The sequence below is a fragment of the Megascapheus bottae genome, chromosome Y, assembly GCF_031878675.1.
Source record: "Megascapheus bottae isolate mThoBot1 chromosome Y, mThoBot2.hap1, whole genome shotgun sequence".
In the NCBI taxonomy this organism is placed as follows: Eukaryota; Metazoa; Chordata; class Mammalia; order Rodentia; family Geomyidae; genus Megascapheus; species Megascapheus bottae.
Window position 1 is genome coordinate 9,087,263 of NC_143548.1, and position 68,550 is coordinate 9,155,812.

Genomic DNA, 68,550 nt, shown 5'->3' on the forward strand with positions numbered 1-68,550 from the left:
GGTTCCTGCAGTCTGTCTTCACACTGGTTTATCAAAGGGGCTGTGGCTAAAAGGGAATGCCCAAACCCAGTCCATCCTGGGCCACTGGAGGAAACAGGAACTTGGAAGAAAAGCAGTGCAACAGCAGGTTAAGGATGAGCTGATTCCACTGAGGCATGGTTCATGTCCAGAGACATTCAGGCAGAAGCCAGGCTGAATCTTTAATACTCTCTCCCTGTACAAGATTCCAGGAGAGCTAACTGCATTGCCCATCTTCCTTCTATCTTGCTGAGTCGCCTCTCCCAAAACTCTTCCAGTCATCTATGAATTACTTGGACCTTAGTACTTGATGTCTTGTGTTTTTTCTTATGTAGTACTCAGCAAGGTAGTAGAGATGGGTTGGTAGGAAACAGTTCTCACTGGGGTGGTAGGAAACAGTTCTCACTGGAACAGGAAACTTAAAGAGATCCTAAGTTCATAAGGGAGGTAGCATGTCTTAGCCAGGGTCCAGAAGAAGTAAACCAGCTTTGAATTATGCAAGGGTAATGAATATGCATTTTTAGTGTATTTTAAAGTACTTCTGGATTTTGACTAGAAAATGATGGATCATCAAAGTTCCTAAATTCATAAATACATATGTTCCTCAGAAGCATTACTCTACATTCACCAGGTGAAGTTCAATAACCCTTGTTCAGTAAAGAAACTTTCTGGAAAGTCCATGAGATGGTAAAAAATGATATAGATGGGGGCCGGGAGTTTGGCCTAGTGATTAAAGTGCTTGCTTAGCATGCATGAAGACCAGGGTTCGATTCCTCTGTACCACATACATAGAAAAAAGCTGGAAGTGGTGCTGAGGCTCAAGTGGTAGAGCTCTAGCCTTGAGAAAGTCCAAGGACAGTGCTCAGGCCCTGAGCTCAAGCCCAGGACTGGCAAAAAAAGTGATATAGATGGGCAGACAGGTAGAAAAATGAGAATTGATAATTCAGTAAAAGTCAGCACTGACATTTGTGTCTGACTATGTGTGTACATAGTATATATGGATTATATACATATACATAAATGTGCACATCATATATGGCATTTGTTTGAGAAGATAACCTGTCTAGTGCTGTGTATGAGTGAGTTTGTAATGACTCTATCTAAAATTCATTCCTAGGCTCTGCCTGTGCCATTCATAGGAGGAGTAAGACATTGATGTGTGCTGACAGTCAGCAAGGGGAACACATTTTTCCCCCTCTCAGCAGATAAGATTGGGGCAGATGAAGGTAGAAAAGAAACCAGTTCAATTCTATTTCATGGTTTAAGTACCTAAAATAGAAATTTCTTATATGATTAAGCCCTCTGTGTCCTAAGCCTGTCCACTTCTGTGCTAGGAGGTAGACTGGCATTTCCAAACTCTGACAACAACTTAGAGTGGTTCTCCCATATCTGGAGAGTGTGGACCGGACCCCTGAAACATTTCAGGGGTAACTAGAGGACCTTGCCCCTGCTATCTGCATGGCTAACAGCAGCCAGAGGAGTGACAGAAACCTTTGGATTATCACTTTGGGAATAAGGAAGAACTGCTTACAATGCAAGCACCTGTGTGGGGTGAGAAAAGCCTAGATGACACCAGCAAGAGAGGTAAGGGAACTGGCAGAATGGGTAAAAGCCATGGAATGGCAATAAAGTTGAAGTCCATGAAGGCTTGGCTTTTTTTCCTCTCCCAATACCAGACTCCTTCCTCAGCGTGGCCAATGATTCCTCATGCTTGCCATGTCACTTCGTGTTACCATGCTTGGTGTTCAAGGCTCTTCTTTCTCTCAGCTGTCCTGATACCTCTGCTTCTCTGAGCAGCCAGCTGCTCATCACCCCACCTTTGGCTTTTTCCACAGCTCTGTCCCCTTTCCATGCTTTCTTCCCTAGTTTATTATGGCAGGGGATTGAACACAGGCCTTTAGTGATGATCTCAGGTGGAGATCCAGGACAGGTCAGGGCAAGCTTTAGACCCCATCCCCCACTGGTAAGGAATGAACAGCAAGTTCTTTAGTGGTGATTCTCAGAAAGATCCAGCCTCAGAAATCCTGTCCCCACGAGTTGTGCCAAGAACAATCTTGGAAGATTGGATTGATGGTGCAATGTGCTCATCTGATGGCTTCACTCTCAAGCTCCCAGGAGAAACAGCATCAACACTTCACCATCTTGAAGGATGTACATACACTTGGTTGGCACAACCTTCAGGCCACTCATTGGCATGGTCTGCTGTCTCCCACTGCATGTCCCCTTCATGGGCTCCAGCAGCTCCATTACATTTCATTTCAGCTATGTATCTCTGTGGCCAACAGTTCCCTCTTCTTGTCTGCCTACACCTTGGAGTGGCAGCTGAATCTGATCCTGCAAGATCAGGACCACCCAGAACCCAATATTACCAGCCTATGGTGTTTGTTTCTTCATTAAAGAAAGTTCCCCTGGTCTGGGACTTTGACCTAGTTACTGGTAAAGGGCTTGCCTAGCATTCATGAAGACTAGGTTGATTCCTCTGTACCACATATGCAAGAAAAGCCGAAGTGGTGCTGTGGCTCAAGTGATCTTAAGACATTGCCTAGGCCCTGAGTTCAAGTGCCAGAACTGGCCAAAAAGAAAAAGAAAATATTCTTTGGCCTAAGGGGAACTCTGCCCTCCTGTGCTGCTGTTTTTGGTTCTTTGGTCATCAGATTTACATGTGATTGAATAGCAGTCATGATGTAGAATTTTATTACTCAGGGATATTTTTACTGTATACAATCTATCCTTACTCTCTTCATGAGTTCCACACATTTTCAGAAGCAAAGTATTTAAATATGTTTCAAAATACAACTTTCCAAAACTGAACATTTCTGTGGTGGTAATGAGGTAATGGAGCTGCTATATTCAGCACCTTAACATCTTTTTTAATGCAGAGGGTTCAGCACCCTGAGTTGTGGTGCTTATCCTCCACCACAATTATCTGCAGTGCTTGTACTTGATAAACATATACCCTCTTCTGTAGACCTATATAGACAGCCCCACGGGAGTTGTGAGGAACTGCATCTTCCTTCTGGTTTACAGTCTTGGAGAAAACACCTACTGCTTGGAAGACTGAAATAATAAACAGTTATTTCCCAATAAAGAATCTCCAGATGCAGAGAACCAGGTGTTAGAAGTAAGATAACTGAGATGGTCAGCACTGAAACATGAGTATGGCTTTGAAGCCCATTCCCTTGTGACAACAACTGGGGGGTAAATTTTCCCACTTCCTTTGGAAGTGAGCAGAGAAATGCACTTAAAAGGTTTTCTACTACTCTCAAGTTACTAGGGAAAAGATACAACGTAGAAGAGTTACACATGTTTCTTCTGCAATGTCTGAATTGGTTTTGTGTTACTGTATCTTAAACAGAGTCTTCTAGTTTTTTCAGAGATGCTCAGCAGGTTGCTCTGATGCAGCTAGCATCATTGAAACTGTTTTGCATGTGTTTGTGATAGATAATGGATAATGTTCTGTGATTTTCCTTTCTGTTTAAGATCAGAATCTACCTGATTAGCTCTTTGGAGAGAAATAGTAAGAACATCCAGCATCCATTAATATAGAAAGCTAGAAATAAGAGCAGCATAACACCAAATAATGAAGGCTGTATGTGATAGACCAGCAGTCAACATCTTAGGGAATATTGAAAAACTGAAACTATTTCCACTAAATCAGGAGGAAGGCAAGATTTCTCCAGTAAAATTCTGCAATTCCTAGAGACATTAGGTAATAAGAAAACAAACAAACAAACAAAATGAGAACCCCAAAAGAAGCAATCATCCCATCCCTACTTTCAGATCACATGATGCCAATATCTAAAGGAATGAAAAACATCCATCTCCAAGTCCCTAGAGCTCACTCACAGATAACTTTGGTAGTGCAGCAGGAAACTGAATTAACCCACCCAAAAATATTAGTAACCTTTCTGTTTACCAAAAATGTAATCAGAGAGGCAAATCAGGAAAACTATTCCATTATAACACTCCAAATAAATAAATAGGAATAAATAAAGAAAAATTTATCCAAGAATACACCTATGGAAGCAAAAGACTTTTTATAACAAAAGCTGTAAAGCCTGAAAGTGGCACTGTGGCTCAAGTGGTAGAGAATTCAAGTGGCAGAGTTCCTTGAGGTAAAAGCTCAGGAACAGAACCCAGGCCTGAGTTCAAGTCCCACAACTGAAATAAAAAGAAAAAAATAACCCTATAATAAATGGAAGAAAGGAATCAGACAGAAGCAGTAATTAGAAAGAACTCCAATCTTGTTGTATAGGAAGTCTTAATATTCTGAAAATGGCCATAAACGATCTAAAACATGAGTAGATCTAAAACAGTTCTAGTTGCTGTCATAAATGATCTACAAATATAATGCAATCTCCATGGGGATAACAATGAGATTTTTTTCCAACACAGAGAAAATGAACTGAAAAACTGTGCTGGGACAAAAAAACCTGAATAGCTAAAGCAAGTCCAGGCAAAAATGGCAATGGTAGTGGTCTCACATCCCAGACCCGAAGATGTAGTGCAGATCTATAATGTTTGCTCAAAGACCCAAAGATCAAGGGAGCAGACAAATGACACATGTACTTACTACTTTAATTGATAGTTAATTGGCGAGCCAGACGTAGACAGTGGAAATTGAGCAGCTTGTTCAATACTTGCTATTGGGAAAACAAGGCATCCATATGCAGAAAAACTATCAGTGGATCTCTGTTTGTCACCATGCATTGAAATCAACTCAAAGTGGATCACAGATGTCAGCATCAGACCTGAATCCTGGAAATTACTACAAGATGAAGTAGGAGGAACACAAGAAAGGGAGAGATGAAACACGTGGTATTTCAACAAAATAGAAAATTTCTGCATAGCAAAGGACATAAATACTAAAATAGAAAGAGAGTCACCAGACTGGGAGAAGATCTTCATCAAAAATACATCTGACAAAGGTCTCCTGTCTAAAATATACAAGGAACTCAGGAAAGCAGCTCCTTTCTAAGCTAATGAGCCAGCCACTCGATGGGCAAAGGAGCTAAGGAGAGACTTCTCAGAAGAGGCAAGAAAGAAAAAGGAAACCCTGAGGAAAAGCTCTTCATTCCTGGTTATAAAGGAAATGCAAATCAAAACTACTCTGAGATTAGATCTCACCCCAGTTTGACTGGCCATCATTTTGAGTTCAAACAACAACAACAACAACAACAGCAACAGGGAAATTGTGAAAAGGAACTCTATTGAAAGGTTGGTAGATACGTAAACTAGTACAAGGTCCATGGAGAGCTGAAGAAACTAAACACAGAGCTTTCATACAACTCTTGGCATCTAACCTGAACACCACTAACCAGCATACTGTAGAGACCTCTGAACATCCATGTCCACTGCTCACTAATCACAATAGGCAAGTTATGGAAATAGTCCAGGAGCCCAACAGTGGATACAAAGAAATGCACCAAGAAATTACACCACCATTAGAAAGAAAAAATAGTTACTTGCAGGGAAGAAAAATGGATGGGCCTAGACAAATCACTGTATGTGATGACAGCCAACTTGAGAAAGACAACATTTTTGCCCACAAGTAGGAGCTAGTATTAAAATGCCCTGGGACATGAAAAATGATACAGAACTCCGGGCCTTCACACAGAGAGGAGCAAAGGATACTCCTAGGACAGGAACACAATGGCGCAATGCCTACCTGCACCTGATCGTATGAAAACTAGTCATCAAAATGAACTATGGGAGATGGAAAGAAGAGGCTCTTTTCATTGTCCTTGTTTGCTTTTTTTTTTTTTGACTTGTGTGTTTAATTATGTGGTTTGGGGAGGGCTTAAGGAGAGGCACAGAGATAGAGGGGGAAATGCTGGGCAAAAGTAGCAGTTGTGCTCAGGAGACAGAACTTTGAAAGTGAACTACACAACTTGTGGGTGGGAATGGAAGGGAAAAACTAGGAGAAAGGGAAAAGGAGACACTGTCTAGAAAGAAATGTACTCCTTCCCTGACTTATATGACTGTAAGTACCCCTCTTTATCACTCTCATAAAAATTAAAATATTTAAAAAATAAGACCCATGTGAATTTTAGCATCTTTCTTGTGTCAGGATGTGAAGGACATCCATCTGCCCCAGAAATCATTATTAGAGGAGGACTTAAAGATAATGGTTGCCCTCCTCATAAAAGATGACTGTGATATCCTGATTGAAACTATAAGAACATTCTATTCTCTGTCTTTTGTTTTGTCCAAGAAAAAGAGCACCAAATAACAAGGCCATATCTGGGCTCCACCTATATTCCCTGTGACCATGCTCTATTTTTGGTGGTGAGATTGTACTGTCCATACCAAACCAGAGGCATTGTCATGGTGATAATGTACAAGCTCCTGCGCCACAATCTGAGTACAGCAAAGACTGGCTGACTTGGAGAAACAAGAGGGCAGAGAGGAAGATGTGAAATACTGTGGTTCACAAGTCTGTTCCTTCAAGTAAGGGTCTGTCCAGTCTCCCTACACTGTTGGGTGACATTATTGGAAGTGGAGTACTCTATATGAGTCTAATATAGTAGCAAGGACATTCTTCCAGTGTCAGAACTTTGGCATAAATGTAACAAGCAAGACCACAGATGGAAACTTCTTGAATAGACTATTTACATATGGTGGCTAGGTGGCTTTGAAACTCTGAAAAAACTGTTTCTTAAGTATCCAGGGAGCGCCACTCTCCACATCATCTCTGCTTTTTGGTTCTGCTATTTTATTTGCATCTCTTCCCCGCTCACTTCCCTGCTCACAGCTGGCATCATTGGTTGCCAGAGCATTCAATGGTGATGTATCAGTTCTGGTTCATGGTTCCTGCAAGCTCATCTTTGCCATATGTGGTAGCAGAGAGCAGAACATAAAACAGGAGCAGACCTCCTCCCCCACACCGTGCTACCACATCCCCAGTAAAAATAGAGTAAGGCGCCTTCCAGGATCCATCCTCACAAACGTGTTTTGTCAGTGTCTCAGGCCCATGTTCTATAAAGAAGGCATTTGCTTGGAAATGCCTTTCAACCACTGCAAAGACATGCTGGTAGCTATTTAATGGTTTCGTTTCTAGCAAATAAGATGCTAGGTCTCTCATATTCAAGAAGATGTATTCTGTAGTGTCTGTTTATTTTCACAGGGCTTTAAAGGTATGACAAGGACATTCTGCAATTGCCTGACCTTGTGGAGGTATGAGAAATACCACAGCAATGTTTTACTTGTCACTGAAAATTTTGAGAAGCCTAGCAGAGTTCATTATGGAATTAAACTTTCCTATACATTGCATCAGAATTGTTTATGTGTTCATATTAATGCTGACCTGTATAAAGTGAAGAAAAACAATAAAAAGAATCCTGGTTGTAATTTGTTACCCCATCTGGAGACATTGCAAATTTGATTGTCAAGCAATTCTCTGGGACCAACTACTAATGATAGAGGGATACCACCACTGCATTTTTTTTTTCAACATGGAGCTTTTGTTTTCTTTCTTTCAGTTGTTGGAGCTCTGTAATTCAGATGGACATAAAAGCTTGACATTTCAAATGCTAATTGCTTTCTATCAGAGGCCCTAGGATTTGAACAAAGTGCCATTATCAGTAGTAAAAAAAGATGTATCATTATATTTATTGTAGTGAATAAAACAAGAAGCAGTACCAGCTTGTTAAACATAATGTCTCTCGATAAGTGTTTCCTCTATGTGTTGCCAAATCAAAGAACTGTGAAGCACTTATAACATTACTTGCCAAAGAAGAGTCACAATGGCACCTGATAATTCTGCTATCAGCAAGACTGATACCCTCAAGTAAGTAACACTTTATTCTGCTCTCAAGGCACAGAGTTTTTGTTTTTGCCAAAACAAAAGATACATGGTCAGCAATTGGCTTTTGAGACACCCTTACTGAGGAAGAGAAACTAAGCAGAGGCCATACTGGAGGTAACCAGTCAGCAGACAGCAGAATGTTTGTATTTTCACTGTAGTCTGCTCAGGCAACTTGAAACTTAGTTGTTAAAAATGATTCTCAAAATATATGGGAAGATAAATGCTCTCAGGATCATAGTCTATAAGAAAGAACCTGAGTGGGAATTCTTCCCTGATGGGAAGTTATCCTTTTAAGTTATGAGCCTCTCAATGCTTTTTACTGTCACATGGCACAGCCACTCTAGCTAGGAAATATAACTGAAGGACTACAACATAGAACAACTTGACCAAGTAGGTGGTGGAACTTTGTGGAATACAGCAAATGAACTAATGAATCTGGGATCTACCTGTCTGCTCCTTAACTGGGTAGGATGAAGAATTTTCAGTAGCTTTTGTCTTGCTTCAGATCCAAGTGTGTGGGGAGTTTAAGTTAGGATTGCCTTTTCAGCCTATGGGGCTGTGGACCTGACTGGCCTGTTGCAATGCCTCATGCAGGACTTCCTCCTATTTGTTATCTATCCTGCAGACGTCTTACCTGAGCTGCATCTAGGTGATCTTTTTGGTGAGAAAATGGATCATTGCAAGGTAAGAATCCAAGGTATTTCCAGGGCTCAGTTGAAGGCACTATTTTTTCCCAGGTACAGGGAATCATATTCCAATCCAGGAGAGATAACAGTTAATATAGACATCTATGGAAAGCACTGACTTGGGGAGGGGAAACTCTTAAGATGTCATCCATATAATTATATAGGAGACTTAGTTTATAACTTGGACCACTCTAAAGCTAGCAATACATTTTACTGACACATGGTGGAGCTACTTGTCGGTCTGTGTATGGGTAGGGCAAAGTTTTTATTCAAGACAAAAACTGTCAGCATGCTGTTAAAAATGGGTGAGGTTCAGTTTAAACTACAAAAGGTCAGGTTTGGGTTTATTCATAAATCAAAGGATTCTTGGATTGTTTTAAAGAAAAACTAGTTAAAAGGAGGTTTTCTAAGGATTCTATAATTTACATTTGAAAAAATCTGGTGTTTTTATGTTGAAGGCTGTTTATACTGTACGTAATCAAGTAACCTGGGTTAGCAAAAAAAAAAAAAAGGCATTGGGAACTTGACAGGTATTACCCTCCAGTGTTAACATTTGGAGTATACATTAGAAATCAGGATATAAAAATTTAGCAAGGTTAAAAGACACTGCCTGTTTGGAACTACTCTGGATTTCTCTCAGTCAGAAATCAAATGGAATAATAGGGAAACTTAGGACAGGCCTGTGTGCACCCATCTTCATGGGGAAGGGGTGATCTGACAAAAGGTACAACTTAGTCTGGTCCAAGTAAAGATGGAAAGTCTCTAGAAGGAGCTCACACAAGGTGGTATAGGCATCAGGGGAAGTTCACACATGGTGAAAAAGACTCTAGAGAGAGTTCACTCATGGTAGATGGGTGTAAGCTGGCATAAAAGCTGTTCATCTGAGACCAGCTGGATGGGTAGATCCCATCTGTACAATGCTACTCAGAAGATCTGAGGATTGCAACACTTAAAGCCATTCAGTTACCGGAAAAGACTGTGAGATAATCTCCAATTACACAGCTAAAAGGACAAAACGCAAGTGCCATTCAAGTTGTAGTGTCAGTCTTGAGGGGAAAAACCTAAGCAAGAGTATGAGACCATGAGTTCAAGGCACATTATAGGGACAACAAATGGAAAAGGAAAAGGGGAAACCATTATTGTTTGGTGTAAGATAGAGGTACAATAGTTCTGAAATCTCTGTAGAGCTAGTGGAGTGGCACCATAGTGGTGTACTACTGAGAAAATGGGCAGTGGAGGTAAAGGGGGGGGGGTAGGTGGGGAACCTGTCTGGAGCCTTCTGTGTTAGCCACACACAGGTGCCTAACACATTTTCACGTGAGTATATTTATTGTTGGGGAGAGGGGTTGCTGGAGACTAAAAAGAATTATGTGGACAATGAACAAATCCCTCCTCCAGTCCTTTGATAGCACCACCTCTGATTTTGGAAGAGAAGGGACCATTTCTTTTTTTTCATATATATTTTATTGTAATTAATGGAAGGGTTACATTATATTCACCAGATAGAAGGTGCATTACGTCACATACATTGATACCCTTTCTCATGTCTTGGTCCTCGTTTCCTTCCCCCCACTCCACCCCTCGTCTTGTTTTCCCCCCTTCCCTATCCACTTTCAAATAATCAAATACGCATTTTTATTACATTTTCTAAATGATGCTATTTTTTCATATATGTTTTATTGTAATTAATAGAAGAGTTACATTATATTCACCAGATAGAAGGTGCATTACTTCACATACATTGATACCCTTTTTCATGTCTTGGTCCCCATTTCGCTCCCCCCACCCCCACCCCTATCTTGTTTTCCCCCCTTCCCTATCAAATAACCAAATATGCAATTATCCAATATATCAGACAACAAAGTGAAATACTGTAACAATATGAGATAACCAAGGGACAGCAAAAGAGATGAGAGATAACATAGTACATTAAGGACAACAATCACTCATTATATAGCTTTTGTTTTTATATCCTGGAGGTCCTTTCATTTAGCGTCATACTGTATGGCCTTATGTATCAAGGTTTTGCTCTATTGCAAATCTCTGCTAGGAGAGCCCAAGGTTTCTACTAATTATGGCAAATGAGGGAAACCATTGAGCCTATGTTCCCTTGAGTCTGGCTTACTTCACTTAATACGATTTTTTTCGAAGTCTTTCCATTTCCTTACAAAGGGGCGATGTCATTCTTTCTGACAGCAGCATAGAATTCCATTGGGCATAAATATCACATTTTGTTGATCTACTCATCAACTGAGGGACACCTGGGTTGCTTCCATATCTTTGCTATGGTAAATAGTGCTGCAATGAACAGCTCTGCTAGTGGATTTAGTATGCCCTAGTTTCTGGATGGTTGGGTAAATGCCAAGTAGTGGAATTGCTGGGTCATAGGGGAGCTCTATGTTTAGCGTTTTGAGGCACTGCCATACTGCTTTCCATAGTGGTTGAATGAGTTTGCACTCCCACCCACAGTTTAGTAGTGATCCCTCCTGGCCACATCCCCTCCAGCATCTGTTGTTATTAGATTTTTTGATCCTGGCCATTCTAACTGGAGTGAGGTGGAATGTTAGAATTGTTTTGATTTGCATTTCTTTTATGACCAGAGATGTTGAGCATTTCTTCATGTGACTATCGGCCATTTTTGTTTCTTCTTCAGAGAAGACTCTCTTTTTTAATCTTTGGTCCATCTTTTAATGGGATGGTTGTTACTTTGGAGATTAGTTTTGGAGTGATTCAATTTTTTGAGCTGATGATATATTTTAGATATGAAGTTTAGTGCAGTCCCACTTATCCAGCCTTTCTTCGATTTGTTGTGTTTCTTGGTCCTTATTGAGAAAGTTTTGACCTGTGCCAAGGAGGCCTAGTGTGTCTCCTATTCCTTCTTGTAAAGTTTTCAGTGTGTCAGCTTTTACCTCAAGGTCTTTGATCCATTTGGAGTTAATTCTAGTGTAGGGTGACAGAGAAGGATCCAACTTTATTTTTCTGCAGGTGCTTAACCTGTTCTGCCAGCACCACTTGTTGAAGAGGCTGTCTTTCTTCTAGTCTATTTTTTTTGGCTCCCTTGTCAAAGATTAGGTGGTCATAGGTCTGTGGTTTAATATCTGGGTCCTCAGTTCTATTCCATTGGTATTCAGGCCTGTTCTTGTGCCTGTACCAAGCTGTTTTGATTATTATAGCTCTAAAGTTTGGAAATGAAATTCCTCCAGGACTGTTCTTTCTGCTAAGAAGTGTTTTTGCTATACAGGGTCTTTTATTATTCCATATGAAATTTTGGATTGCCTCTTCTATTTCTTTAAAGAATGCCATTGGGATGTTGATGGGTATTGCGTTGAATTTGTAGATAGCCCTTAGCAAGATTGTCATTTTCACAATTTTTATTAGAAGGGACCATTTCTAATTAATATCCTGACCTAGTGATGAGCAAATTGTTCTCAAAGAGGGATTCAGTGAGAAACAGAGGTGAGATCTTTCAGAGTGCGAGAATGATGAAGAGGAGGGACCTATGCAGTGAGTAAAGGAGAAAAAAGAAAGTAGACAAGAAAAATCAAGCAAAAAAGGGTTGGAGGTTTTTTGTTGTTGTTGTTTTAAAGCCGGATGCCCATCTTTGTCCTGTCTCTTTTTGTTCACACTGACACTGGAAACCTGATGGTAAACTGTGGGTGATGTGATGGGTATTTCTGAAACTGTTCCTTAAAATGTATTAGATTGGAATAAGGCTTTACAAAGACTGTTTAAATGTTTATGTGTCCAGGATCTGGGACTTTGGCCTAGTGGCAGAGTGCTTGTCTAGCATGCACGAAGACTTGGTTCAATTCCTCCATATCACATACATAGAAAAAGCCAGAAGTGTGGTACTGACTGAGGCTCAAGTGGTAGAGCTCTCACCTTGCCCAGGCCCTGAGTTTGAGTTCAAGCCCAGGATTGGAAACAAAGAAAAAGAAAAATGGTTTACCTGATGATTTGGTTTCAATGTTATCTTGCAACTGGATGTATTTTAGAAAAAGCATAATGATATTTAGTCTGGACTTTTGATACATTGATGACATTTGTAATTCTTCCATTATGGAAAAACTCTTAGTAAGGGTTGGTATTTTAGGCAGTAACTCATACTGCAGGAAAAAATTAGCATTTTAAAATGATACCTGGAAGCAGAGGACAATGCTTCCAGACTTAAGGCTCTGGAGTTTTTCAAATGCAAATGAAGACTAAAGTGTGAAATGTTAAAGCAGAGGTTAGTAAAGACAAAAACAAATCAAAGCTAGGTTCTTGGATATAAAATTTGGAAGTAAAATTGTCCTGTTTGTTTCAAAGTGAAAAAAGTTAGGTCTACCAAAATGATTGTTAAATTGCTATTTCAATTTGCTCTTAGAAGTTTTGTGGCTTTTTTGGTAACAGTTTCCAGCAGGTCCACAAAGGAGTTTTGGGAAAAGTATGCTCATTTCTTTTCTGGGAAAAATAAGTCCATGAGAAATCAATTGTAAAGGCATGGTTACATTTTTAGTCTCTCCATGGTACATCTCCTATAGTGGGATCCAGAGGTGGACAAACTATGAGACCTCTCCGAACACAATTGAGATGTTAAAATTTATTGAGCGGGGAAGGAGCTGACATGATAGGTCGGGATCTCAGAGTGCAGCCCTGATCTTCAAAAGCAGGCAGGTTTTAAAGGAGGCCAGCAAACATGGTGGGGGAGAGGGCAGTTCACACCATAAATCTCCTTCTTCTTTATCTATAGTCAAGATTCATCGAGTTGTGGGTGCCAAGATGTCTCAAGATACAGGCGTATTCTGGGTAACTTGAAGGGCAGGGGAAAGGGTGACTGAGGGAAGGATGGGGAAGAGTGTTAAGTCTGGGTAAACAATGGCAGAGGGCAGGGGGAGAAAGAAAGGGCTCTAAACCTCAGTCCCTAATTTCTACAATTCCATAGTGATACATTTTCCCCATTACACTCCTCAGTAGTTTGGTATGCCTTAGGTGACACCACATACTGTCTGCCAGGTGAGGATACCCCTATGCTTAAAAAGGCTTTTACATCACCACATGAGTCATGTGATTCTGATTTATCCATGAATACTGGTAGTAGTTACATTACTGGCATGAATTTTTACTTGAGACATTTCATTTTGGCTGAGAGGCGAGTTTTCAATACAACTATCCTGTTCAATACTTTTCTGTGTATTTGGGGTCAGATCTAGTATAGAGCTTCATTCTAGCCTGTAGCTCTAGATGATCCTGCCACAGTGTCTATGATGATCAGCTTAGAGATGTCAACTACCACCATGCTTGGCTTTTTAAAAATCCATGGAGTGTTGTGCCAATGTGACCTTACCTGGTAGTCAGATACGATATAGTTATTCCACAAGCTGGAGAGTTCTTGATGCTGATTTCCAGAACTTCTTAGACATTTTAGTTGTCTTCCTAAAATCACTTTTCCACAGTTTGGAACTTGGGTACAGACCTTCAGGGAGTCAATTGTTGGTATCTTTTCCCTGTCTCAACAGAAGCAGGCCACCTGAGCAGACATCCACAGGAAAAGCCCATGACATTTCTCAGAGAGAATGAAGTATTGTGTAGGTGCATTCTGTGCTCCAGGGTAGTGTCAGTAGTCCCTAACAGAGCCTCTGTCCTGCAGTAGTCCATAAGCCAGTGGTGTGAATCTTTAGCACATGGACAGTTCTGGGCACTAAATCATCATTGCAGGCATTGTGGCCATAACTGTGGCATGAACTGACTGCCTGACCTGCCAGACTATACACCACTTTGTTGAAGCATCTGACATGTGCTGTCCAGGGGCTGCCTGTCAGCTTCTGCTACTGATTATATCTTCCTGGTCTGAGTCTGCTGTGATGAGGCAGAGTCAATGCTGGTGGGGAATGCTGAAAGGGGAATGGAGATGGACTAGAACCACATGTGTTTTTCTGGAAAGGTGTTAGGGCTAGACTCACATGGCTTCCTCTGACCCTCTGGTGATAATTTAGGGTGCATCCCCAGGCAGGACAGGATAGAGATGACTCAGAAATTTTCAATGTGACCTTTGGTCAAGTAGGCTGCAAGGAAAGCCCCTGCTCAGTCTTCTCCCCTCGGTTGGGGCAACGAGATCAAAGGCAGTTCACTAGCCCTGAAGTCTGATGGTGAACCTGCTCACACCTAAGTATCAAAGCACCATGGAGCTTTGAAGTCACAGAGAGAAAAGGCCCACACAATCATTGTGTGGAAAAACCATTGCATTGAGGAATGCGATGCAAGGTAAAACCATTTCCCTGAGGCATGTGTTTCTGCCTTGTTCCCAGGAGGTTTAAGATGAACCGCTGGAAACCCTGGTTTGTCACTACTACCTGAGATTGGGTCCAGGTGAGTGATACTAACTAGTGTACTATTGCTAATGGTCTCCCAAGCCTGAGGAGAATCTGTGTTGAAGGGAACATGGTCCCCATTCTGCAGCTGGCACTGATGCAGGCCCTAACCCGAGTCTCATTCATGGGTTGAGTTTCAAGAAGTAATAGGAAAAGGGCAGTGTGAGGGTGTTTCTTCTCTTGGAATCCTCTGTGAAAATTCCTGCCTAACTCTTACTGTCTTACATGCATTTCAAGCTTATTTTTAAAATCAATGGGAAATCCTCTATTATTTAACTTTTACAGCTGTGGATAGTCAAGCTGTCATCATGATATATGGTTCCAAAGTGTTGGTGTGTACAACAGGTATGAGTATCATCCCACTTTGAATTTGGATGTATTTCTGGTTACTCTACTCCACTTGTCTATGTCTACATTTATCTTAGAATTAAGTGCTAAAATTTTTATCATTTACATTATCCATTTAACTAAACAGAGGCTGCTTTCTTTATTTTTTCTCTTTTGCATTTCTCACTTTTCTAAAGGGAAACCTTGGCCAGTCTATCCTGGACTTTAGGATTTTATCAAAATTTATTTATAAAATGAAGTCCAGGTTTATGGGAAATAAAAGGAGATGATTTTTTTCCTGCATTGCTATCCCTATTTTCTTCTGTTGTTGTTGTTGTTATTGTTTGTTTGTCTCTCCTTTTATCTGTCTTTGGGAGGGCACTGGGGCACAGGAATGGTGGGATGAAGGGTGAACAGATGCAGTTACTGGTGCTCACCAGACACTATGTTGAAAATACAACTAGGAGGGAAATTCTGGGGGAGAGGAGGGAAGAAACTGTCATAAATACATATAGGTAACTCTAACCCCTCTGTCCATCACCTGTATAATAAAAATGAAAGAATTAAAGGGAATTGTATTAGCAGAAGATCCTATAAAATTACATCGTGATGATAAAACCAGGCATATAATACAACGTCTTTGATCCAGTTTACCCCCTGGATATGACTATGAAACCATTTCTCATCCTACTGCCCTCAGCCTCCCTTTGGCTGGCTCCACTCACTCTTGTTTTAGTGCACAGATATCACACACATATACCTGTTTACATCTGCAGAGACAGATACACATGACTATAGAGGTTACATGTACCCACAGGCAACTATGCTCGTGAATACCCATTTCTGAAACACTTCCCCAGTTCCCATGGTGTTACATATTTTCTCCTTAACTGAAGCTAGATCTCATACAACAGTAGGATCCTCTCTCTATCACCCTCTTTTGTGGTATATTCCATCCATGTTATCCTATTGAGATGAGGATGCCAAGAGAGGGAAGGCTGAGCCTCAGAGTGGAGCCAAACCACCAATCCCCGTCCTCTCAACTCAAGGCATCAGACTCATGCTAGAGGCATGCTATCAGAAGCAGCCTGCAGTGCCTGACACACGGCACCTCACCCTTCTGGGAAAGTTGGTGCTGCCCATGGCTATGTTTACTTGGCACCCACTTCATTGCTCTAAGTCCAGATGACAGATCTGGCAGCAAAATGTCTCTGTAGAGTCTCCTTGGTGAGACATCAGTATCTGCACACCATAGCTCATAATCAAGACCCCTCAGGCATAGTCTGCTTAGTGTGCAACCCTCATGATATAACCACTCTCCAGTTGCACTCCCCCCTTCCACAGCATGTGTTGGCATCTTCCCTGAGGAACAATTCAAACTTCATTCACATGTGGGCCATCCTCTGACTGTCCCCCACAAATCAGTTAAAAACTTGATGAAGAATCAGTCTGGAAAGACAATCAATGGTTTTGTAAAATGTCAAGTGTAGCAGTGTTTTCATGACAAACCCCACTAAAAGGAGGAAGTGATCGCTGACCAGAATCTGGTCTGGTCCACATTATCTGCTGACAGGAAGCAAGTGTCATCAGTACAGAGAATTTCCTCCGAAAAACAAAGTGCCACATTCCAATCTGTTTACTGCTTCTGGGAGTGAGAGTTTAGGACAAAGGCATAACGCCAGCAATCTGAGGGTTTCAGAGTTGTCTGACAACAAGCCCGGTTCACCTTGAGGGTGATGTAGTATTAAATTTTGACAGATATTGTGGTCTTTTCTGTCTACTTCCTGCTGACAGGGGGGTGTTAGGGAGTCACTGGTGTCTTCAGGGTTCAGGTCTGCACTGGGTGTGCTGGGCCAAGTTAAGTGCCTGCAATAATAGGATGGCCTCGGTGTGTTCCCAGGTAGTATCCTGAGTGAGGGCTGTCAACCTGTTAGGAAAAGTTAAAAATGTTGAGATCATGCAAACAAGGTGGCAGGACTAATTGATATAAATGACATGGAGAAACACGCCCTGGGGCCATGCCAGCAAAGTTATATTGGGAGCAGTTTTGCCTATTACAGGGAAGGAGGTATTTTTATGTTGCCTGACCATAGACATCTGGAATCTATATATGGATGGAAAATAGAAACAGCAGGTAACAAAGTGAAGTAGGCAAATATTAGGTAGGTATGCTTATGTACTATCTTCTTTTGATATCATGGCTATGATTAATTTTGATAGGCAAAGTCCAAAGTAACTCTATTTAGGCTCTGACACCATTGCCTCTTAGCTGAGCACTCTTCCCAACTGCCTCTGCATGTTTCCTGGTCACCAGGACGGTTCAGGTTGGTCTGGGATGCTTCTTCTTGTTGGGATAAAATTCACCGTTGCTCTTTGCTGGGATGGCATGACCCAGTTGGCTAAATCCCACATCAGAGGGGGTGATAGAGTCTATCCTCCCTTTATTCCCAATTCAAGCAACAAGGAACTAAAATAGAAATAGCTTTTAAGCAGGGCATACCTGAAAATTATTAATCAAAATTAAATCTGATAAACTTGTCCCTAGCCCTTTTTTCACTTTTCCCTGGGCAAGTCTGAGGATAAATTCCATGATGACAAACTCAGGAAACAATCAAGTTTTAAAACAGTAATTTATTTCTGAAAAGCTGGTTAGGTATTTTGTTGGTGGTGGGTCTCTCTCTCTCTCTCTCTCTTTTGTTCATGGGGCTCTGATCTTTGGACCTGGGCCCTGTCCCTGGGCTCGTCAGTTCAAGGCTACTTACCCCTGGAGCCACAGGCCCACTCCCAGTTTTCTAGTGGTTAATTGGAGATGAATCTCATGGACTTTAGTTTCCAGGTTGGCTTTGAACCAACATCCTCAGATCTCAGCCTCCTCGGTAGCAAGGATTACAGGTGTGAGCCACTGTGCCCAGCTTCTAGTTAGTTTTTAACTGAACATACAAAACTAGGGCACTAATTACTTAGGAAACAGACATTAAACAGGGAAAAACCACATTTGAGTTGAAAATGTTCATTTGAAGGACCCTGATTGATATAAATAAACACTTAAGTGAATGCTGGTTTGGTTGCCACTTAGTTTTGTGTGACAGTCTTAAGAATGCACAATTACTTTTACTCAGACCTTCTGGAGTTGGTCTTAACATCTATCTTTTTCCATTTTGGAACTAATTTTTAAGACAATTCTCACTTTTCAAATTCTTTCTTATCCGAGGGAATCTATTTAATGTCCTCACTTTCTCTTTCCCAGTCTTTATTTTTTAACTAACTTTCCTCTTACTGGCGTTCATCACAACTGGTTAAGAGCACAGCAGGGTCTCATTTTTTTTCTTCATAAAGACGTTTCCTTTCAGCAGACATTACACTTGGTAATTAATGCTTTTGACACAAGATTAGATTTACAATTATCAGTACAGCATGATAAAAGATTTTGCTTAGGTAAAATTGGCATAAAATTCCAATGGCAAAAGACATTTTGCCCACTGCATAATAGAACCACATAATCAATGCTACAAAAATGGGCAACACCTAAGAAAATGCAAGGCAAAACTTAAGATTTAGACAAAAATATAATCTGAATACTTAAGTGAACATTGACAGCAAGAAAAGAAAACTTTGGCAAAGCTTGGAGGAAGGATGGAGTCACATGTGATCCCACCACTACACTTTCTGTCTTCTTAGGTAGGTGTCAATCTTCAGGACACACGGAGAATTGGTGGAGGGAATGGCAGCACAGGCTTCTAAGGGGAAGAGACAACACTTTTAACCACTAGACATTTTTTCTATTAAAGAATTTAATAACATTGGTTTACACATCATATTTCAAATGATGTGTTTAACAAACAAGTATTCAAGAAGGGAATCTATATATACAATCACTGACACTTGGATTTTAGAACATAGTTAAAATTAGGCGGAGGGTTTGCATGTATGTCATAGATACATATTAATCTATGTAATAAAAGATTATGTCTATAGCGTCCTAGATTTTTATGTCTATGTTGTTGTGTTTATATTTCCAATACCACATCCATAGCATTAGGTATGCGAATATTGAGTCCTTGCTCTTGTACTGTTTGGATCTAATAGCCACATATGAAGTATACCATGGCCTTTTATTCCTTTTGTCTTGACTTGTCTCACTCAACATGATTCTCTCTAGATTCATCCACTTCCCATTATTTTATCTTGTCTGTTGGCTATGTAGAATTCCATTTTTTGTATCCATCACTTGTTTTGTTTCCATCACTTGGCTATTATGAACAGTGCAGAGATGAACATAGCTGAGCAGGTGTCCTTATCATATCCTGGGTTGTGATGCTCATGATAGATGCCCAGGAATAGTGTGGCAGGATCGTGGGGAAGGTCTATTTATGTTCTTTAAGGAACCTCCACACTGCTTTCCAGAGTGGCTGAACTTGCTTACAATACCACCAGCAGTGCGGTAGGGTTCCTTTTTCACCACAATCCCGCCATTGTCTGAGTTCAAAATCTTGGCCATTCTTATTCGGGTAAGGTGGTATCTTAGGGTTGTTTTTATTTTCATTTCCTTTATGACCATGAATGATGACCATTTTCTCCTATGCTTTTCTGCCATTTTAATCTCTTCTTCTGATAAGTCTCCCTTTAGTTCCCTTGCCCATTTAGTGAATGGTTTGTTGGGCTTGGGGAGGGGGGATTTGTTTCTTCAGTTCCCTTTAGATACTGGATATTAAGCATTTTTCTGATGTATTATTGGTAAATATCTTTTCCCAGTTGGTTGGCTGTCTTTCTACTTTAGTAGCTATGCTTTTATCTGTGCAGAAACTTTTTATTTTTAGGTAACCACTAGACATTTTTAAGGGGACGATGCAGCACAACAAAGGTACTGAAAGTGAATGTTTGAGCAATTGGATAGAGCTGTTCCACAGGGAGGAGGTTAGAGAGAGGGATTTCTCCTTCTTGAGGAGTTTGCCATAAGGGGAGACTTAAGAATCCTGATTTTGAAGTGAGTAGGCTCAGGAAAGAGAAAAGGTTGGCAAAGAAGGTTAGCTTTGTTTGGAGTGCTATCTATCTAACTTCTCCCAGGTGTGGAGTAGACCGTTTTTACTTATAGAATCCAGACTGGCTGAAACATCAAGTATGAAGAAAAGACTTGAACTTATGGAACCAGGACAGCTAGCATTTAAGAGGGAACCTAGTGGGGGTCCCTGGGACCCTGCCAGCATCTTATGCTGATTACCCTGTCCTGAAAGCTTGTTGACTGGTGGCTGGGGTCAAATAGTGAAGAGCCTCTTGCCTGGAGATCTAGAGTTCAGGGAAAGGAGAAGGAGCGAGAATAAGGAGAAACATATGGCCTTTTTGGTACTTACACAAATAACCAATAATATCTCAAGCCACACGGGATGCCTGTCCAGGAGGCATGCTTGGCTTATGTAGTCAAAGACCACAAAGTTGTGTCAGGTGACTGTTTAGCCCAAAATAAGCTCTGTGGGCTCTGCTCCCAGTGGAGAAAGGCCAGGGAACAAGAAGGTAAAAGGCTGGATGAGAGGCAGTCAAAAGGCAGGAGGAGGGGACCCAGTTACCTCAGGCAGTTTTCCTCTCCTGGGTTTTGGAATCATGTTAGGAAAAACAGAGGAGAATGGAGAAGGATCATCATCAACAGGTGAGGCCATTTATTGAGAAACCATGAGGGGTACAGAAATTACCACAGGATTGGAGGTTGTGCATCTGAGCTGGGGCAGGAGCTGGTGTTTTATGGGATCTAAGCAAGGGGGGCAGAAGTTAATGCCAAAGTCACTGCGTCAAGGGAGGGGGGATTCCAAGCTTGGCCCACAGTGGGATGTTTAGTTTAGCTAGGCTTAGGTAAACTGCCCTGCTGAAGTCAGGCCATCTGTCTTTAATGGTTTGCCTGGTATCTGTATGCCTAGATGGAAAACAGGATGGAAGTCCAGCAGTCCTGCATATTCCATCTTTGGAGACAGAAAGAATGGTCCTAGAGGGAAGAGCCATGTCCTTCAGGCACAAGTGTGGCCTTGAGCATTATAAAACAGGATCAAGGGGAATGGTAGCTTCTCAGTACTAGAACAGAAAACTACTAGAGGACACTGGACCCACTCATAAAAAGTCATGTTGATTAAGCAAATGGCTATGGAATACACGCTAACTAAGCAAGAAGACCCGTATGCTACCACATGTCCTCCATCAGAAGAATCCCTCAACAAGCTCAGTGCTGGTGGCTCACTCTGTAATCCTAGCTACTCAGAAGGCTGAGAGATTTAAGGATTGTGGGTTAAAAGCTAGCCCATTCTTAACAAAGAATGTGAGTGGGGAAATTGTAACAGAAACAGTCCCTTGAATATGTTCAAAAACTGTAATTTTAACTCAACATGGATGTTTTCATTTACAATTTTTTTTGTCAATCATGGGGCATGAACTCTGGACCTGGATGCCTTCTCTGAGCTCATATCACTCAAAGCTAGTGCACCACCACTTGAGCCACCAGTGCCCAGCCCACTATACAAGTTTTAAACAGAAACTTTTGTTTCCTCCCTCTTCTCAATATTGCCACCTCATTCTCCATGTGAGGGAACCTAAGAACATTTTATAGCACCAGGCAGGATTACCACATGCCTCTCTTTATGAATATGGAATGAGGAATAGTCAAACCTGCATGGTATTTAGATCTAGGGTCTAACAGCCAGCCACAGTGGCTCAGGCTTATTGCCCTATCTACTGAGGAACCTGAGATATGAGCAAACAAGCATTTCAAAAAGTCAGAAAATATCTAGACTCCTGAGTTCAAGTACCCTTTCGTACTCCCTGAGCTCAGTACCTAAGAAGGAGGGAAAGAGGGAAGGAAGAAGGAAGGGAGGGAGGAGAGGAAGGAAGGGAAGAAGGGAAGAAGGAAAGAAGGAAGGACGGAAGAGAGAAACATGCATGCCGAAGGTGACTTATTCAACTGGAAGCCTGACAATATGTATTCAAGTAGTTCATGATACTGTATTTCATTTAAATATGACCTCTCCACAGAAAGTTGGTACTGTGCTTCCTTCTGAGATAATAGCTCATGTAGTCCACATTTTGCCTCACAAAATGAATAGTCTTATTTAGTTTCCTCTTAAATTGTGATCTCATTTTTTGAACTGGCATTAATTTTAGGGGACCTCAATGAATTCAGGTACCAATTCCTAGGCCTCACACCTGAATAGGCGTGCTCAACAATTTAGTGGTATCCTTGAATCTGAACCATAAGCTCTCTACTGATAAAGTCATGCAGGTAGCTAAACTGTGATCCAATGATTCAAGTCATATAAATGTAACTTATTACTATAGTTGATTTTTAGCATTTTTACCTTATACGTTAGAAACTACCTTTAGTAATGTAGTTCTTTAGTGGGAAAATTTCCCAAAGTTTTTTAATCTCTATATTCCAAAAACAGGCATATTCTGCTTGCCATTTTAAGTCCTTAGCTTCATTTTTCTGTTAGATTAATCCTGGAAGGAAGTAAATTAAATCCTTGATGTTGCACTTTAATGGATATTGTGTTGAGAAAGTATGCTCAAGCCAATAAATAAATAAATAAATAAAATATGGTACAGTTTTGGACTATTTGAATGTTATTTATGCAAGTATCATTTTTTTCTTTTTTTGTTGGTGGAGTAGCTTGAACTCTTCAACTCAAGGTTAGCACTCTACCTACCATTTGAGCCACAGTGTCACTTCCAGTTTTCTGATGGTTAACTGGAAATAAAAGTCTCACAAGCTTTTGTGCCCAAGATGGCCTTGAACTGTGATCCTTAATTATCAGCCTCCTGAGTAGCTACGCAGGCAAAACCACCAGAGCCCAGCTTCATGTATCAAAATTGAATTAACATCTTTTTATCTTATTTCATATATATGTATGTATAAACATACATACATCTTAAATGCAATTACATACATGCATAGATTTATGTATATATGTATACATGTGTATGTATTTGATTAGATATTTATGTTTCCAGTATATACATATATTAATAATATAAAGTATATCTTGAATCCAAGTAACATAGGTGTGTGTATAAATGAATATAATTATTTCATGAGATAAAGTCCTGAGGTAATAACACACTACAGATTTTTACAATGTTTGAGGGTTGGATATTTCAGAAAGATGTTAATACTAACTAAAGAAAGTTGGTATTAGTTTTAACCATTAGAAATGCCTTCATAATGAGTAATTTCTAATATGTAAAACTCTATTTTATTAGTCAATAAAAATAATACAATTGATCCAGGAGTGTGGGCTATTGGTAGAGTGCCTATGTAGCATGCACCGTGCCCTGGGCTTGATACAGAAAAAGTCAGAGTGGAGCTGTGGCAAAAGAAAAGGTTTGGCAAAAAAAAAAAGAAAAGACAGTTGCCTCACAAATAGATATTATGATGTCAGACATTCCATAGCCTGAAATTTCAATCCCAAACCTTGGCAACTAGTCTAGACTTTGAATACACACATCTTTGAGCCACAATGAGCCCTTTACTCTGCTGTTTGTTTTTTCACTGGTGTGGTGGTAAGTTATACATACTAGGGAATCTTCTCTGGATATTTTTACTTTGACTTCTTTGTCTTAGTATTTACCTTTTATTTTGTTTAACCTTTATAATATGTACCTTTCTACTTTATCTCTTATCATTATTAATCTGATATACTATTTTTCCTCATATCTCTTTTTACCTAGTTACATTTATTTGTAATGATTGATATTTTCCCTTTTCTCATTCACCTTTTTGTTCCTCCTGCTTCTGCTTTCTGAACAAAAATAGAACAATATCTCTCATGAATGCTTTTCCCATTCACCTAATCTTTATAGTAGTGATTCTTATAAGCATTGATTAAACTCATTGGCCCTCAAATGATTGTCCCAATGTCAGAATCAAGCTATCTTCTATTCTCCCTGGCTTCTGCCCATATGTAAAACCTGCAAGGATTATATTCTGAGTGAGTGGTGGATGCTGCCCACAAGTAGCAGTTTGCCTAAACTGTGAGTAATACCCTTAAGTTAAAAAAATCATTTTAAGTATTTTTAAGCTTTGCTTTGTTTTATTTGTTTGCTTTATTAACTATATTCACATTTGATCTTCTTGTATTAAAGAAACTTTCATGGTATTTAAAAATACAATAGTAAGAATACTTGAAGGCATAAAATTCACTCCTTGATATATAAAGGGCCAAAACACAGTGATGAAAATAACAAGTTAATTGTGTTTCATTGCTAAGTAAATTAATACATTGGTACTCAATTTTGTTTTAGTAAAGTTTTATTGGTGTTTTCCACCTTAATATAAAGCATTTTTTACATTTTTGAAATCCAAACCTGTATTTTTCTTGGGCATTGAACCTGCTTGCGTCCCCCCTCAGTATTCTGTTGGGAAGGAAGATATTCCACTTTTTCATACTTGTATTTCCTAGGAAAGTTGTTAAGACTTTCTGTACAAACATTGAAGAATATTCTATATCACAGTAAGCCACAATGTCATTTTCTGCTGTATCATGTAGTTCAGAAGATTGGTATTCTATCTATCTATCTATCTATCTATCTATCTATCTATCTATCTATCTATCCATTTACTCATGTATTTATTTGCCAGTCCTGGGGCTTGAACTGGGGCTTGGGTATTGTCACTTTCTGGCTTTTTCAATATATGTGTTACTGAGGAATTAAACCTGGGTCTTTGTGCATGTGAGGCAAGCACTCTACCACTAGGTCAAACTCCTGGCACTCAGATTTGTGTTCTAAAAACCAGTTCAATGAAAGCACAAAGAAGAAATTTCATTGCTACTTGTAATAGGAATAAATTCTGACCGTTTTAGTGCTTAACACTGATGTTTATTCTAGTTATGGGGGGTATTTGGGATAAATATAAATGTGTATGAGAATTCTTAAAAATGTATAAATTACGATGGAGGAACGTAAGCCAAAAGTACTTCATTAATTCTCAGTCCTGATTTAAAGGTATACTACAAAATGTTTGGGATGCTCTAAAATGCTTAAGGGACAGAATATCATATCTTCCATCTTCGATCCTTAGAATACAGTAACCTTGGGACCCATATCTAGAAGTTATCAGTAGGGTTTCTAAACCTTTCATTCTGTCACTACAAACATAGCCACAGTGCTGAAACACATATATCTGTAATCATCCACAGAAGATTGCTGGGCACAAATTCCAAAAGTGTCTTATAAAAATAGTTGTAAAATTTTTATAAAGAAACATATAGTCTTAGGACCACAAATAAAACAGGAATGTTTTGATGAGAAACAGTAGGGAAATTGAGTAAGTAAAGAAGTCCTTGGAAATAATGAAAACACAAGATTTACTGTGGTTATGACATGGTATTGGCTTCTTAGAATATGAAAACATTTTATTGCATAAACAGACACTGAGTATATAAAAATAAACAATAGCTCAGCAATGTGGTCTGGTGGTAGAGTGCTTGCCTAGCATGCATGAAGCCTTGCTTTCAATTCCTTGGTAACACAAAAACAGAAAAAGCCAGAAGTGGTGGTGTGACTCAAATAGTAGAGTGCTAGCCTTGAAGAAGCTCAGGGACAGGGCCCAGGGCCTGAGTTCAAGCCGAAGACTGGCAGTAAATAAACAAACAGAAGTCTCAAGCTATGAGGTATAATTAAGGAAGAAACACCTAAAATAGTCCTGAAAATACCGTATGTTTACTATAAATATATACATATACCATTTTCTTTCCCAAGAAGGACAAACAGAAAATTCCTAAACTATTATAAGTAGAAGGTCATTATTTATAGGTAATTTTTCATTTATAGTACAATCTCAATTTATAAATATAAAAATGTAAACTTTCAACACAAAATATGTCAGAACAGGGAGGCACCAGTAGGTTACACCTGTAATCATAGCATCTCAGGAGCTTGAAGTCTCAGGATCATAATTCAAAGCAAAATTGATGTCAGATTCTTAACTTCAGTTAACAAGGAAAAACCTGGAAGTGGAGTTCGCCTAAAGTGGTAAACCACTAGTCTTGATCACAAAGCCAAGAAGAATACTGGCCTAGACAGGTTTCAAACCCCAGCCCCAGGTCTGAAATACTCTGTTCCTTTCTCTTTCTCTTTCTCTTTCTCTTTCTCTTATTCTCTCTCTCTCTCACGCGCACGATCTCTCTCGCTCTCTCTCCCTCTTTCTCTCTCGCACACACACACACACATACGTGTGTACGTACACAATATATACATTGAACACAGAATAGGGATGAATTTTCAATTTAAAGTTATATAGATATGATTGATATTAGAATTTATAATGTGGGAAATCATTTCAATATAATTTCCCATATATGTTCACACATGTATACATATATATTTACACACACACACACACACACACACACACACACACACACACACGGGTAAAGCAAACAGAAAGAAAGAGGGAGAGAGAATATTTAAATAAAATTCTCAGGTAAGGGGATACCAGAACGTGGTAGCTGATATTTCTAGTATTGAAATTTCTTTTAGTGTCAAAAAGATTTGCAATCATTTGTGTATATGTTGTCATGTGGAGCTTTTGCCTTATTTATGGTTGTCTTCCATGTCAGATGGAGTTTATATGTGATAGAAAAGCAGATGGATCTTATATTTTAATGCTTGTAAAAAATATAAAATCTATGGCTAATTTATACATATAATTGTTTAGAAACATATGTAAATGTATCCATATCAATGTGTACATACCAACATATACAAAATACTTTAAAAGATTACATTTGTTTTGCATGAGTGTTATATACATAGTATCTATTTGATACATATATATATATATATATATGATTTTTTTCAGTCTGGTACAATAAGGAAGGTTCTTTTTATCTCTCAAGTCATTCACTGGAAACTGGTAGGCCTGGTCAGTTAACCTTCAGTTGCATGTTTCAGATCCTATTCTGTTCATCAACATAGCCCCATACCTATCACAGATAAGATATCTTTCAAGTTGCACAAGAAGAAGAAACATGGCCCAAAGATAGGCTTAGCCCTTTCACGGGATATATTTTAATGTCCCATGTATACTCTGGATAGTTCTGGGATTGGGCATTTTTCCACAGACACAAACAGACTTCCGATGCATTTTGTTTTAATGAATTTCTTTGGCAACAAACCATTTCACTTTTCAAAATGATCCACCCTCTTCAGGTAGGCAATTTTAATGGCTCAATGCTGCAGATACCATACTGCCACACTTGGAATAATTCTGATGTAGATCATCTCAGGAACAGTGGATACTTTTTCAATCTTTCACTAATTCTAGACTAAAATAATTGGAATGTCTATATTCTGAGACTGACCTTATGAACAACAAATGAAACATTAACATGGAATCTACTACTGACTTAGTAAAATCCTGGATTAAAGCCATTTAGTAGTGTTTTGCAACTTCAGAGTTTATTACTAATCAGTGCTTGTGGATCTGGAGCACAAGTGAATCGTAAGTCCCCTCTGAAGTTAACAACTCTTAAAGCATTTAAAAGCTTCCTTCCCAAGGCTAATTTCTAGCTAGATCCTGACTAGAATTTATCCCTGCTATTATACCTTAGACACAAATACAATTATTGCCTAGTAAAATAGGAATCATGGTATGGATTCAATCAAGTACAGAGAAAATTAGAACCAACTACACCATGTAGATAAAACTTTAAACACTACTGCTAATAAAATGGAACCTATAATCTATAATACATCTATTACTAACTACCAAAATGGAGGTATGGGTTCATTCCATACTAAAGGGGGGCAGATCCACAATAATACACACTTTGCATGCTTTCTTGAATGCACATGGAACCAACAACCTACAGAAAAAGGAGACTGCAATTGGATTTTTCCCTGAATCTGGTAAATTTCTTATACAATGAACATGCCTTTCTCTTGGACTCTATTAAAAGTGATGCTAAAAATATCTTTTTAAATGTAAGGGCTGGGAATTTGGCCTTGTATGTACAAAGACCCTGGTTCAATTCCTCTCTACCACATACATAGGAAAAGCTGGAAGCAGTGCTGTACTTCCAGCACTTCAAGTGGTAGAGTGCTAGCCTTGAGCAAAAGAAGCTCAGGTACAGTGCCCAGGCTCTGAGTTCAAGCTCTAGGACATGACCAAAAAAAAAAACAACTACTATAATAATTTTATACTGAAAGAATCAAGTCAGGAAGATCTAACTACCAAGTCAAAGGGGTAGAGTCAACCCAATAATTAAGTCCTATGGCTATTATAGTCAACCCTCAAATGCAGCCTAAGCATATATTATCGTGCTTGGTTCATTGAATTGAGTATTTCATTCATTCTAAAGCTGATGTGACCAGAACCTGGACTCCAACTCAAACAGACATAGAAAACGTAACACAGTCAGAAACCTACTCAGAAAAATGATTGATTTATCTCAATGCAATACCAATCAGGGTTTTAGACTAAACCTGAAAATACAAACAATAACATAAAAACCCACAATGCATTCAGCCTTAATATCAAATAGTTTCAGCACCCAGAGAGAGAATTACAGAGAGACAGAGACAGAGAAACAGAGACAGAGAGAGACACAGACACAGACACATAGACACAGACTCAGACAGACACACACACACACACACACACACGCACACGCACACACACACACGCACACAGATAAACATTAAATATAGCCAAACAGCTATACTTAGAACCTAGGCCCAAATTGTCTTATCCTTGGTAAAAGTTTGGGTCTGTTCTCGATCTGATCACAGGAGACTGGGGACCCAAATAGACAGAAAATTTTCAATCTTTTGAGCATCCTGAAATCGGTACACTCATCCCATTATGAAGTTTAGAAATATACAACCAAAGTAAAAGATTAAAGGTTTTTGTATGCAACCCATGATCTAGTCTAACCACTCCTTGTTTAAAGCCTTATTCTCAAACTATTATTAGAGTTTGGGATTCAGACACTGACTAAAATGCAGTGAGATTTGGAATTTGCTTGGCTTTTGGGGGTTTAGTTTACTGAAGGTAAGAGTTTCATAAACTTCAAGGGGCTTTGACCCATGATTATCAGACTTCAGACTCCTAAGCAGCTAGGATTGTAGCTTTTGTCTCAGGAAATTTGTTGACCACGCTTGTGTCTGCCATAGCGGAATACTGGATATCCATTATATACTTGAGGACACAAAGTATATCTGATGCACATTAAAATTGCTTCAGAATGATTGATTACCCACCATTCACTTTATTGAGAAAGCCTACATTTGATACAATCGTGCCATGTGTTGAGTCTCTCTAGTATTTTCCACTATTTGATTCAGTCCCATCACAATGACTCTAGAATGAACCTCTAGTAGGAAATTCATAGATGTAACCTTTATCTGTTATAGCCACAACTTGTGACCCTAAATTGAATATCCTCCACTAAATCTGTGGTCATTCCTATTATCTGATACAATTACATAACATATGTATGATCAAGATTGAATCCAAAACGGTGAATAGATGGATATTTCCTATGTCTAATGCAATCATACCATTCTTGTTAATTTACCCATAAATCTATGAATATCACCTGTATCTGATACAGTGATTGCAGCCTGGACCTAAATTATACTACTATGTCTATGGATATCCCCTATTTGCTGATTGAAAAGCACCCTCCAGGGCCTCCAATGGAATCTCCAGCAGGACATAAATTGTCAGAATATTTGACACAGGCAAACAACAATTGCCCCTACTCAAATCTACAGTAATTTATATATTATTTTGGATGGCTGATACAACTATATCACTATAGTGAGTCCCAGCAAGAAGTTCATAGCCAGTTTTCTGATAAATTTGTGACTCTTCATCTTCACATCAGGTAAATCTAAAAGACTGAATTCAGAGACACTTCCATTATCAGATATACTTACCATTACTGTATTCCAAGATGAATATCCAGGATGAGTTCCCTTGATAGTATTTATTGATGAGATATTCAGAACACAGACACAGTCTTAATTACTGTTAAGACCTGTGTTTAGCTTGCTTTTGATCTTCAACAGTAAGAGATTAGACACTACTGACATCTGATCCAGTTTTACTTTGGAAACAGCTACTTCATTTACAGCACATACCTGAATATACTAGGCAATTGAATCAGTTATAGAGTAGACTAACACTCTTTCACAAAGGTAAAAGCTATAAGAGCCTATATCTAATACATTGAATCAAGCTTTGGACAAAGTTTGAAACACATTATCTCACAGAGTTTTAGCCTAATTCTGAAATCACCAGTCTTTGGAACGATACTATAAAATAATTAAGCAATACCATTGACCCAAGATGTTTCTCTAGAAGACAATTATTGGACATGTTTTGACATAATTCAATCACAGTGTAGACCTAAACTGGTTTGCCAGACACAGACTTTAGCCTGAACCTGACCCAGCAACTTCACAGTTAAAAAGCAAAACAAAATAAAACCAAAAAACCCTCTAAAATAGATTTCAGCCCTAAATTCCTGGCTAGAACAGGCAGGACTTAGCCAATATTATGTAAATAATATATCCCATGAGGTCCTTCCTGTGGCTCAAACCTGTGATCTTAGTGACTCAGGAGACTGAGATCTAACAATCATGCTTCAAAGCCATCCTGGGCAGGAAAGTATTGCAATACCCTTACCACCAATAAACTAGAACAACCCAAAACAAAGGCACATGCTTTGAGCAAGAGGCCTAGGGATAGTATACAGGCTCTAATCCCAATATTGGTATACTTACACAAATATCTGATTCAGTCTATAAAAGGAAGAGAAACACAGTTTACTCAAGACTACTGAAGCAAATATATTAGCTCAAAGAATATGTGAGAAACAATTACACAATGGGTGCAAGCTAAAGCTGAAAGAAAAGTGCCTGGGGAAAATCTGACTCTGAAACAGTCACATCAAAGAACCAGAACAAATTTTCAGAAATAAATGTGTTGGACACAACCAGAGGCTGATATAGTCTCACTTATATGGCAACATGTGATATTAAAAGCAGTAATTCCTAAAACAGTCAAACTGTGGACACATGCTAAATCTCTAATAAAGACAAAATCAATAACTAATACAATTATGACAAGGGCACAAAAGCTGCAACACTAATTTATTTTATTATTGGTGCTAGTCCTGGGGCTTGAACTCAGTGCATGGCCACTGTACCTAAATATTTTTCCTCAGGCCAGCACTCTATTACTTGAACCATAGCTCTACTTTTGGCTTTTGAGGAATTCATTGGAGGCAAGAGTCTTACTAGGTTTTCTGTCTGAGCTGTCTTTGAAGCATAATCCCTCAGATCTCAGCTTCCTGAGTGGTTAGGATTATAGGTGAGAGCCACTGGCAAACAACTGACACTAATTTTTTATGAACAATCTTAATTTGGTAAAATCACCTTGGGAACACAGATGAAATATCCACTCGCAAATGTTTTGAACAAGAATAAAATAGTAATGAGACACAGTATAGTATCTGTATCTGGATCACCAAAAGTAAATATACCAACAGAATGTAAAATTCTTTAAATGTAGGCTGAAACTAATGAAGCCTTACTATGGATCCTTGTGGAAAACAAAATCACAAAACAGAGCCTAGAATTCAATAAACTGCATACATGTAGTGCAGCTACAATATGTGATTTTTTTTCTACTGAAAATTCAGATAGTTACAGGATGCATTTCTGGTTGAGTCAGTGGGTATATTATCCCTGGACAAGGACCAAAGCATTAAAAGCTATTCCATGGACACATCTAGATAAGAACAGAGGCTGAAATACATGAAATCATATCTTGGGCTCATGTTGAGTAACAGTGTATCCCTAGATAAGTACTACAAATTGAAAAATGGTTTTCTGATTAGAAGTGAATTGTATATTGTATATATGACAGAGGCAACATCTTCAATGTCATATCTGGATGCAGATTGAATTTTCACTAGCAGTTTCCTAGGTAAGAAAAATCACTTCAAAAGTCATTTTCCAGCAGCCGGGAGTTTGGCCTAGTGGTAGAATGCTTGCCTAGCATGCACCAAGACCCAGGTTCGATTCCTCAGTGGTAGAGCTCTAGCCTTGAGAAAGTCCAAGGACAGTGCTCAGGTCCTGAGATTAAGCCTAGGACTGGCCAAAAAGAAAGTCATTTTCTTTTGAACCCAGGAGAAATACTGCCCAGATAATTCTGAATAGATAGTTCACCTTCAAAATTATTTCCAGCATCCAAGGGAAATCATCACTAGAAATCTAAATCCTTTGACAGAGGATAAATCTTAAACAGTATACCCTGGAATAGATCACATGATATAGTCTATTCAAGGTTATAAAACCTTCATCCAATCTTATCATATTGTGGTCTTATTCTGATTATCCAGCACTACTTGCCTGTATCTGAAATACTCATGAAACTAACCTCTGAGAGTTCAATGTAATCAGTATCTGATAAAATCATACCATGTACACAGGCAACATCTGCACCAGAGAAAGTGAAGGCAGAAGCTGTTTTGTGTCTCAGAGACTCTACTACTATGAAACTTAGGTCAACAGATGCATCTTCCACATTCACAACAGTGGACCCATTCTGAGTTTCTAGCAGTCAAAAGCCGAAAGCTTTCACAACTACTCTTTAGCACATATTTATAAAAATCAATGCTCAAGAAACAATGCATCCACTACCTGATGAATGTAACTAACTCCCTCTGTATCTACCCTGACAACAAAAGAAAAGAAAAAGAGAGTAGAGACTTAGACCCAACATAATTTTGTTCTGATATATTATGGATTCAGTTCAAAAATGGAATAGGCACTATAAATTATGCTTGGGCCTGAGCTAAGACTCAAGAAATCAGAACCTGGAACAAGCCAGATTATGTCAGGTTACAGTCAGATTATGGTTCTGCCTCAAATGAATTTATGAATTTATTCAGTCCGTTAATTCAACATGGGGTATGTCACTTGGTCTGTTCTAAGGCCCAAAAAATCAGACTTTGGACACATTCTGAAGGTATCATTATTAATGTTATCACTATAATTCTGAAGGTGATGAATGGAGGGAGTTACAGTTATATGAATAAGGTAATGAGTACATTTCAAACACTGTTATCCTTCCTTCATGGTACCCACTCCCAGTTTCCCTTCAATAAATCCTTCCTCCCATGTTGTAAAGTTCATTTTCAATGAAGTCTCTAGTGACTATCATTGTTACATTTGTTCATCCTTCCTGTGATTTCCCTTCCTTGGATTGGATAAATTTATATACAAGACAAAGGATACAGAAAAATACATGCATACATATGTGTGTGTGTGTGTGTGTGTGTGTGTGTGTGTGTGAGAGAGAGAGAGAGAGAGAGAGAGAGAGAGAGACAGAGAGAGAGAGAGACAGAGACAGAGAGAGAGAGACAGAAAGAGAGAGAGATACAAAAGACAAAGAAAGAGAGACAGAAAGACTACAAATAGTAAAAAAAAAACCACAGTTTTCTACTTATTTTCAATTCTTGGAATTCATTTTGATATAATTCATAATATATAGTGATGTGCACCTACTAATCACTCCCACCAACTGTGTAGTACTGATCCCTTCTGGCCACATCCCCACCAGCATCTGTTGTTATTAGATTTCTTGATCATGGCCATTCTAACTGGAGTGAGGTAGAATCTTAGAGTTGTTTTGATTTGTACTTTCTGGCCTGAGAAGTCAACCATTTTTCTTCATGTGTCTACTTGTCATTCTTATTTCCTCTTCAGAGAAGTCTCTCTTTAAATATTTAGCCAACTGTTTAATGGTGTGTTTGTGTTTTGAGAATTTGTTTTGGGCAGATTTAATTTTTGAGTGGTAAGTATATTTTAGAGATGAGGCCCTTGTTTGTTGTATGGCTAGTGAATATCTCCCAATCTGAGGGCTTTCTATTTATCTTTCTAGCTATTTCATTTGCCATGCAGAAACTCTGTGGTTTAATGTAATCTCACTTATCCAAACTGCTTTTGGTTATGTTTCTGGATCTTTATTAAGAAAGTTTCAACCAGTCACAAGGAACCCTAGTGTTTTCTCTGTTCTTCCAGTATTATTTTCTGGGTATCTAATCTCTTACAATGAAGTCTTTGATCCAGTTGGAGTTGATTCTGCTGCAGGGTGATTTGAATATATATATACATATACATATACACATACACACATACACACACATATATAATCCAACTTGAACTTTCTACATTTATATAGCCAATAATACCAGCACCATTTTTTATTGGCTCCCTTATCAAAGATTAGGTGACCATTTCTCTGTCTTCAGTTCTATTCTATTGGTCCTCAGCCTGTTCTTGGGCCACTACCAAACTAATATTTTAATTAGTATGGCTTTGTAATAGAGTTTGAAGGGTTTTTTTTCAAGTTTATATATATTTTTAAATTGTACTTAATAGAAGGGTCACAGTTATATTTGCCAGATAGAAGATTCATTACTTCACATACATTGATACCCCTTCTCATGTTTTTGTCTCCATTTCTCTCTTTCCACCCTCCCATCTTGTGTCCTCCCTTCCCTTTATTATTTCAAATTAAAAAATAAACATACATACAACATTCCAGATAACAAAGTAAGATACTGTAACAATATCAGATTAATCCAGGGACAACAAAAGACATGAGAAATATCATAGTACATTACAACAATCATATTATTTAGCTCGCGGTTCCATATCCTGGAGGTCCTTTCATTGAGCTTCATCCTATATGGCCTTACATATCTAGGTTTTGAGCTATTGCAGTCTTCTGCTAGGACAGTCCGAGGTTTGTACTAATTATTACAAATGAGGGAGATCATTGAGCCTGTAGAATTCCATTGTGTATAAATACCACATCTTGTTGATCCACTCATCAACTGAGGGGCATCTGGGTTGGTTCCATATCTTTGCTATGGTAAATAGTGCTGCAATGAACATTATTGTGCTAGTGGATTTAGTATGTCCTTGTTTCTGGATAGTTGGGTAAATGCCAAGGAGTGGAATTGCTGGGTCATCAGGGAGCTCTATGTTTAGTCTTTTGAGGAATCACCATATTGCTTTCCACAGTGGTTGAATGAGTTTATATTCCCACTGACAGTGTAGTAGTGATCCCTCCTGTACACATCCCTGCCAGCGTCTATTGTTATTGGATTTCTTGATCCTGGCCATTCTAACTGGAGTGAGGATCTCAAAGTTGTTTTGATTTGCATTTCTTTTTTTTAAATTGGTTAACTTTGTCTTTTACTTAGGAGCTTAGAAGTTTCTGTATGGATAGTATTTAAGAACACATGATAAAATCTGCCATTAAAATGGAAATATAGAAATATCAATAACAAAATATTATTATAACACAGAATAGATTGAATCTATAGTTGAAGGATGATTGGAAATCACAGCATTTTTCCCCTGGTGGAGTGTCACAATCAGTAGACCCTCTTTCATATTTCTCAGCTATTTCAGATTGAATCATGAGATGACACAGTGCCAGTTGCCCAAATAGCCCAGGGTTGCCATTTTGGTGGGTAATTTTGGTTATTTCTGCAGGTAATCTCTGAGAGTCTTAAATGCTGTAGCTTTAGTTGGTCAGCTGTGAAAGAGCTTCATTTTGAGGGAGAGGAGTAGACTAGAAATAACACCTAAAAACACTGCTAAGCAGACCTAATGTTTTCTTGCACAGTGTCTAAGGTGAGATACAGCAGATTAAAGACATACTGAGAGCTTTAAAAAGCCTGAGTTGCTTCAAAGTGTTGTAGTACAAGCATAGCACACGTGATTTTTTCTAAAATCCCGAGGGGCCGGGAGTTTGGCCTAGTGGTTAAAGTGCTTGCCTAGCATGCACGAAGACCAGGTTTGATTCCTTGGTACCACATACATAGAAAAAAGCCAGAAATGGTGCTGAGGCTCAAGTGGTAGAGCTCTAGCCTTGAGAAAGTCCAAGGACAGTGCTCAAGCCCTGAGCTCAAGCCCAGGACTGGCAAAACAAAACAAAAACAAAACAAATAAAATATGTCCTGAAAGGGGTGGAGACCCTAAATGCCACTCCAAATTACACCATGCTTATTTCAAGAAATAATATTTTCCAATGTAGTGCCTTTTAATGTTTGCAGTTATTTGTAGAACTAACCTAAACTGAAGGCAAGGAGAGAGGATGGAATAATTCAGATGGATTCCTAACAATTGTCCTTTATGTACTTGAATCCTCCAGCCTGCCCCTTCTCTTGCTCAATTTCTTCTTTCACCTTATCTGCAAAACCCATTCATCCGCCATGATCAGGTGATCATGGGTAGACTTAAAAACTGTAGGGCAGGCTACTTGACTGTACAGATTTCATGGTTAATTTTTTAAATTAAAACATTTATTAACATTGATTTCTACATCATATTTCAAAGGTCATGTAGTTATGTTTATATCTTCAGGACCCAAATATTGAGTCATTGCTCTTGTAATGTTTGGATCTAATATCCACAAATTAAGGACACAATGTGACTTTTGTTTCTTTGGTCTTGACTTACCTCACTCAACATGATTTGCTCTAGCTTCATCCACTTCCCAGCACATGCATTATGTTACCTTGTCTGTTGGCTATGTAGAATTCCATTGTATACGTATATACCATTTTTTTTATCCATTCTTCTGCAGTAGGGCATCTGGGCTGTTTCCCTCACTTGGCTATTGTGAATAGTGATTTGCAATTCTTTTATTGCCAGAGATTATGAACATTTCTTGACGTGTCTACAGGCCATTCTCATTTTTTCTTCAGAGAAGGCTCACTTTAAATGTGTGGCCCATCTTTTAATGGGATGATTGTTTCTTTGAAAATTAGTTTTGGAGTGATTCAATTTTTTGAGCTGTTAATGTATTTTAGATATGAGGCCTCTGTCTGTTGTATGGTTAGTGAAGATCTTCTCCCACTCTGTGGGCTTTCTAGGTAATTTGCTAGCTATGTCCTTTGCCACAGTCTCATCTGTCCAAACTTTCTTTGATTTGATGTGTTTTTGGGGTCCTTACTAAGAAAGTTCCAAAATGTGTCAAGGAGACCAAGTGTATCTCCTATTCTTTCTTGTAAAGTTTTCAGGGTAGATGTTTTTACCTCGAAATCTTTGATCCATTTGGAGTTAATCATGGTACAGAGTAACATAGAAGGGTCCAACTTTAGTTTTCTGCAGGTATTAACCAGTTCTGCCAGCACCATTTGTTCACGAGGCTGCCTTTCTTCCATTCTATTAAAATTTCTCCAGTTCTGTTCTTTGTGCTTAAAATTGTTTTTTTCTGTACTGGGTCTTTTATTATTTCATATGAAATTTTGGATTGCCTCTTCTATTTCCCTAAAAAATGACATTGGGATATTGATAGATATTGCACTGAATTTGTAGATAGTCCTTGGCAAGATTGCAGTGTTCACGGTGTTAATTCTTCCAATCTAGGAACCTGGGAGGTTTTTCCATTTCCTCAGCTCTGCTTTAATTTACTCTTTCAGGGTTTTAATGTTTCCATCAAAAAGGTCCTTTACATTCTTAGTTAAGTTAATTCCTAGGTACTTTATTTTCTTTGAGGCTATTGCCAAAGGACTTGCTTCCTCATTCCTCTCACCATGGGCCTAAAAGAAGGCAGTTGATTTTTGAGGGTTTAATTTTATACCCTGCTACATTGCTAAAAATTTGAATCAGCTCAAGCAACTGGGGAGTGGAGTCTATGGGGTTCTTTAAATACAGAATCAGGTCATCTGCATAGTGGGAAAGTTTCACTTCCTCTTTCCCTATTTGGATCCCTTTACGCTTGCTTCTTGCCTTATTGCTTGGGCTGGGGATTCTAATACTATGTTAAAGAGGAGTGGGGAGAGTGGGCATCCTTGTCTCATTCTTGATTTTAGAGGAAATGGCTTTAGCTTTTTGCCATTAAGTATAATGCTAGCTGTGGATTCGTCATACACAGCCTTTATTATACTAAGAAATGTTCCATGAATTCCTAGTTTCTCCAGAGCTTTTAGCATAAAGGGTGTTGGATCTTGTCAAATGCCTTTTCTGCATCTATCGAAACAATCATGTGATTCTTGTTCTTGCTCCTGTTGATGTGTTGAATTATATTAATTGATTTGTGTACGTTGAACCAGCTTTGCCTCCCTGTGATGAATCCTGTTTGATCATAGTGCATCATTTTTTTGATGAGTTGCTGAAGATGTTGGCCAGTATTTTGTTGAGACGTTTTGCATCAATATTCATCAAAGAAATGGCTCTATAGTTCTCTTTCTTTGATGAGTCTCATTTGATTTTGGGATGACGGTTATGGTGGCTTCATAGAATGAGTTTGGCTTCAATTTTCAATTTTGCCTTCAATTTTATTGAAGACCTTGAGGAGTATTGGTGTGAGCTCTGCTTTGAAGGCCTTATAGAATTAAGCTGGGTGGCCATGTGGCCCTGGGCTTTTCTTGGATGGCAGGTCTCTTATTGCCATTTTTATTGCAGTGCTTCAGTCTGTTTAGTTGGATTGGATCTTCTTGTTTCACTGTGGGTATGTTAATATTGGCTAGAAATTCATCCAGATCTTCTAGATTCTCAAATTTGTTAGCATACAGGTTTGAAAGGTATTCCCTTATGATGCTCTGGATCTGGGTAATTTCTGTTGTGATATTTTCATTGTCATCTGTGACTTTGTTTATTTGGGGGTGCTCCCTTCTTTTTTTGGTAAGATTTGCTAAAGGTCTGTCAATTTTGTTAATTTTTTCAAAGAACCAACTCCTAGTTTTGCTGATCCTTTCTACAGTGTTTTTGGACTCCAATTCATTTGATTCTGCTTTGATTTTAATAATTTACTTTCTTCTACTAGGACTGGGGTTGGATTGTTGCTCTTTTTCCAGGAGCTTAACATGTGCCATAAAATTGTTGGTTTCAGATTTTTCCAATTTGCTAATGTAGGCACTCAGTAGTATAAATTTTCTTCTGAGTACTGTAGTTTCTGTGTCCCAAAGGAGCTGGTATTTTGTTTCCTCCTTTCTTTAAATTTCATATAGTGTTGAATTTCTGTTCTGGTCTCCTCAATGACCTACTGGCGATTTAACAATGTGTTGTTTGTTCTCCAGGAATTACCGAGCTCTCATTGGTGGAGATTAAGGTTCAGTTCTAATTTGATGCCCTTGTGGTCTGAGAGAATGCAGTGAATAATTTGTGTTTCTGAATATGTAAAAGTTAGTTTTATGCCCTAAAATATGGTCTATTTTAGAAAATGTTCCATGTGCACCAGAAAAAAGAAACAAATATATATTCTGGTGTTGCTGGGTAGAATAACCTGCAGGTGTCTGTTAGGTCTAGTTGGTCTATGCAGTTGTTCAATTCTGAAGTTTCTCTGTTGAGTGTTTGCCCGGGTGATCTGTCCATAGGTGAGAGTGGTGTGGTGAAGTCACTAACAATCATTGTGTTTCAATCCATGTGTGGTTTTAGTGAAAGTAAAGTTGGCTTGATGAAGTTCAGTGCTCTGGGATTAGGTGTGTAGATATTTAGGATGGATATATCCTCCTGGAGGAGAGATCCCTTTGTTAGTATGCAATAACCTCCTTTGTCTCTTCTCACTACTTTTAGTTTGGAGTTATTTTATCTGTTAGGAGGAAGGTAATTCCAGCCTGCTTATGGGGGGCATTATCTTGACAGATTTTATTCCAACCTCCCACTTTCAAAATATGTTTGATTCTTTTTTTGGGGGGGGGGTCAAGGTGTGTCTCTTGAAGACAGCTGAATACCGAATCTTGCTAGACAGTCTGTGCCATTTAATTAGGGAGTGAAGTCCATTGATATGGAGGGTTAGGACTGAAAATATTTACTGCTTCCTGCCATTTTTTTGTATTGATAGTCGTCCAGTGCAGTTCTGGTTCTTCTGATATTCCCTATGAATTTCTACATTACTTTATTTCATTGAGGAATGATGTTGGGGTATTGATAGGTATCACACTAAATTGTAATGGTATTTGACAATATTGCCATTTTTCCCATGTCAGTCCTCCAAATCCAGACTCATAGGAAGCTTTTCAACTTCCTCAGATATGCTTTAATTTCCTGTTTTAGGTTTTTAAAGATTCCATTTTAGAGGTCCTTCACTTTTTTGTTAATATCTAGGTATTTTGGGAGGCTATTACAAAGGGAGTTGCTTTCCTGATTTCAGCCCCACTCTTCATTGTTGACCTACAGAAAAGACACTGATTTTTGTGGATAAATTTCCTCCCTCATACTTTGCTAAAGTTTTGTACCAGGTCCAGTAACTTGGGAATGGAGTCTAGGGTGTGCTTTAAATATAGGTTCATCTCGTCTGCCTCCTGTCTATTGCTCTTGCTAGGAAATCTAAGACGATATTGGAGAGTAGAAAGAGTAGACATCTTGGTCTTTGTCCTGATTTTAAAGGAAATGGCTAACTTTTTGCTATTGAGTATAATGCTGGCTGTAAGTTTGTCATGCATAGACATTATTATACTGAGGAATGTTTCATCGATTCCTTGTTTCTCCACAGTTTTGATCACAAAAGGGTGTTGGATCTTACCAAATGCCTTTTCTGCATCTATGGTAATGATCATTAGTTCTTGTCCTTCCTCTCATTGATGTGTTGAATATATATAACTGAGTTAAATCATGTGTGATCGTTGCTTCTAATGTGCTATGTTATTTCTCATCTCTTTTGTTGTCCCTTGATAATTCTCTTACCTTATTATCTGGTATAATGTTTATTTGTTCATTTGAAATAGGAAAGGGAAAAAAGATGAAGGGAGAGGGTGGAGAGAGGGAAATGGGGACAAAAACATGAGAAGGTATATCAATGTATGTGAAGTATCGCACCTTCTATCTGGTGAACATAACTGTAACCTTCTATTAATTACAGTAAAAAAAAGAAAGAAGTGAAAATGTCCCTCTTTGAAGATGACATGATTCTGTATTTAAAGAACCCCATAGACTCCACTCCCAAGTTGCTTGAGCCGATTCAAATTTTTGGCAATGTAGCAGGGTGTAAAATTAAACCCTCAAAAATCAACTGCCTTCTTTTAGGCCCATGGTGAGAGGAATGAGGAAGCAATTGGGAAAGCAAGTCCTTTGGCAATAGCCTCAAAGAAAATAAAGTACCTAGGAATTAACTTAAGAATGTAAAGGACCTTTTTGATGAAAACATTAAAACCCTGAAAGAGTAAATTAAAGCAGAACTGAGGAATTGGAAAAGCCTCCCAGGTTCCTGGATTGGAAGAATTAACACCGTGAACATGACAATCTTGCCAAGGGCTATCTACAAATTCAATGCAATACCCATCAATATCCCAATGTCATTCTTTAGAGAAATAGAAGAGACAATCCAGAAAGAACAGTGCAGGAGGAATTTCCATACCAAACTTTAGACTCTTATTACAGAGCTATAGTAACTAAAACAGCTTGGTACTGGCATAAGAATAGGCTTGAGGACCAATGGAACAGAACTGAGGACCCAGATATTAACCCACAGACCTATGGCCACTAATCTTTGAAATGGAGGCAAAAGAATAGAATGGAAGAAAGGCAGCCGCATGAACATATGGTGCCAGCAGAGCTGGTTAAGCACCTGCAAAAAACAAAAGTTGGATCCTTCTTTGTAACCCTACACTAGGATTAACTCCAAATAGATCAAAGACCTTCTAGAGGTAAAAGAAGATATCCTGAAAACTTTACAAGAAGGAATAGGAGATACACTTGGTCTCCTTGACACTGTTTGGAAATTTTTTTAATAAGGACCCAGAAACAGAACAAATTAAAAGAAAGTCTGGATAAGTGAGACTGCATTAGACTCCAGAGCTTCTGTATGGCAAAGGACATAGCCAGCAAACTAAGTAGTAAGCCTACAGAGTTGGAGAAGATTTTCACTAGCCATACAACAGACCAAAACTTCCATATCTAAAATATATCAACAGCTAAAAAATTGAATCACTCCAAAACTAATTTTCAAAGAAACAACCATCTCACTAAAAGATGGGCCATAGACTTAAAGTGAGACTTCTCTGAAGAAGAAAATAAGAATGGCCTGTAGACACATGAAGATATGCTCAACACCTCTGGCCATGAAGAAATGTGAATCAAAACAACTCTAAGATTCCACCTCACTCCAGTTAGAATGCCCAGGATCAAGAAATCCAATAACAATAGATGCTTGCAGGGGATATGTCCAGGAGGGATCACTACTACATTGTGGATGGGAGTGCAAACTCGTTCAACTATTATGGAAAGCAATATGGTGGTTCCTCAAAAGACTAAACATAGAGCTCCCCTATGATCCAGCAATTCCACTCCTTGGCATTTACCAAATCATCCAGAAAAAATGACATACTAAATCCACTAACACAACGATGTTCATTGCAGCACTATTTGCCATAGCAAAGATATGGAACCAACCCAGATTCCTCTCAGTTGATGAGTGAATCAACAAGTTGTGGTATTTATACACAATGGAATTCTTTGCTGCTGTCAGAAAGAACATCATCTCCCCATTTGTAAGGAAATGGAAAGGCATAGAGAAAGTCATATTAAGTGAAGTAAGCAAGACTCAAAGGAACATAGGCTCAATGGTTTCCCTCATTTGTCATAATCAGTAGAAACCTTGGGCTCTCCTAGCAGAGATTTACAATAGAGCAAAATTAGATACATAAGGTCATACAGTATGATGCTAAATGAAAGGGCCTCCAGGATATAGAAACAAAAGCCATATAATGAGTGATTGTTGTTCTTAATAATTTACTATGTATATATCATCTCTTTTGCTATCCCCTGGTTATCTTAGATGGTTACACTATTTTACATTGTTATCTGATACATTGTATATATGTTTATTTGGTTATTTGAAATAGGAGAGAGAAGGGAGAATACAAGATGAGGGGTGGGGATTAGGGGAAGGGAATGGGGACCAAGACATGAGAAAGGGTATCAATGTTTTGCGAAGGAATGCACCTTCTATCTGGTGAATATAATGTAGCCCTTCTCTTAATTACAATAAAAATATATGGAAAAAATAAAAGTATATTGTCTTAAAAAATAAAGAAAACAAACAAGAAAAATACAGTTAACCAGCTTTGCATTCCTGCAATGAGTCCTGTTTAAGCATGCTGTATTTTATATCTACATATATACAAACACATACATATATATATTTTTTTTGTTTTTGCTTTTTTCATGGGTCCGTAGGCCTGAAAGCTGGGCCTGGACACTGTACCTCAGCTCTTCAGATCAATGCTAGCCCCCTACCCCTGAGCCAAAAGCCCATTTCCCATTTTCTAATGATTAATTGGAGATAACAGTCTCTCGGTCTGTAGTGCCCAGGTTGCCTTTGATCTTTGATCTTCAGTTATCAATTTCCTGAGTAGCTAGGATTAGGGGAGTGAGCCACTCTGCCTGGCCTGTATAATATTTTTGATGAGTTGTTGACATCAGTTGTCCAGAAGAAGAAATTTTATGAAGAAATTTTGCGTCCATGTTCATCAAAGAAGTGGGTCTATAGTCCTTTCTTTGGTGGGTATCAATCCGTTTTGCGGATGAGAGACTGGCTTCATACAATCAGTTTGGTAGTGATCTATCACGTTTAATATTATTGAAAAGTTAGAGGAGTATTGGATGGTGCTTTCATTTGAAGGTCTTATAGAATTTGGCTTTGAATCCATCTGGTCCTGGGTTTTGCTTGCATGGGAGTTCTCATTACCATTTCTATTCCCTTACTCAATATGGGTCTATATAGTCGGTTTAAATCTTGTTTGGGTGTGTCAATATTTGCTTGAAATACTTCTATTTCTTCCAGAATCTCAAATTTGTTAGCAAGGTTTACAAACCATTCTTTTACAATGATCTGAATCTTGCTTATTTCTCTACAACAGAAACATTCTCATCTATGATTTTATTTATTTGGATAGATTCTCTTTTGGTAAGGTTTGCTAAGCATCTGTCTATTTTTTTATTTTTTGAATAATTACCTCTGTTTTATTGAGTCTATGTTTTGTTTTGGTTGGTTGTGAAGCTTGAACTCTGGGCCTGGGCATTGTCCCTTAGCTCTTCAGCTCAAGCCTACCACCCTACTCCTTGAGCCACGGCACCACTTCCGTTTCTTTTGTGGTTAATTGGAAATGAGAGTCTCATGGACTTTTGTGGCAGGCTGGCTTTTAATTGGGATCCTGAGATCTCACAATCCTGAGTAGCTAGGAATACAGGTGTGAGCCATCGGCAATTGGCTTATAGTCTTTGTTTTCACTTTTGCAAGTCCTGGGCCTTGCAATCAGGGCATGAGCACTATCCTTGGATTCTCAAGGCTAGAGCTCTACCACTTGAGCCACAACACCACTTCCAGCTTTTTTTCTATGTATATGATACCTAGGAATTTATCCCCAGGTCTTTGTGCATGCTAGGGAAGCACTCTATTACTAGGCCAAATTCCCAGACCTTATGTTTTTTTGTTATTGTTGTTTTTACTCTAATTATTTTAGCCAGTCCTGGGGCTGGAACTTAGAACCTCAGTACCGTCCTTGGATTTTTTTCTCTAGGCTTACATAGTACCACTTGAGCCTCAGCAGCACTTCTGGCTTTTGCTGTATATGTGGTACTGAACCCAAGGCTTCATGCATACTAGGCAAGCACTCTATCATTAGGACTGTTGCTTTAAATTTTCCTCTGAGTACCATTTCAGTTCTCAGTTCCCAGAGGAGGTGATTTTTTTTGTGTTCATTTTTGTTAAATACATAAATGTTTGCTGAATTTCTCTTCTGATCTGTTCTATTCTGATCTCTCCAAGGACCCACAAAGTGTTGTTCAGTATCTCTCAGTTACAGGATTTTCTGCTGGTGTTGAGCTAAAATTTTATTCCATTGCTACCTGAGAGAATGTATGGGATAATTTCAGTATTTCTGAATTCTCACATTTTTGCTTTGTGGCCTAAAATATGATTGATTTTGGAGAATGGTCCATGTACTGCCAAGAAAAAGGTATATGCTAATATTTCTGGGTGAAATATTGTGTTAGTCTATACCGTTGGTTAGTTCTGAACTTTTACAAGTGTTTGCTATGTTTATCCATCCTGGGGATGACAGTGTTATGTTAAAATCCTCAAAGATCAATGTGTTTGGATTTATGTCTTTTGAGTTAAGTAATATTTGAGAAATTTAGGTTCTCCAGGACATGGAATAGATATTTAGGATTGTTGTATCTCTCTGTAGGAGAGATTCCTTTATTGGCCTTCTTTGCCTCTTATAAACTTTAATTCTGAAAGTTTCACCATCAGATTGTGGTTGTGAGTTTTTCTTGTTGTTTTTTTTTTCTGGTTCTGGATCTCCCCTTCCTCCCTCCCTCCCTCCTCCCTCCCTTCCTTCCTTTCTTCCTTTCCTCTTTCCTTCCTTTTTTTCTTCTGTCAAACCTGGGGCTTGCATTTGGGCCTGCATACTACCACTTGAGTCACAGCACCACTTCTGGCCTTTTCTGTGTATATGGTACAGAGGAATTGAACCTAGGACTTCCTGCATGTGAGGCAAGATTTTACCACTAGATCACACTCCTGGCCCCTCCCCACCTTTCTGTTTTGCCAGTCATGTGGGTACTTGGACTCTGGGCTTTGTCCCTGAGCTATTCAGCTCAATGCTAGTGCTCTACCATGTTGAGCCACAATGTAATTCTGGTTTCTAGTGATTGATTGGAGATAACAGTCTCATGGACTTTTGTGCCTGTGCTGGCTTTGAACCACGATCCTGAGATCTTGGCCTCCTGAGTAGCTGGGATTACAGACATGAGCCATAGGTGTACAGTTGTGAGTTTGTTTTTTGTTTTTGTTTTTGTTTTGCCAGTCTTGGGCCTTAAACTCAGGGCCTGAGCACTGTGCTTGGTCTTTCTCAAGGCTCTGCCACTTGAGCCACACTTTCTATGTATATGTGGTACTGCATGCTAGGCAAGCACACTACCACTACACCAAACTCCCGGCCCCCAGTTGTGAGATTTTTATCTTAAGTGGTTAAATCAAAAATATTTCTTCGTGAAAGAACAGATTCGTTCTGTAACACAAGTAGAGATATCATGTACCTAAACTTAGATTAATATATTATCCTTTCCCTCTCCTGTATCTGATAAATTTAGAACCTGAATGAAAACTGAGACAGAAACTTCAAGTCTGATTTCTGATTTTAAGATATGCTTATACAATTGTTGTTTGTGAAACTAAGGCAATTATGAAAACTAATACGTACTAATTCTGTACATCGCTTACTCATGTACATAAATGATTCCTAACCATTATCAGCTTTGTCAAATGGAACAGCTGCCGATCATCTCCAAATCAAAAACATTCTATTAATTGCCTTTCAATCCCAGGGCTTCCTACAACTGGCCAGAAGTTACAACAAAGAAGCCTTGAAATCTGATTTCCCTATTTTATCTTTCTACATTCTTACTTTTTCTTATTTTCATCTTGTTCTTTCCAAACTTATTACAAATTTTTTTCTTATGTGGCCTCTCTCTTCTAATCTCAACCATTTCTTCTAATCATGTTCAGGAACTCTTTTCCTCAAAATGTACTCAAGGTAAAATTTTTATCATACTTTTTTCATTCCTGCATATTTCTTCAGCTACGCTATTAACAAAACCACCTTCCCTGCTGCCTGGCTCTCTAACTGGACTCAACTCGGATCAACCTGTACAACAGCATCTGAAGCATTCAGAACTTAACATTTCCTTGGCTGAGTGTCGCCTAGGTATGGTTTGGAAAGACAAACTCCAGGCTCTCTGGCTTTTTAAAACAGCTATTGTTTCTCATGAGACAACAGGTAAGTTTAATGTATTCATTTGTTTGAGGTATTAACTTGAGTCAAAAGTTCTTCCTGAAGCCAAACATACTAAGAATTTCTACATTAAATGAACAGGATTTTAATCTCACAAGATTAAAATATTAAAAGTTAAAATACTAGCTAGGCACCAGTGGTCCCATGCTAGTTTATCACTAATCTTAGTTTATCACTAATCTGGCATCTGAAGGACATCCCAAGGGGAAAATATGTACTTGAAAAACTCTGTCTCAAAATATAATAACCAAATAGGAAGGCTGGAGGCAGTGTTTGAATGGTGGAGTACCACCCCAGTTACAGAGGAACGTTTAGTTCAGAATCCAACTTTGGTTCAATAGACTGGCTACCATGCGACAGATAGTTTAAATTCTAAGAATGTGATTATTTATCTTATAAGAAAGACCTTTATGTAATGAATGAATAAATCTATCACATTACATACACATTCTTTAAAAATTCCAACTGCTTAGAAATTGTACATTATTCTACTATAGGAAATAACACAGAAGTTTGAAATTACCTTTACAGAGGGAAATAGATATCTTCTGTTATTATTACTGAACTTTGTAGAGAACTAGTAACTTTAAGCATTTCGTCAATGTTGGAAGTGTCACATTTTACTTTTTCTGACTTTTAGCAAAGTCAGAAAAGATGGTAATAATTTTATCCTAATGTGGATTTATTCTACAGAATGTGGATTACGCCCTGGCCTTGTTCCTCACTGTCCCAATTGCTGGGAGGCAGAAATCGGTGAATTCCCCTGGATGGTTTCTGTGCAACTATCTTTCTCCCATTTCTGTGCTGGCTCTATTTTAAATGAACAGTGGATCCTTACCTCAGCAAGATGTGCCAATTTCATGTAAGCCTGAGCAATCATTTCATTTTTTAGATTTCACAATAGCAAGATGATAATGCAAATTATTTAACAACTTCTTTCTCTGAAAAAGGGAGATATTTCCCTTTGTGGATAGATATGAAAACAATGATTCTTATTGTTTTCGAATGTGATCATTTTTATATTTTCTTGCTTAATAAGATATCTCAATATCTGGCAAAAAATATTCCAGACTGGAATGAAGCTCCTCATTTCTTTTCTTCATTTATGCTTAAAATTGTTGACTTATTTTCAGTCATGGGACTTGAACTTTGGGCCTAAGCTCTTCAGTTCAAGGCTACCACCCTTACCCCTTGAGCCATAGTGCCATCTCCAGTTCTCTAGAAGTAAATTTCTGACAAGAATCTCATAGTCCTTAGTGCTGGCTATTTAATTCTTTTTTGTGGGTCACAGTGCTGTCCCTGAAGCACATAGTTGAGTGCTTCAGCTCAAGGCTACTGCTCCTTAAGCCACAGGGCTGGTTTTGAACCATTAATCCTCAGATCTCAGCCTCCTAAGTAGCTAGGATTACAGATGTGAGTCACTGTGCCTGGTTAAAATTGTTGATTCTTTATGGTAGTTTTTGTTTTTTACTTTAAAATTTTTAATGCTCCACAAAAATCACTTTACTGTACATTAACAAAGGAAATGTTCAACCTGAATCAGGAAGCCAATTGTATTCGCAATAGTCTTAAAAAAAACTAAAAATAAAATATCTCACAATCAACATAACCAAGAATGTGAAGGATCACAGGAAAAACTATAAAATTAAGTCTAGGATAGTCTAGCAGAGCCACAGTAACTCAAAACCTCTGTACATATGACCACATAAGATGATGTTAAGTGAAATGAACTCCAAAATCTTTAAACAAAAAGTTTTTCTTTGTGACTGTTTTTGTTCTTTCTTTTTGCCAGTCCTGGGCTTGAGCTCAGGGTTGAGCACCGTCCTTGGGCTTTCTCAAGGCTAGAACTCTACCACTTGAACCACAGCACCACTTCTGGCTTTTTTTTCTATGTATGTGATACTGAGGAATCGACCTTGGCCTTCGTGCATGCTAGACAAGCACTCTACCAATAGGCCAAACTCTCGGCCCCTGTGACTACAAGTTGTTTTTATCATAGTGTGGGAGGTTATGTATTTTTTCTTTGTTTCCCTGTTGTCACTGTATCTGATTTTGGTACCTGGTTTTATATATATATATATATATATATATATATATATATATATATATATATATATATATATATTTGAACTGGGGAAGGGAAAGGGAAAAACAAAATGGTGAGACAAAGGAGAAAGTGGGAACCGATGTAACAGCAATATTCACAAGATAATATGTTGGGGGCAGGGAGTTTGGCCTAGTGGTAGAGTGCTTGCCTAGCATGCACGAAGACCCGGGTTCGATTCTTCGGTACCACATACATAGCAAAAAGCCAGAAGTGGGATATATTTGTATCTGGCTATCTGAAATTGGATAGGGAATGGGGGAAAACAAGATGAGGGGGGGGGAGGGAGGGAAGGGAAATGGGGACCATGACATGTGAAAAGCACCATTTATCTGGCAAATATCATGTAACCTTTCTATTAATTACAATAAAAAATGTATTTAAAAAAAAAGCCAGAAGTGGCGCTGAGGCTCAAGAAGTAGAGTTCTAGCCTTGAGAAAGTCCAAGGACAGTGCTCAGGCCCTGAGCTCAAGCCCAAGACTGGCAAAAAAGAAGATAATATGTTGGAAATGAACTTTACAACTTAGAAAGTCTTGGAGGGAGGAAAAGTGTGAAAAACCAAGGGAGTGGGTAACAACATACAGCAAGAAATGTACTCACTACTTTCCATATGTAACTGTAACCCCTCTGACTATAAAATTAAATGTTGAAAAGAAAAACAGAAAAAATTAAATGAGAAAAGAAAAACAGAAAAAAAGTTTGAAGAAAGAAACCAAAGAAGAAATAAGGAAGTGGTACTTTTAGTCTGACTGAATTGATATTGTGAAGATGGCAAAGCACTCTACAAATTCAATGTTATAATCATCAAAATCCCTATATCATTTTTCACAAAGAGGGAGAAAACAATGCAAAAATTCATATGGAACCATGAAAGACACTAAAATTAAGGTGCTAACATTGAAACAACAGGCCTGATCCAATAATGAGTCCACAGATCAGCAGTCAAAAGATCTGATAAGGGAGCTATAGACTGGAAGAAAGGCAGCCTCTTCAGTAAATGATGCTGGCTAACTGGGACATCTATAAGCAGAAAACAGAAACAGAATCCATATGTATAAGCCTGAATCAATATCAATACAAAATGGATAAGACTTCAATGTAAGATCAAAAACTGTGAAACTATTTCAAGTAGGACTAGGAGAAACATTAGGAATCCTTGATGTAGGCAGGAATCATCTGAGAAATGATTCAGAAACACAGTATATCTGGAATATGTGCTAAATGGAACTGCATCAAATTAAAGAAGATTTTGCATAACAAAACAGTCAACAAGCTGAAAGATAGTCTACAGAATGACACCAGACAATACCATAATTTTGAAAGCATACAGAGAGGTTAAGAAACTGAACCATCGAAGAGTCAATGCCATTAATAAATGGGCAACTGAACTAAATAGAAGCTTCCCCAATGAAGTTAAAATGCCCAACAGACAACAATCATTCATTATATGGCTTTTGTTTCAATATCCTGGAGGTCCTTTCAATTAGCTTCATACTATATGGTCTTAGGTATCAAAGTTTTGCTCTATTGTAGATCTCTGCTATGACTATGACAAAGGAGGGCATTTATTTTTGCTCTTTTATTTATTTATTTATTTATTTATTTATTTATTTATTGTATTTAATAAAAGGGTTACATGATATTTGCCAGATAGAAGGTGCATTAATTCACATACGTTGATACCCTTTCACATGTCTTGGTACCCATTACCCTCCCCACCACCCCTCCACCCGTCTTGGTTTTCCCCCCTTCCCTATCAAATTTCAAATAACCAAATACAAATAAATTCAATATATCAGATAACAAAGTGAGATACTGTAACAATATGAGATACCCAAGGGACAGCAAAGGAGACGAGAGATAACATAGTACATTAAGGACAACAATCATTCATTATATGGCTTTTGTTTCAATATCCTGGAGGTCCTTTTAATTAGCTTCATACTATATGGCCTTATGTATCAAGGTTTTGCTCTCTTGCAGAGCTCTGCTAGTAGAGCCCAGGGTTTCTACTGATTATGACAAATGAGGGAAACCATTGAGCTAAGTTCCTTTGAGTTTGGCTTACTTCACTTAATATGATTTTTTCTAAGTCTTTCCATTTCTTAACAAATGGGGCGATGTCATTCTTTCTGACAGCAGCATAGAATTCCATTGTGTACAAATACCACAACTTGCTCATCCACTCTATGTTATCTCTCTTCTCCTTTGCTGTCCCTTGGGTATCTCATATTGTCACAGTATCTCACTTGGTTATCTGACATATTGAATTTATTTGTATTTGGTTATTTGAAATTTGATAGGGAAGGGGGGAAAACCAAGACAGTGGAAGGGTGGGGGGGGGAGGGTAATGAGTACCAAGACATGTGAAAGGGTATCAATATATGTGAATTAATGCACCTTCTATCTGGCAAATATCATGTAACCTTTTTATTAAATACAATAAAAAATAAATAAATAAAAGCAAAAAAATGCCCAACAGACATAGAGAAAAGTGTTTTAACATCTCATGTCTGCAATGCTAGCTACTTGAGAGGTTAAGATTGGAAAATAATGGTTCATATTCAGCCCAGATATAAAAATCCTTGAGACTTACCTCCATTTTCAAACTATCAAAAAATGCTGGAAGTGGCACTGTGGCTCAAGTGGTGGAATGCTAACCTTGAGCCACAGAACTGGCACACACACACAGACACACACACATGCACACACACACAGATGCACAGAAATGCAAATCAAAATAAAAAATGCACCAACATTATACTTCAACCCACTGAGAATGGCCATCATCAGTCATACAAACAGTAAACGTTGCTTGTACTAATCTGGGTAAAAAGAAACCCTAATACCCTGTTGATAGAAATTTAAACCTGGTCAACCACTTTGGAAGGCAGTCTGTTGGTTCTTCAAAACAACTAACCATAGAGCCACTCTATAATCCAACAATTCCACATTTGGACATTTATCCAAAGAAATACAAATTATGATACAGTAAAGCTATGTTCATCATAGCACTTTCCCATAGTCAAGGTTTGAAATCACTCGATATGCTCCTCAATGAGTGAGTGGATCAAGAAAATGTGGCATATACACACAATAAAATTTACTCATCCATTAAAAACAGTATTGGGTCATTTCTAGAAAATAAATGAGGTTAAGTGAAGTCAGGCCCAGAGAAACAAAGGATACCTATTTTCTCATATATGTGCAATGTTAGAAATTAATTTATAACTATGTAAGGAAAGACCTAAAGGTAGTAGGGAAATATACTGAAATATGGTAGAAAGAGGAGAAAACTTATTTTTAATTCTTTAGAAAGGCTATGTTATTGACCAAAAACAAAGAGAAAAACACAAAACCACCAGGAAACAGGAACTCACAACTTTGGGTGAGTTCAAAATAATAAAAAATATTTTAAGAATAATGTGGATTCAGTATAAATGGTGGTATTTAGCTTGAATTTTGGTATTTTCTAAGGATGTACTAGATAGTATAGTGTGTATTTTATGATGCTGATCAGTGGTAGAAAGTGGTAATCACTTGACTAAATATCTGTATGGTATAACTTTCTACGATTGGGATTGATTGCATTTTCAGCTACTTTTAACGTATAATGTCTCGATCAAACTAAAATCCCCCAAAGAAAGGATATCTCATTGGAATCATTTTTATTGTTTACTTTCTGTGGGTTGTGGGGCTTGAACTCAGGCCCTGAGCACTGTCCCTGAGCTTGTTGCACTCAAGGTTAGCACTCTGAGCGATAGTTCCACTTGCAGTTTTCTGGTGGTTAACAGGAGAAAACTCTCATGGACTTTCCTGCCCAGGCTGGCTTTGAACTGTAATCCTTCTTTCTCAGTCTGCTGAGCCACCTCCGATCTTACTACATTTTGATGATATCATGCTTCTTGTCCTTAAAATTCAATGTGTGTTACTCAATATATATTGTTCAATGTATATTACTATTATGCAGCTCAGAGATTTTTGGTACACATTCAAGTTTTCTTTCAGCAGAGTCATAAAATTACAGAAAGGGACTAATTCTTTGAAGTTTTTACACATGCATAGTAGTATATTTTAATACCTACTTTGTAGGATTCAATTGACCAGTACCTCATTTGTGAAGGTCTGTATATTAATTATTAATAGTAAATATAACTATTGATGATTAATACTATAACTAGTCATGATTACAATAATTTAAGTTGCAAATTTTTATAAGGTGATTATCATATTTACTTCCTCATTTGTGAATATTATAATACTATGATATTAAGAATACTATCCTATGTACCTCATGTATGTATTGACAACAAATAAAGACTCAACATGGATTTCATTTGATTCGTGTGAGTGTTTTATTTCATTTTCACACTGAATTGTTAAAATCATAAAACTCTTAATGATAGTTGTTCTTTTTCCCCTTCCAGAAAAAGCTCTGAAGCCTTGGCTTTGGTTCAAGTGGGCCTTATTGATCTACAAGACACAGCTCAAGCTCAGACTGTTGGCATTCACCGTGCCATGCCTTATCTGGGTCCAACAGGACCTTTAGGACCTGGATTGATCTTCTTGAAGCAGCCAATAAATTTCCAACCCCTGGTGCTTCCTATTTGCCTAGAAGAAAGTCCAGAACAAGTGAGAAATATACAACTATATGACTGCTGGTTACCTAGTTGGTCGCTAATGAGGGGTAAGTAAAGAAGGCACTAGGGCAGAACAGGAGGATATGCTTATCTTCTGAATACCTGAGCATATGTGCTACATTTCTCCAAAGCAAAAACAAAAGAAGAATAAAAACAAAATCAAGAATGACAGAAACAAAACCAAAGCCAGCAAATAACTTCTCTTTTCTGTTTTCCTTCAGGAAGTCCAGGAATTTTGCAAAAAAGACACCTAAGCATCCTGCGAGTCATCTCTTGTGCTCAGTTCTGGCCTACAATGAATGAATTTACTTTCTGTGTGGAGGCTAAGAAGGCTATGGGGGAGGCTGGCTGTAAGGTGAAAACATTGATACAAAGGAACAGTCACCAACAATAAGTTATATTCTAACACTGATTAGATTATCAATCAATATTCTATTCCTTTTTTCTTACAGGGTGACTTGGGAGCACCACTGGTATGCCACATACAGCAAAAGGACACCTGGGTGCAGGTGGGAATTTTGAGCCACTTTGATGAGCACTGCAGAAAGCCCTATGTATTCAGCCAAGTGAATCCTTTCATTTTCTGGCTCCAAGGAGTTACACGGCCTAGCCATGCACCCTGGTCCCAGCAAGAACCCCTAATTACCTCTGTCTCCATTGCTCTTCCAGTCACTACTCCTAAAAATGCTTCAACTTTTACCTCTACTACAGCTTTCATTCAGCCACACTTCATCTCCCTGCCACAGCCGCAGAGTAAGGTCCAAGAATATAATGCTAATAGGAGGTATGATAAGGAAATTAAGGGGAATGGAAATAGAAAAGAAGGGGAAAGAAAGGTACCTTTTGAGAGAAAAAATGTGTGTTTGTATTCACCAAGTCACTAGAATTATTTGCCTTTATTTCCAAAGGCATATCATAAAGCAGGTTCTTATTGCTCCTCTAGTATAGATGATAATGGTTAATATTAGAATCTTTAGTGGTTACTCTGAGAAACAGCAAATGAGACTTTACCCAATTGTTAGGAGAACTAAAATTCTTGAGTTTAGTTTAGGGGATTGTGTATTATATTTCTTGACTATTACAAAACCTGTCACAGTATCATTAGTGACAGTTTGACATTACCTACTCTTCCTTGTCTACATAGAAAATATCTAGTGCACTTATTACATATTCACTTAATGTATTTTATTCTTATGTTTTATCACCATGCTTATTGAGAATAAATTGTTTCTGAAGGCCTTCAGAGATACATTTAATAAGGAAATCTTACTGTAGATATTGGTTATTTTTCCAATTTCAGCTATATTTCTTCATTCCTTTTTTTTGCCAGTCCTGGGCTTGAGCTCAGGGCGTGAGCACTGTCTTTGGACTTTCTTAAGGCAAGAGCCCTACCGTTTGAGCCTCAGCACCACTTCTGGCTTTTTTCTATGTATGTGGTACCGAGGAATTGAACCTGGATCTTCGTGCATGCTAGGCAAGCTCTCTATCACTAGGCCGAACTCCCGGCCTCTTTATTCCTTTTATAGACATTTCTTTTTTAATACATAATGTACTAAGCAGCATTGCTTTAACTCATATTCAAAGAACTCTGAGATAGTTTGTCCAACTTTTATATCTAAATATTCTACTTAATATTTGATATAACAATAGAAATTTAAATTTAGTAAACAGTCTCTTTCAGTTCAAATGAAAGGGCATTATTTCAACATTTTATTTGTTTCTTTAATATTTTCCAATCAACATATTCTTCATTGTCATGAAATTTGTCTAAGTGAACTAATGAGGCTAAACCACCTAAAATTTAAGTAGGTGTTATTATGGAAGAAACTGCCATAGTTCTTAATATTTTCACTAACAAATATGTTACTTGGGCAATAATTAAATAATAAAAAGATAAAATTTCAAATGTCAAAAATTTACATGTCCAACTGGTTATCATTAAAAATGTGCAAGATGGCTCACATATAAACATTTCAACCAAATTTTCTCTTACAGTTTTGCATTTTTAATTATTTTACTTTTGTCAGCTTTGGCAGATCATATTTCGATTCGATATACTATGCCTTGGCAGGCTATGATTATCAGCTGTGGTAGTCAGATCTGCAGTGGATCCGTACTTAGCAGCTCTTGGATTCTCACTGCTGCCCACTGCGTCCGAAATATGTACGTTTATGTCCTATCTCTTTCTGTACAATGTTTTATATTAATGTATTAACTTCAAAGTCATTTGAGGAAAATTTTATTGGGAAGTCACTTGATTTCTACATCATGTGTTCCCATTGCATCTTTGCTTTGGGCTAAACATGAGTGGCACAGGATGATTTGCTCAGCTAGAGTTCTTGTAATTAATTGCCATGCACTTCTATTGCCTATGTAGTCCTTGTAGGACTACAACAAAGCATATGTACCATAATTTTATAAAATGAATGAATGAGCAAAATGTGTTTTGGAAGAGTCTACTGTCTATCGTGATTTAATAATGCCTACCTATCCCTACAGGAATCCAGAAGACACTATTGTAATATTGGGTCTTCGGCACCCTGGTGCACCTCTGAGAGTTGTCAAAGTGACTACTATTCTACTTCATGAGAGGTTCCGGTTAGTGAGTGGCACAGCAAGAAATGATCTCGCTTTAGTGCTGCTGCAAGAGAGTCAAAATTCCATTCAAATATCAGCACCTTTGGGCCATCTGAAGAACCTGAATAATTCAGAATGCTGGCTGTCTGGGCCACAAATTCTCAAACCAGGTTAGTGTTTGTTTTCTGTATTCTGAGTTGTTTTAAAATAAGGACTGCACATTCTGCATTAGTAATTTTAAGATTTTCCTCTAAATTAGGCACCTACCCTGAAATGTATTTTGTTTTATAGTATGATGGTTTTAATGATCACTAGATAGTACTTTTTGAGATCAAAAGAAATCATTGGAAGAATATTTATATCTTTGTGCAGACAAAGGTTAGAATCAAGGTAGAGATGCTTAATCTTCTGACTCTGCTTTAAGTTGGGTTTAAAAAAACACCTATAAGGTTTTAGTCCTTATTTATTACTTCTACACGACTGGAAGATAAAAGTGACTTGGAATTTATACTTTGGAAAAGCAAAATGGTCATTGTTTTTGGAGATGTGAACTGTAAAATAATTAGATTCGTTAACAAAGTAATCTGAAAAGAATTCAAGAAAATTAGGAGTAAGAAGCTAAAAAAATCAGATACTGTAGCATTACATAGGTAGAAGTATCCATGGTAATAGAAGTTATTACTTAAAGATTTTCTGATTCAATAAACCTACATATCTGAAAATGTGTATATTATTATTTTTAGGAGAGACAGATGAGAATCCAGAAATATTACAAATGCAGGTAATGGGAGCTTCAAACTGTGCTCACCTCTACCCTGACATAGGAAGTTCTATTATTTGCTTCACCACCCATGCCAAAGGTCATGACCCCAATTTGGTGAGTAAATGTTTCATTTGACTTCCTTTTTGCACTCAAAGAATGAAAAAATTTATAAAATGGTTTCTCAGTATAAAGATAAGTCACTATCCTTAAATAATATATATTATAAGTACTGTTATTCAGCTTTTAATAATAACCATACTCCGGTAATATGTTCAAATGGTAGGACAAACTGCTTCAAAACTTTGTCTCTAATCTCTAGTATATCTGTCACATGATAATATATATTCATGTTGGCCAAGTACTTTCCAAATAGTTTAGGCTTTTTAAAAAAATCTTCCCTGTAATAATGCAGCCTGTTTTCTTCTTTTTCTTTTATTTTATGATTTTTGTGTTAATTTTGGGCTATAAGCCCTGGACCTCATGTTGTTTTTTTCCACTCACAACTGTGGCTGAGCCATGCCTCCATTTCCTACTCTGCTTTGCTCTCATCCTCCATGATCTGGAGATAAGATACTCTTAGATTTGTCTCAGCCTTGAATGGGCTAGGCTTACAGGCAAGCACCACTAATGCTCAGCATCCTTTTGGGTTTTCTTCTTTTAAGGTTTAGTAAGCCTAATCTGTTTTATTTCTCCATTTGTAAAAACATTAAATGTTCACCACCATCCTTTTCATCATATTGGTTGGAACAGTTTTGGTGATAAGAATGAAATTATTTTTCTACTGTATCTTACATCTATATATTTAATGAACACTTATATAATCTAAAAAATAATAATAATGGACTGTGACTTTAACCTTACTCTATACTTGACTCCACAGGAGCCAGTGAATCCAGGCAGTGCTGTTATGTGCAGACCAATCTATGGCAATGGCAAATGGAGACAGATAGGCTTCACCAGTCTCAAGTCTCTAGCTACCATAGTAAGCCCACACTTCTCCTGGATTATATCCACTACAGAAAAAGCAGGCCACCCTCTAAATCTGGCTGTCATGCCATGGATGGAAAAGGCCAGCTCTTCTTGTCTCCTTAAACATGCAACCAAATTGTTACTTTCTTTAGTAATTATTATTGTTGCCCAAAATTTTTTGTGGTTCAAGTAAGAGAGCAAGCAGCACATATCATGGTATCATTTTAGAAAAGACACTAGAACATCAGAGAAAATACTGGAATATGCTATATAGAATCTCCTAAAATATTATTTGAATAAACAGTCATTCCCTCAGAAATTACTGCCTTATGTATATTTACTATCTTAACTGGTTAGTGGTATATTCATTTCAAAAATGTCTGTGCTTAATAAAAAAAATAGGTGTGGCTTGCCAGTAAAATAAAATGTTTACAAACATAGAAAATAAAATAATTTGACATTTTTCAATATCTCTACATTTGAATGGTTAATTTTTAGATTAATAACCCATAAAATCTTTTACAAGAAACATATTTCCCCTATGAACGTAGAATGTTTTACTCCTTAAATATTTATAAATACTTTAGTTCAAGTAATATAAAATCATCAGTACAGGGGCCAGGACTGTGGTAATGGGATAGAGTGCTTGCTTACCATGCTCAAAGCCCTGGATACCACAAACACGGAAAGAGATGCACATGGTCCTGTGGCTCAAATGGCAGAATGTTAGGGTCCAAGGAAAGTGTGCAGGTCTTGAGTTCAATCCTCAGGACTGGCAAAAACAACAACAACAATAACAAAAAAAAACATCAGTATGACTTGGAGAAGACAACTGAATATTCCAAAGACAAAAATCAATATATCCCAGTAACTGCAAAATAATTATGATCCTATTAGTTCATATTAACAACAATGAAAATTTCCATCACATTAACTAGCACATTGGTACCTTCTTCAGTTTCTGCAGTGGCTAAAATCCATTTTTAAGAGTTCCTAAGCTTTATTGTCAAGTCTGAGGCTTGTACTCTGGGTCTCAAACTCTTATTGAGACATGATTACCACTTGAGACATGATTCTAGTCTAGTGTTTGCTAGTTAATCAGAATGACTTAAATTCTTCTGCCTATTTAAATGGTGAACTGATCTCAGCCCCCAGAGTAGCTAGGATTAGAAGCATTGAAGTGAATCTCTGGAGAATGCTGAGGCTGACACATTTTTTTTTTTACTGATGTCTTTCATGTATCACTGATTTTGAAAGTGGATGAAGAACTTCCTTCGATTCTTAAGAAACTAATTGAGGCTGGCTGATAGAAGATGATGATCCTAAAATGTCATTGGTTCAGTTGAAGTATGATCATGTTCTACAAAGTAGGAGATGTCTCTTTCAGTTCTTTTTCAAGCATGCCTTGATGTAAAGACTAGTTTCATGGGTCTTCCTTGAGGATTTCAATTCATATACAAATTTCTCATATATTTTGTGATAAACCATTTGGAATCTGAATACTTAGGAAACAGAGATTGGGAAGATTCCAGTCTGAGGGCATCCTATTGTTGTGCATCCTCCCAAACACTATGTCAGTAGTCAGTGGTGCCAAGTTTCTCTCCTTCAAGCTGCATAGGGATGATAGGTAAGATTGTGGGTCAGGCATAGATGGGCAGACATTTATCTTAATAGGAGGAGCATGTGGCATATACTTATTACCCCAGCTATGACAGTACAGATAAAGTATAGGCCTGAGCAAAAAGGAGAAATCCTATCTCAAAAATAACCCATGTTAAAAAAGTACAGAACTTAAAAACATAAATCAGCATTAAAATAGTTGCCTAACAAGGCCAGATTCAAACACTAGAAACCACATGTATTTCCATGAAGTACTTTAACAGCTATTTTGAATATTAGAATTATATGTAGCTATATTAGAAATATTTTTTTCTGGGGTGGTAAGATTAAAGGTGTTTTATCTTCTATGTAATACTGCATTGTCCAAAGAGATTCTTTTATCAGAGGGTAGCCTATGATATTCCCATTACAAAACATTTTTCACTAAAACAATACAATAGGTAGAAAACAATATACAATATCAAGTTTGCTTTAAGTCTGAGTTATTTCCCTGAGTTTTGTCTAGGACATATCTAAATAATGAGAAAATATGATGTAATCTCTAGGTGGTACACACACACAGTGAGACATCCACACTTGCATAGCAAGTACAACATCAAGTAAATGTTGACTTTTTTTTTTGCGGGGGAAGGAAGGTCCTGGGGCTTGAACTCTGGACCTGGGCACTGTTATTAAGCTCTTCAGCTCAATGCTACCTAACCCTTGAGTCACAGCCCCACTATAAACATTCTATACAGTGAAACCAAAGAGGAATATTCCTAGGTGAGGATCACAAGGGCTCAATAGCTATGTGCATAAAATGAAGCTTATCAAAATGAACTCCAAGAAATGGAAATAAGGGACTTTTTAAATTTAACTTTTTTGTGTTTGTTTTTGTCTATCCCCTTTTGTGAGTTTTTATTTTTTTAATTTCTGTGCCTTTTCCCATATATTGTAAGTTTATCTCATTTGGGGAGAGGTGGGGAGGTCCATAAATGGTGGATAAAATAGAGAACTGACAGCAGCTAAAGATACCCCTTAGACACTATGTTAAAAATGAACTAACTTGGAAGGAGTAACTGTGTTCGAAAAGAATTATGCTCATTAGCTTACTTCTATAATTCTAACCCCTCTGTATATCACCTTCACAATAAAATTAAATTAAATTAAAAAACAAAATCTTTTGACATTCTGGTATCAATGGTACCCATATATACTTTAGCTAAATTCTACTTTTGATTATCTTTGTATATCTACATACTTCACGAATCACAATTCATTAATATCTTCCTTACATATGGAAATTTTACACTATTTCCAAATTTGCTATTTTGGTAGGAGGTATTTTTTATATTTAACTGAATGGTTTCTTTCAGATGAAATGCTTCCAGAAAAATGATTCTACTTTAAGTATCTTTTATTCTATGATTGCTTTGTATTGAAAGACTCTTTTCTCTATTTTCATTCCTTTTTCTATAAACAATTTTAGTTACAAAACTTTCACCAGCAACTATGCAGTTAAAGATTTATAAGACTACATTATTTGCTTTTCTTCTTTAAATATATAATATGGTTGTTATTTAGTGTTTCAGTTCTTAAATAAAGCTATTTAAATATAATTTACTTTCAGGACTTGAATGCTTTGAATAAGTCACAAAAATATATTCTTGCATATAAAAAGAAGAGGCTTTGTCTTTATTTTTAAAGTGTAATTCAAAAAAATTCAATGTGTGGCTGAATGTGCAGAAATAAATATTTGATGTTTAAAAAAAATGAGCTATATAATTAGGGGCCCAGGGATAGGGATTGTGAGTGAAAAAAATAGGAGAAAAGGAGGGAAGAGGTGACACTGTTCAAAAAGAAATGTACTAAATGACTGAATTCCATATCTGTAACCTCTTTGTTTATCACCTTTGCAACAGGATTTTCCATGACTTTCTAAAAAAAAAATCAAGGTCCTCCTCCTTTGCTTGTATGTCACCATAGCTCAGAGAGGGACACAAAGAGTATTGTGAAAATTAGGGATGGATGGTCAGTAATTGTTGGCCCAAAGTCCTAGTGAAAGGATCACTCTCTAGATTTCCCCCTAAAATAAAGACCCCTTTGAAACCCTTCTTCCATCTTCTATAGTAATTTCCCATCCTCATGACAAAGCAGTACTTCACTCAAGCTGGGGGTTGTAAATTCCCTAAACACAGAGCTCAGATTATAGGAGCAGCATGACCACATGGAGCTACCAGAGCTCCTCCCCCACCTTACCCCCTTTGCCTGAGAGGGTAAGGAAATCCCCTTCTCCTTTCCTTTTTTTGTCAGAGCAGTGCACCAGGAGCCCTCCCACCCACCCCCCCAGATGATAGGTCAGCTAAAACAGCACAAGTGTTAGTGGTCGCCTCAATAGTCACTCAAACATGTTGAGATTCCACTGGCCATCTGTGTATGGCCAAACCCAGCCACATGGTTGGTGGCCTATAAAAGTAGCCTGTGAGAGTAGACAAGGTTGTGCTCTCACATCTTAGAGACGGCCCTGAACAGTCAGTATGATTCTAAATGTTAGGTATGAAATAAAATTCTGTCTAACCTCTGCTTTTGTGTCAGATCTTTGATCACAGATCCTAATATTGGGGAACTGTATCCTAATACTGAAATGTTTGCTGAAAATTTTCCAGGGTTCTCAGACAACTATGGGGTAAAAATGTCCCTAAGAAGATTTTATGAGGTTCAGTGACTCATTCCCAGTGTAAATTTTTAGCCTTTTCTTATCTTTTTCTCTATGTTTCTTCCCTTTCATCCCCTTTAAAAAAAAATCTCTGAGCCCTTTGTGTTGTATGTAAATTTATCTAATTTGGGAAGGGAAAGGAGAAGTACAGAAATGGAGGGAAAAAGAGTGACCTAATTCAGAAGTGATACTCATTAGAGTCTATGTTAGAAAGGAACAATAAACTTGTGACAGCAGGGGTCCAGAGTAAAGAAAGAAAAACAAAAGCGCTAGGACAAATGTAGGAAGTGGTGACACTGGTCAAAAAGAAAAGGACTCAATACCTGTCTCCTAAGTATATCACTTTTGCAATACAATAAAGTAAAATAAGGATTATCTTTGACTTTGCATGGAAACATCAAGGTCCTACTCCTATTTTACCTAGCAATCTTCCTTTCTTATTCCCTTTTCTTTAGAGTGCTAGTTCCACATCTGTGGCCATAACTCTTTGAGACAGCTGGGTCTAGTATCATTCATGGTGCCGGACTGGTGTGGACCTCTGTATGCCCCTTACTTTATCTGTACTACTACTAACAATTAAAAGCGTTCTTTCTCCTTTTTCTGTTCTAACTCTTCTTATTCTTTATTTCAGACATATAAAACAGCAATTGCTTCAAACTACCAATGCCTCTGTGTGTAAGGATGTCTGGATTTGCACATATGTGCCCTCTCCATTATCTGAGAATCCTACAGTAGAGGCCAATCCTTTCTGTGTGTTCCCCCAAACTTGGCCATCAATCCTGATGCCTAAGGCCTTCCCAGTTGGTGTCACAAACACCTTTCGATTCACTCCTTCAAGATTCCATGTATATCTAGAGATCCATTTTTCAGGAAATCTAGACAGGCCCCAGCAATGTCAAAACTAAGGGTACCCCAGTATGCAGCATATTTTATATCATCCTTCTTTCCTGGTACAACTTTATAACCAAGGTATTTTGGTGGTAAAGGCAATAAAATGGGTGCTTGGGCTCACAGGTGAAAGCCTAGTTACTGAGATCAGAGAATCATCATTTGAAATCAACACAAGTGGATAAGTTTGAGCGACTACTGTCTCCCATTAGCCAGCTAAAGGTTGGAAATAGAGACGTGGTTCAAGTGGTAGAACCCTGTCTTTTAGTGAAAAAGCTACATAAGATCAAGAACCTCTGGATCCAAACCCAAATATTGACATACACACAAAGAGACAGTAGCAGAATTCTACCTAAACCCTTCTTTCAAATGGAATAAAAGGAAAAATCATACTTTGAGCTCTCCAGTGACAGAAGATTCCCACATGTCAACAGATTCCTATCTCACATACATAGATAGATTCCTTCTTCTCCTTCACCCTGTTCTCTTCTCTTCAATCTCTGTTTTGTGCTAATGAGGACTGAAATCACAATTTTGTGGTTCCATGCCTAGCAATCATGATTGCTTGGTGCCCTCGGTGCCCCAATCCTTCAGCCACATCTCCAGCCCTTTCACTTCTTAATCTGCCTTCTCCATCCACTCCATCATATTCAATGGGGGAAAGACTAATACACATCAGCAATTTTTGACTTGAGAAAAACTCTTCATCATACATTCCGTTGCTCAAACCACATAGCATCCCTTAAAGTTCTTGAAGGCATCTCTTCATCTTAACATTGATACCCATACAAATGACTCCTCTCTTCTTCCACCACATTACCATGCATTTTTGTATTCCTCCCTTCCTGTGGAGAATACAAGGACAGGATCTTTGTGGATCATCAGCTTTTCTTTCCATGACACCTGACTGGACTGACTGGAAAGCAACCTGTGCTTTACTATACCTGTCATGTCACACTTCAATTCTCTTCTCCCTGAAGATGATCTGTCTACGTGAACAAACCAAAGCTTCTCAGTGCTGCAGCTTGACTCTCTTCTTATCCTTATCAACTTCTTATTGGAGTTGATATCAAGCAGGTTTGTTGACCACTAAATATATGAAGTTACAAATGGTAAGAAATAGTGAGGAAACTAGGAGGTTGCATTCAGACTCCTAGCAAGAGTTCCTACTGCAACAGGGGAGCTCTTGGTCTCTCCTGCACATGGAGGCATATATACAAGGCTGAAATTAAGCTTCTCGTTTTACTAATCTATCACTTACAACTGATTTTCCTTAGACTCATATGAAGTAATATAAATGAGCTATTGAGACATCAGTATTCAAAGAAAATGGGATTCATAAATTGAAGTCTCAATTTGCTTGGAAAACTTGCTTTCTAGAACCTTTGACTTCTCATTTTAAGACCCTTTGTCACTGTCTTCAAAACTGTATGACCTAATTACTGAAATGCCTACATACTGCTGAAACCAACCTTCCCTTACAAACTGTACAACTCCATCCCTCCCCCGGCAGTTCACACAAGCCCTCAAGGTCAACTCTGTGGCCCTACTTAGCAGGAGAAAGCAGACTTTCCTGCTTCAGCTTCCCTAGAGCAGTGGTCTCACCAAGTTAGCCCCCAAGGAACTGTTCTTTAGAGGACTCCTACATGAAATTCGTCCAGTGTACTCCATTTTTGTGGTGGCCGTGGGGCTTGAACTCTAGGATGCATAGTTAGGATTATAAGTGTGAGTCCCCGGTGCCCAGTGCCATTTTTTAACAGACTCCATCTCTTGGAAGAAGCTCATCTTACCTTATTTAATAGAAACGATCCTTCTAAACTCAAGCACAAACTACCTGACTCCTGTTTTGATTGCACATTCCTGCAAAGTATTATTTAAGCTAAAATAGATAACAACCTTGACCAAAATGTTTACACTGAACACATGACCACCCTAACAGCTTCCTGGAGAACTAGCTGAAACCAAAGTAAAAAGCCATTATCAGGGCATTCTTTGAACCTCTCGACTTCTTGCAATTGAGGAATATAAACTCAGCCCTAGGTAGGCCCATGTCAACACTCTCTAACATGTCTAGCTCCTTCAGTCTCTTGGAAAGTGGACAATAAATCCATGTCTCATTTCTTGGTACCCCAACTCATATTTGGTAACCCACACACTGGCTAAAGCCCTCAGACAGGCATCTTTATGGACTGCATTTGTTGATCATTTAAAAAAAATAAGTGGGGAAATCTCTGAAAACTAGGAAGGCATTTCCAAGAACCTTCTCATCCTAAGAACCATCTGTTAAGCACTTTTCTTTCACAACCATATGTCCTAAATAAAGAGCTCATGTGTTCCTGAAAACAGTCTGTCTGACTCTATGGTGCTCTGCCTAACCTTTCAGAAAAGGGAGTGCTTCTTTCAGTAGTGTCCTCAGAGCTGAGATGGTGATCGGAGGGGAGATGTGTGCATCAAAGTACACCGGTAGTCACATGTGAGGTCTTAGACTAATCTCTAGGGTTGGGGATGTTCCTTTGGAATCCTCTCTGACTATGTGAGCCTCCACACCAAGAAGTAGCCTTAGCCAGGAAGTGTGGCTCACACATAATCCTACTTACTGAGGCACCTGAGAATAGCAGGCCTCCATCTTGCCTGGTCACAGTGTCTGGGTCTCTTGTGTTACTGTTTCTTCTTCCTACTTACCCCAGACCACTATATGGTGCTGGTTGTAAAGAACAAAGAGAAAAGAAAAGTCCAGAAGAAGTAGGCAAAAGGAAAGTGCAAGGATCCACCCTACCAGTGTCAGCTGCTGTTTGCCAAAGAGTTCTTTGTTAGTAGGTGAGTTTTCTTCCTTCTGAATTTACCTCAGTCCCAGGTGTGCCCACAGGAGCTGCACAGGATATATAGGCTCAGTCTTCTCTTGTCAGTACTGATATACTCTGCCCATTTGCTTTGTGTGTCATCATGAAGCCACTTGTTTCCCTTTTTCTCAGCAGCACATCAGCCCTTCCTCAAGTTCCCTCTCACACAGAGATGTCTCTTAGGATCATAGATTTGAGAATCTTCCCTGCCAGATGGAGTTATATCCTGTATATGCTCTGGGTTCTTCTTGAATTGGGTCCACAGAACTGAAAGACGAGTTCACAGCATACCCACTATCTGGCTGTGAGAAACAGTGTCCTGTCACTCTCACTCGCTTTATGACAGCCTGACATATGAGCACAGACACAGATACTCCTTCTGTTTTGAAGTTATTGGGAAAAATTCAGAAGGGAGTAAATGCTTAATATGAGGCACCAGGGAAGGTACCGCAGAAGATTTGTTCATCAGACATAGTCCATCTGTGCACAGCCCAGCTGAAATTAAAGAAGGATCTCCCCATCAATGCAGGCATCAAGTCAGTCAGGTAAGGGAACACTCCTGCATGGCAGTCAGGTGCGGAAGCTTTATGTCTAGGCTCCAAAGGACTGAGAAGGAGAAGTTATAGCTTTGCAGCTGGAGAGACCAGGTTTCCTATGAAAGAACACCCTCACCAATAAAAACACACACCCTTTGAACATGTGCCTCTTTGATTCTGCATCAGAGTCTCCACCAACATTATCCTTGGAACTGTCATAACATCCCACAAAGGAGATCCCAACTGCACAGGTGGCCAGGTGGCTCTTGGTTTGCATAAGTTCTTCAAAGTTACCTAAAAGCAAATGGCAGAGATAGGATTATAATCTTGGTCTTTGCTCAGGATATGCAGACACGATTAGTATCTAAGAGACCTTAAACAAGTGGAAACCACCTTGAATCTCTGTTATCTGCCCTCTGTATCCTTATTAAGGTTGTGTGTAAAATCAGAAAACATGAAGCCTTTGGAAGCTTTTACTTTAGCGTTAGATGACCCAAGAAGGTTTGATTCCATTTGAAATCTCAGTTTTCCCATCTAATGTTCTTGGAGAAAATCATTAGCAACTCAGGTGGATGTGCTCAAAGATTTCTGGAATGTTAAAAATAGCAGAGGATGCTGAGAAAAAAAAAGGCCAAATAGTAGGATACTGTGAGGCAGCATAACGCTTGTTTCTTTTTTTATAACTTTTTCCTTTTTTTCCACAGAAGGCAGAGAGGTCTGTTTTCCTTAATTAGGAAAATGGGTAAATTGCTGGTAACTTGTGCCTGTTCTGTTGGCAGACATGGGAGAAGGCTCGGCCTTGCTTTCAATATGCCATTAAACAGTGATCACCTGCCCTTTCCAGAAGCCTAAAAAACATTGCACTTTTCTCAAACATTCACCTGGAGTGGGTTGGGGTCTTCAGGAGCTAGCAGACATTGGAGGAAGGACTGTAGGGGATTGTGTCAGTTTTCAGACCAAGTGATGGTACTGCTCATGAATGAAGTAGAGCCATGCACAATAACAGGCATCTCACATTCTGTTCAGCAAAAAGCAGCCACAACAAAATACACACAAACTCACAAAGCCTGAGAGCCTGGAAGCTTCTGGTTGACCCCTAGCTCATGTCCACCACAGCTTTGGTCACAAGGTTAGGCACCATGTGACACCAAAAATGGTTGTTCCAACCTCTAGGAGCCAGAATGCTCCAGGTCTGGGTCTCTAACCCAAGGGTGTATACTGTTCTGCATTCTAAGAATTTCTGAAAGTTCAGTAATGGGATGGACGGAAATTGAAGTGGACAGCAAAGAAGCCTTTTGGTGCCAAGTGTCACTTGGGCCAGGGGAAGAGACTAAGAGTATCAGAGTGAAGAGCACTGGTCTTCTCTGCTGAGAGAGAGCCCTCACACCTGAGGGCTGGTTCTCTCCTGCCCAGCCTGCATTATTGGGTACTTGAGTCCAAGATAGGGAGTTGTGGATCTCTCAAGCACAGCATTCTGGTTTCATAGTCTTCTGCCTGGACTCTGTTCCCAGAGTCCTAGAGACGGCCTTACGTGGGATCCTCTGTATCCTAGGAGAAAGATCACGTGATAGCCTAGTTTGAAACATCCTGTAGTTCACACTATTTCTAATAATTCCCAGAAAACTAATAATTACCTATAAGAGTGTTTATCAAATAATTTTGCCCACAAAGCTCCATGAGCACATACATTGCCATTGCGCCAAAAAAGGGGCAGAAGCTATCTGCCCAACCAGGGTGGTTGTACAGATGATTTGCAAACCCCAACATCCAGCAAAAACAGGGGTGCCCATGTTCTATTCTTCAGGAGAACCTGTTCTTGCTGATGGAATCCCTTTTCTTCCTCTGCTCAGGAGTTTGCACTCTCCCTATCCAAAACCTTTTCCAGGCTTAGAGGGAGAGTTGTCCCAGTCCATGAGTGGCCAAGT

At 38.4% G+C, this 68,550-nt stretch overlaps 1 protein-coding gene across 1 annotated transcript; it reads left to right on the top strand.

The window, feature by feature from the left end:
- The first annotated feature begins 23,638 nt into the window (after nucleotides 1-23,638).
- On the top strand, nucleotides 23,639-58,343 carry LOC150040300 (transmembrane protease serine 9-like). Its single transcript, XM_090327284.1, has 10 exons — nucleotides 23,639-23,720; nucleotides 46,781-46,978; nucleotides 47,687-47,855; nucleotides 53,525-53,784; nucleotides 53,959-54,092; nucleotides 54,190-54,490; nucleotides 55,765-55,900; nucleotides 56,237-56,484; nucleotides 57,058-57,191; nucleotides 57,958-58,343. The coding sequence occupies exons 1-10, from the start codon at nucleotides 23,678-23,680 to the stop codon at nucleotides 58,237-58,239; spliced, it is 1,905 nt and encodes a 634-aa protein (XP_090183410.1). The 5' UTR covers nucleotides 23,639-23,677; the 3' UTR covers nucleotides 58,240-58,343.
- Nucleotides 58,344-68,550: the final 10,207 nt, after the last annotated feature.

What these genes read in the sequence shown, in the direction of transcription:
- LOC150040300 (XM_090327284.1), top strand. Translation starts at nt 23,678, where the DNA reads ATGAGCCCTTTACTCTGCTGTTTGTTTTTTCACTGGTGTGGTG. An exon ending in GCAAGATGTGCCAATTTCAT is followed by an intron (nt 47,856 to 53,524) that starts GTAAGCCTGAGC and finishes TTCCCCTTCCAG; the next exon opens with AAAAAGCTCTGAAGCCTTGG. An exon ending in CTCCCTGCCACAGCCGCAGA is followed by an intron (nt 54,491 to 55,764) that starts GTAAGGTCCAAG and finishes TACTTTTGTCAG; the next exon opens with CTTTGGCAGATCATATTTCG.